The following is a 72,089-nucleotide window of genomic DNA, read 5'->3' on the forward strand; positions in this document are numbered from 1 at the left end:
CAAACCAGAGTCAAACACCACTATAAACTTAATGTAAAAGATTATAATAAGAATTTTTAGTACAGAAAAGCTTTTAAATATATAATTTATTAACCTATGTCACAGACAGGTGGGAAACAACAGTGACCTCTAGAATAAGAGACCCTTAAAGAAATTGAGGGACAGAATATTTCACATGCAGACCAAAATGTTTCTGGCAATAGGAAAGAAGTCCTATAAAAGACAAAAAAATCCTTAACACATTAACAATTTCAACAATAAATAGAGAGGGCACTAATTTCTTTATTCAAAACCTGGAATCCTTTTAGCTGCAAGGATACCAGGACTTTGTTTGCTGATAATACTGCCTTTTTAATAAGATCTGATAAAAGTAGGTGACACTTGCATGCTTTTGCCATGCTAGAAGCAGAAAGAAATCACCTCTGGAAAGAAGTTCAGAAGAAAATGTGTTTATACATGAATATATGTGCTACAGCTCTATTCACACAAAGTGTACATACATACTACAAGGGATTAGGTTTGTATAGGCCTGATGCTGCCTTGTGTTAAGCTTATGTATCAGTAAAAAGGACAGAAAGAGAGATCTATGATTTGTATGTAAGCAAACTATTTGGCACAGACATGCCTCTTCTCATTTTTGTCAAGAAACTTTGGAGATTTATACTTTTGAGATTTAGAGCTTGTTATTGTCACTGATCATTTTTTCAATATAACACTTGAGTACTGATCAGATTCTGCAGTCTGTTCCACACAGCAGCTGAATACATTTCCTACCATCAAGGCTCCTGCCCATATCGGGGTCATGCACGGAACAGTCCTGCAGCCTCCAGAGAACGCTTCTCTCTGGGCTGATGTGCAGCACCACAAATTCATCACTCTGCTGTTCCTGTACATGATTTACCTGGTGCAAGAACCATCCCTACCTAGGAATAAATCTGGTTTTTTGAGTTGAAAAGCAAGTTAAATATTCAAAATATTCCCTGGGAGACCAACTCAAGCAGAGAATACATAAGGGAGGGAAGGCATTAGAAAGAAAAATGAACTCTCCCACTGCCTTTTTTGGAAGAAATAAAACTAGAGGTTTCGTAATATCCAGCCACAAATCTTTGGAGTCTTGACAGCTAAGAAGCACAGGAACCTCCAAACCTCGTACATCCAGAAACCTGGGATGTTTTTACCCTGTGCAGATATTAGGCAGTGCAGGAGCTCCACGCCTCAGGCAGGCAGGTAAACAAGCTGCCAGAAAGCAGGCTAATGTTATTAAAAGTTCAGGGGCAACCGAAGGGTTCCATGGCATTCTCATTCACATTCTACATGCTGATTTCAAAATATCCCAATGGTTTTACATGGCATCGCTGATTTTATCTGGCATTGCTAGTGTTCCTTAGGCTTAAAAGCACCTGGTTTTGTCTGTTTTCTTTGACAGGACCAGATTAACTACAAAATTTTTACACATGTCAAGCAAGTTTGACATCTTCCAACATTTTCTACAAATAGAGGTTTTAATTAAAAGAACGCTTACAGAAATCAAATGAGAGAATTCTGTAACTGTTGGCGTATTACTCAAAATACCCTGCTTTAAGTCAACAGCAACACAAATACAGATCATTTTACAAGCTTAAAAGAAAACCTAAATTTCATTAGCAGAAAAATGCATTTATATTGAGAAGAAAAACTGAAAAGGTTCCTTTGCATCTTGTTCAAAAAAAAAGTATAACTGCTGTTTTGAAAGATACAAATAAGGCACATTTTACCACATGCATCATGATTAAACTTTGACAGTCAACACAAAAGGAAAGTCACAGCTGCGGAAAATATGCTAGTATCCTTCACACACAGCAGAGAGCAATAGGGGTGAGCAAATTTCAGTCCAAGTATTCTGAGCTGTTGATGAGTCCTCATGCAATAAAGCAACATGAAGACCAGAGTTTGGTACCTAAACATACTGAAATTGGACAGGAGAGAGAAATGAAAGTTCTAAGATGAGGGATCATCTTTCCTTAATTGCACGAAAGATAGGCTACTCCCAAATGGACATAAAGAAAAATCTTTCAAAGTGTTGGATATTACTTTATTTACTATGACTTCTATTCAAGAATCATATTTATACTCTCTTCAGAGGTCCTACAGATAAACCAAAATTCTGAGAGGCGTCAAGTCAAGGAGAAGGGAAGGTGCTTACAAAAAAGACTAAGTGTGAGTTTTAAACTGTCCCATGTTTCTTGGGATCTGGACTTAAATAACGTATCTCTCAAAAATTAAAAAACATGACAACTTTTTAAATATCACAGGGTGTTTACTATTGGATAATGCTTGCTTTAGTGTTTGTTTAACATGCAACTATTTGTTTGAATTTTATCAAATTCAATATAACTCACCAAAGATTCCTTCAAAAGCCTTGAAGGAATGTATCTAAAGTAAACAATGTTGGCATGCTATACTTTAAATAACGACTATACAGTAGTCTTTAAACTAGATCACCCTGGAATTTGGAGCAATGAGTGAAGCCAAGTGTTTATAAAGTAATTCGTAGCCTTTTCAATAACAGAAATCTGATAACAGCATAACTCCTATTACTTTTTACTACACAGGTATCTTGACATACGCATTTATCCTTCACGTAGGAATTATAAAATTTCCCCAAAACAGTGACTTTCTGAAAGCAACACTGGTGCCCAGTTAAGAAATTCTTCCAAAGTAACTCAATTAATTGCAATTTTTGTCTTCACCATTATCATAATAACAACTGCCGTATGAAGTTATGGGCCCATTTAATAACAGATACTGGTACTGTATTTTATATTGCCTGCATCTAGAGCTCATTCATTCCTGCATATGGTGACAGTTGCAGCTCTTAAAAGGACTGAAGAAATCTAAATCCTGGTCTAAAATAATCTCCAGAGTAGGCTGCTTCTTGCTCTAAGACACTTCAGATGCTACAGGCCACAACTGAACCTTAAATAGTAAATAGAATCACAAGAGTTAGCAGTCCAAAACTCCCTACATTTAAAAAAACCCTATTATTTACTTGTACAAAGTAGACGATTTAAATTTTCACCTATTCTCACTCTGTATGTATGCTTATTTTTTTGCATAGTTTTTTCTTTCTGTTAAGTGGATATCTACACTGCCACATAAATACTAACAATACATATGCATTTTATGTGAACTACAATATAGAGAATCCTTATTCAAATTCTCTGTACTTTTACTTCAGGACAGAAAGCAAGCTAAAGCCATAGGATTGAGCTACTTACCTCAATAAGAAAATCAGGAAAATAAGAAAACAATAATGAGGAAAAATGTCAGTATCAATAAATTCGGACTCTCAGCCACCTTCCCCCCAAAATGAGAAATATATGGTATTGACAAGGACACAGTAAAAATGAACAGAGTTAGAGAATCTTAACACAAGTACCACTTCCATTGTAAAACACCCTACATGTTCTATAGTATGGCTTGAGGCCTGAGCCTTTTTTTCAGAAAGAAGAGCAACAACGATGTGGCAAAGGTATCAAGGACTTGCAGAGACAGAGATACTTATGCAGCTTTATAGTGGGGTTTGTGAGAGAGCTGAAAGGGATGACGGTATGTGGGATATTCTGCTTCTCAATGTTAGAGACCGTAAAGGAACATTTGGAGTCTGCCTGTTCAGAGGAGGAATGGAAAAAGGTATTGTGTAGCAATAGGTCTTTATATTAATCATTTTCTGTCAGTCCTGTCAAACACCTTTTCTACACATACAGCAGTATTTAGCAATTTTGACTGACAATACTTCTAAAAAATTCCTATGTTCTGTGTTGAAAAAACAGTTTAAAAATATCAGGACTCTTGATGGTGGAACCCTTAATAGAGAAATCTATTAAATGGTTGTTCTTTTACCCACATTATATTTAGTGATACCTCTCATACAATTTTTCTGATCTGTTTTTGAAACTTCAAGGAGATGATTCTTGACTTTTTACTAAAAATCAACTATGGTAGCCCTTCTCAAAATACTTCACTAACCAGTAATTTCTGAATATGGCATTTGCAAAGCATGCAAATCAAGTAATTTTGTTATTAAATAAACACAAATAAATATGGAGTAACCAAATCGTGACTACACCCAACACTCATTCAGAAAAGGATTTTTAGCAACTTCCAGACGGAACCTTTATCCCTTGCCAAGCTAAGAGCCCCAAATGAGTAACAAGGCTCTAAAATCCTTCAGAAAAAACTGATAGGAACAAAGATTGTATTTCTGAAATATATACATATAGCAAAGACTTCTGAACTTTAACTTCAGGAAAACAACTAATCAGTACCGAAAGTCGGAATAACTATCAGGTCTCATGACATGTAACTACGGCATGTTGCTGCTCTCCTGACCACCCCTGCACTTCCTCGATCTCCGATCATGCAAAGAGCATAACCTTTGGAAGGCAATGTAGTGCTGAGAGACAGGGGACAGGAAGGGGACAAGATAAGGAGTGCAGCATGTCACTGGCATCTCTATCCTTCCTACTGGCTCCTCCCCCATGTCCGTGTTCATCCCTTCTTGCCCCCATTGTCAGAAGTCTAAGGCAAAAAAATCCAAACCCTCGCCGTTTTACCGGGATGAGAGATCTTCACTAAGGTAGTTTAAGAAGACAGTGCATGAGAGAAGTGACTTATTGCCGTGCCTGAGCCTGTGCTGTCTAGGCAGACTGGTGCAGTCACTGCTATCACAAATGTGAAACTCTTCTGCAGTCTGTGTTTTTTCTTCCTCCAGCTAGGCAATTCTCTGCTTTGCTTATTCCACAAGCTAACCAGGCACAAACTTCCCTGCCTTGGCATTCTGTAGCAATTGCAAAAGCAACTCTTAAGTTCATTTCCCCAGGCTGTTATTTGTCAGCTATCATGGTTTACAGACAGATGGAAACGTAGGCAGACATACTAACCACAAATTACTCCAGTTAGACTATGTTGGCTGGTCATCTTTGTACAGCTTTGCATGGTCAGCTGACCTTCTTGAAAACTTCCAGAATTCCTTTTGCTTTCAGTCATAAGGGGAGCTGACTACCTCATGTTAAAGCAATTTTCACTGCTGTCGACACAGTGACACCTGAGTGGACAGTGTGCTAGCTGAGAATATATAAAATGGGATTACCTCAGCATGTATTAGTACTTCACTGACCACTAACACTCATGCTGGAAGGGGATTGTTAACACCGTTGAGACAGGACTATGAAGCTGCGATTAGCCAATAGGCCACTTACTAAGTGGTTAATGGACTAGTGTGCAATACAGGTTACTAATGTTCATTACAGTAAGTCCTTTAAAAAAAAAAAATTGGCCACCGCACACAGACACATCCTTGAAAATTATTTTTCAGCACCCTGGCATGAAAGTTACATTTTGCAACAAGATCATTCATATAGATATAAAAAGTTATTAAACTGCATCCAGCTGAAGTTTTTGGCAAGAAAATCCCTTCCAGAAACAAAAGCACAGTTATTTGCTCACATAACGCTGATTTTTTCTAAGTGTCTATACTTGCCTTGTTGTTACCCCTTTCTTTAGTCTTTTATTACCAGGCTAGCATTTGAAGATACCCACATATTTACCTCCTCATTTTTAAGATAACCACTTAATAACATAGACACACCCCAGGCACTTAGAAACTAAGAAAACGGCCAGTTTGTCTGAAATGTTCATGGCTTACAGCTTAGAAACACCATAAAATGACACATACAACAAGTATTTTCTGTGCATGCAGTACTGACTATACCAAATAAATGCAAAGTTAATGACATTAAAATATCTGACTGAGTCACCTTGTTTGTTCCTCATTAACTTCATGAGCTTTATCAATCAAGGTGGTTGAATATGACAGATCTCATCTACATTTCTTATGACAAGTTACCTGAATGAACATAAAGGATTTTTTTTTTTTTTTTTCAGAAACACTTTTCAGAAAATTGCTAAAGACATGAGGCTCCAGCTGGAGTCAGAGAGCACTGCAGCTTCTTAGAACCTGTGAGAATCAAGTCCCAGGCAGTGCCACAATGGGCAAGTGTCACTAATTGGCCTTAATGGCCCTCACCAACAGTCACCTGGGATCTCCTCCCCTCCACCCAAAGGCCCCAAGAGCTCTATTTAAGCTCAGGCCTGGGCAGCTCCTCCTACCTGAACTATGTTATCCTGTTCCATGGATGGACCTTGCTGTATCCTTGTCTCTAGTCCTACCTCTGGCCTCATCTCCTGTCTGGACTCACGGGATGGACCTTGGACCTGATTCATCCCTGTGTCTCATCTGGAACTGCTGACAGCCCCTATGTTGAAGTACCCCAGACCCTGCTGTGTTCAGATGCAGCAGGACTGCCCTCTAGTCAGGGAGGGTACTACTGCCTGTGTTGTGGGCATCCTCAGCACCTGTTTTGTCCCCCAGCTTGTTCAGTAGCCCTGCTGGTGGTGCTTGGTGACACTGACTATGTGAAATGGAGTCACAGTAATATGAAGTGTAAGTTTTCTCTGCAGTCAGCTCTCAGAGTAAGCTGCCTTGTGAAGGGGGAAAGGAGAATACCAGGAAAAAAGGGGAGCACAAAGAGCATGTCAAACATTGCTTCAAGCAAGCCTGAAATTCATGTGTGCCAGAAACTGTTATTAGCTGTAAAAAACCACACCAACTCAATACAGGAGACTTAATGCAAGAACACTTTTCTTTACAATTGCATTTACCAGGATCTAGGTACAAGACGCTTGAGGAATGAGTCTCTTGCACCACAAAATGACTGTGGTTTCAGGATTCAGAAGAAATGGCCCAAACATGTGCAGAGAAGTACAAGTACCTGTAACTCTTAAGCACCTAAAATTCTTTTCTCCTTCGCCCATTATAAGTTGGTTCTTGGGCTTTCAAGAGACTTGTTTCCCCTCTTCATTTCCATACAACAGAAAAGGAGCATGTGAGGAGAAAACTAAGAAAAGCAGCAAAAGTTTTTGCTCCTGAATTTAAAGAAATCAGTACTTCAGCATATAGCTCAGTTATACCAGAAGACAAAGTATTTCTGAAAGTGGTGTTCCATATAGAAGACACAATTTTTTAAAACATAGGGACAGATTCAGAAATGGGAGTACAAGTACAGGGAAGCACTGCTAGCAAGAAGAGGCCACAGTAACAAACTGTTGTATCAGCTAACATTGATAATACTATATTCAGAGTCAACAGGTAAAATTTCTAATGCAATCAAAGTACAGAATAGTGAAAGCACAAATATGGGACAGATGTTCTCTGGCATACTGTTTGTGATGGAAACATGAAAGCTCAGAAAACAGAGGCAAGTTGAAAACTATCTTGGGCATGCCTGAAGGCACAGAAGGCAAACACCCTGTTCTAATCCTTTGAAGGATGATTCCAGCAGCCCTTTCACCTAGAAATTCAACAGGATAACGAAAAGACTGAATACTTCCAACTGGTAGCTACTCAAAACACCCCGATTAGAAAGATTTTTTTTTTTATTTCTTTTTAAATTAACTTTGGTCTCCCTAGCACATACCCACAAAGCAGAAGCAAACAGAATGGAAATGGTAGGCATCTAGCTCAGAGATGATTTCTTAGAGCCAGTTTGTCGTATTTACTCATTGTTGCAGTTTTGCCTCCGATGTGCTCCATGCTGTTTTGACACAGGCCAACAGGCCAGAAAATTTCCCTGGCGATCACTAGAAGCCTTTCAGCTAGACTCCTATGTTATCCTATTCCAAGCCATGATAAGATTACGTAGAAGTGTGTTTTTATTATTTGACATCTCTTAAAAAATGAATTGGGATGCTATGCTCTGCATTAGGAGTCTAGAACAACAATTATAAGAATAACCAAAAATTAAGGCATGGAATGCCTACATGTTAGGTACTTTCAAATCATCCATAACTTAAGTCCAGTTAAACTAGCAGTCAATAAAATACCTATTTAAAGGATGTGAAAACAAGGGCACTTCATACTAAAAAGTCTGTTTCCTTCTTCGCTCAGTTCACATCCTGTCTGGGTTTTCCCCATGCTTTAAAGGCTTACTCTTCTTGCATACCTTACACCTGAGACTGCACCAGAATATCCTTTCTAAAGGATTTACATTCAGATTCAAATCTTCATCTGACTCTTACTTAAGAAGTGCTTTTGATCTTTCTCTACGAGTGATTAGCTATCCTCAAGAGTCAAGTAAGGTAAGCGTCCCTTTGACAGGTCAGTGCCATTTCCTATACTTGATTAGCAAGGTAGGAGCTGTGTAAGGAGTAAAATCAAAAACATTGGCTCGAGTCTATCAGAGTAAAATGTGAAACTCTTCCATATCATTATTATATTTCACCTCAAATGTGTAAACTGGAAACGAAATAAATTTAAAAAAAAAAAAGTGGCGTTGATATTTGCAGATTGCTGTCGGTTCTTAATTCAGATCACTTCTGGATGACAGTGAGACTGAATCCCAATTCTATTTTTGCAGGATCCAAAAAACTCACTGTTGTGAGCTTATTCCATCAGCAGTCAACAAAGTTGTTCAAGGAGTGAGAAAATCTGAATATTTCAGTTTGCTTCTCGGGAGGTTATGACTAAATTTTACTCGAGCACTAATACATTGGCATAATATATAGCTAAATGGCTCCTAGTGTGAACACAGTTTCATGAATTCAGGCAAAACTACAGATCTACCCATAGAGCTTATTCAAAGCAAATTAACAGACAACAATAAAGCGCCTTTTTTTTAATGGTCTACTACATTAACAGTAAAGCTTTCCGTCAATAAAATTACATCTACCAGAGATGAAATTTCGCTACATCCTTGAAAGGTTGACACAAGTCTGTAGTGTTGACCTGTAATGAATAACTTGAGACAAGACACTTCATGTAACGTAAGCATTTTAAATGAATGTCCTCACAGAACTACAGAATAAAGAAGCATTCCAAAATATTATAAAAATGATTTTTCATTTCCTATGGATTTGAGTCCTAAATGCTTTCCAATGATCAAAAATTTCCATAATGTCCTGTCCCTGCCACCACAACTTTAGTCTTTACCTCCTCAGGTCCCTGCAATAACTCTAGAAGGACTACACCACTCATTCCCCAAATCCCCATGTGACGTTATTAGTCAAGAGTTAGTTTTGTGTGGCTGTTTCAGCGCTATGACTTGCTGACTGGTCACTCGGCCATCCATTCCTGGTTTGCCTATTACTTGTCTAGTTTTACATTTAAGATTTTAGACTTTGCTAGACATAAGTTTCACAGATAAACTGTGGAAATTAATAGACAATTATTGAGATATAATTATTTTACTTTAATGGGGATATAATTGAATAGTGAGATGTGAAGAGCTGGGAATTGCATTTTCAAGGTATGTTTATTTTTATATAGATTTTTCTAGATTATATGTTTCTATTTTTTACAATCTAGAAAAGGATTCAACAGGTACTAAGGAAGAATTCAATAGTGGGGGACAATCTGCAAGATAATCTTCAGACTGTGAATCTGTTTTCTTCCTTTTCCGTATTACAGCATTCTCTGACAATCTGAAAAGCTAGCTGTCTATTTTTAAGTCGTGGACACTCTTTTCTTCTAGGAATGTCTGTTTCACCTTTTTCTGCTGTAAAATTCAAAACTTCTATTCCAGAAGGAAAGTCACTACTTTAAAATTACCTTAATAAAAAATCAAAATAAATAGCTGACACTTCAAAATTTATGCTATTATTTTGCCTGGGAAAAAAACCTTCATACATATAAAATACCTTATTTAAAGCAACTTTTTTTTTTTTTTCAAAAATTGAAGTATTTCACTTTGTTGATGCTTATGCTACTAAAATAGCACAAGCTAATTCCCTTAAGGCATATTAGCCAGTTTCAGAGTTAATGCAAATATACACACAGCACTATATTACGTTATCTGGATATTATAAAGGCATAATGTGCCAAAATGATAATATCGAAACTACATGGGTTTTTACACTACAGAAGCATTTCAGTAATTTGTGTCTATTTTCTTGCTACATTGAAATGTTAGAGGGAAATGTTTTAGTTTTATCTAATCACATTTTTCAAAAAGAAATTCTTCTTCCATCTGAGTTCCACCAGAAGAAAATTAAACTCCTTTATATTTCATTATTGGGTCATACCATACTCTCAGGCATCAAAATGTTTTCTGTTGAAGGGAAATTGAACAGAATAATTACAGCATACTAAATAAGTCAGGCCTCTGGTTTGTCTGTGGTATGAGTTTATGAGTTCTACATAACGTCAAGAGCAAAACAGATTCCAGCTCATGACATGCAACAAGAAGCTGATTAACAGGTAAATTTCTTGCAATACTTTTGGGGTTTTATTTACTTAAAAATAAATATCACTACATTTGAAATATAAGAGTTTTTAGAGTTTTTTTAGAGTCAACCTTTGGTATAGCCTTAATTAAGCTTTCTTCAAAATATGAATTTACCACTTGCAAGTATGTGCTATGTTAGTAATTTTCATCTCATAATAACATACAATTTTTCCCAGACAACTATTGCTGTATTCAATGCACACGGCAGCTTGTATGTACTTAACAACAGTTCAGTAGTTTGTGTTACACTCATTGACCCATGCATGCAGAAAATTTTATTTTCACTGCTGTTATCAACTAGTTAACATGAAATAAAATTATTAATTTCTTTGTGAGCCTTTCAAATCCTATGCTATTTACTTTAAAAAATATTAGGAAATGTGCATACATGTCCATTGGATAAAAAACTGAAACAGCAGAGAGCAAAAATACTGAAGGTGAATTTAGCTCTGCTAACTTTAGGGGCTAGACCAGCTACCTAAACTGAGGCATGTAAGTGCCACTTGGGACGGATGACACTGACAACTATGACTCAAAAGCTCAGCACCTTCTGCATAGGCACCTACAGGTCAGGCAATCACTGCCAAGGCTTCCAGAATAGCACTAGATCCCTAATCATGGGCAACTGATCCAAGCCCAAGGTATAGACAATGCCTGCATATACGCCGCGTTCTTACGCTGCTGTTACAGTTAAGTTGAGACCTTGTCAGGATAGTCAAGCAAGCAATTCAACTCATCCCAAATTAGACATCAGCATTTGGTCAGACTAGCGACTCTAAATTCCCTTAGTCATACTCAGTCGTCTTTGGTGCAAGCTCCCATTATAACCAATGCTCACACGTAGACACCCATCTACCTCACAGGTACCTATGAGCTGAATCCGACTTAGACAAATTAGTCAAATATGTCTGATAATGTTTAAGGGTTAAATTTTTCACCATTCCACTGTGCATAGCATACAAAGCATGGCTCCCCATGTCTTAATCTATAGTTGTTTGAGTAACCACCAAATGAAGAGTCTAAGAGGGTCTTGAAGTCTAAGGTTAGGCATATAGCTTGGCTAAATCACCCAGTTTGCGGAGGGTGTAAGTGATTAATGCAGTATCACACAGGAATTCTGGCACAGGCAGGGATCAAATCCAATTCCAGTACTGCTTCACCTGAATTCTGTAACTCTTTCATTGTCTACCGAAATTTCTTACCTCAGCTTATCCATTTTTATAACAAACAAGAAAATTACTGAAAAGTAACTCATACACTATAGAAATTGTCCTTCCTCCCTTGGGGATGATGACAAGAAGGAAGTTAATGTTAACTTGGATAATGAGTACAGAGGATTGATATAATTTCTGTGCACAGTTGAGAGGAACAGGGACAATTCAGAGATCACAAAACCACAATTTTCCTTTGAAACTAAGTATTTCAGAGTACCAGAGTCTTTATGTTAGGATCTTGCTCATCATTTCTGTTCTTTGGGATCAGCAGCACTGATAACATGTAAAGCACAAAATTATTCCTCTTTGTTCCCATGACTAATGTCTTTGGTGATGTGCTAGTCATCAGTCACCTTAGTAAATGCAATCTCCTGCTCACTTGCCTGTCTCATTTTCAGCTCACAGCACAGTATATTTAAAATACATCTCTCTCATCCACAGGCCATTCTGTATTTATCTTCCTTTTGTGCTCTATCAATTACCTATCACCTATTGCTTTTCCTTTCACTCTCATCAGGATACCCAGAGCTTTTCAGAGATCTGACTCTTCGAGTATTTTTGTTCTCATTTCTTGTCACGTCTGCACTACATGGCAGAATGCCTCCCCTTCTGCTTTCTTTCTGCCTTCTTCAAAGTAATCCTTGCAAACAAGAGTATCTTTCAACCGCCCTCTGTCTTCTTTCAAATCAACATGTAACTATACATCTTTCTTAAAGCTCATGGTCTTTCCCTTTATTCATTATTTACGCACATTTACGTAGCAGATAACAACGCCAAACTCTAGTCAACCAAATAACTGTACAGTGGTTTTTTACATTACTTTAAGCACAGGTTACTGTAACATTTCATTTACTTATTATTTATTTAAAAAAAAATTAAAACACTGGCCCATTAAGTTACCTTCACCTAAGAAAAGCAAGCTAATATTCTATCTCCTCACAAAATGTCTTTCTGGAAGAAGTGATGCTCACCAGCTGAAAAACTAAATACTTCTGTCTTCCTGTAAATGCACACCTATCTAGAATACAACATATACAGACATCTCCACTGCACCTTACAAGTAAGGAACACTACCGTATCAATAAGCAACTATCGGCCTACTGCCACTATCACCTATAAAGAGCCACGAAGTCTATTTGTAATCTAGTTTTGCACTACTTAATTTGCTTGAATTTGTTTCCAATGGATGTCCAGACAGCACTCGTGTAACAAAGCTGTGTTCTGTATATTCTTTATCTAATCATGCCTCAGTCTTAGTGGTAAAACAGAGAATAACAGTACTAGAGCCAGCTGAGAACACAACTCAGCTCTTCAAGTGTCTGTTCTCCTCCATTCCTTTGGGGCAAAGCCAAATGAGTTAGCCTAGATTAAAAACTTCATGATAACCATTAGTCAAAACCATAGAGTTTCGAGCTAAACTGATTGACTCTGCAGTTGGAGCCGACAAACAAAGACCACTCATCATTTAACATAGTTTGACTATGCAACGACCTAAAGGAGAGATGTCCCTGTAGTAAGGAGCACTTTTAGTATTGAAAAGTGGTGCAAGCAGCTGTTGCCTGCCACTTCTCAACGTGTCTGTTGCTGCCTCAGCCCACCTTTTTCCCTGATTCTCTCATTCAATTCTCAGTGCAGACAGGACCACCAGAAAGATAGTTTATATGATTCCCAGGGTTTTAAGCTAAGAGCGAAAAAGTTTTTTCAAATGACATGAAGAAATTAGCATGAAGCTGAGCTTTGGCTTGAGTCAAATGGCCAGAATTAAGTTTCCATTATTCCTTGTGTTCCTCAGTTTCAAGGGCAGAAAAAACCAGAATAAACTGAACTTTTCCTGTTAAAATTAGTGGCGGATTGGTACAAAATCTACCTTCAAAAGCTCTGGTTGAATCAAGTCTGTTCTCTCGGCCATAAAGTACCAATTCTCCGACTCCATGATGTGGAACATATGCCAAAAAGCCTGAGAAATCAGTAATCTATTGTTTCTGTTATTATCCTTCTGTAGTCATTTTCTCAAACATTGAGGAAGGCAGTGTGCACTGTGATTTAGAGTGATTTACAAGTTTTTGAGTTTGTAGAACAGAAATCTGTATGATATTTACTGTCGAGGGAAAAGTCTTCTTGTAGTAACATGATCATTTGAGGACTCAATTTGCAGCATTTGAATTACATCTCCTGAGTTCTTTATTAGCTCCTTGTTTTCCTACCGCTTATTGGGTAACAGGAGAGCAATGGCATACGTGACATGCTGCAACCTTGTTGTCATCCTCTGGTGAGAGGGCAGGTTTGCCCCTTAATGAATCATTTGTGCTGTGGTTTAATCAGAGTGCAGGCTTCCAGGGCTTGCCAGAAACAATACATTCCTCAATTTGATTGCCTGGAAACTGCGTTCTGCATTATCAGTACAGATCATTCTTTCAGCTCTTTTGCAACTGTTGCTTCCTCACCCATAACCATTTCCATTCACACTTCATTGGTACCAATTTCCTTGCTTCTGTCACAAGGCTCTAAAGGATGCTAAGGAGATCCTTACCCATAAAGAGGAAGACTTGGGCAGAAGAGGGGAAGAAGCTGACAGGAGTTTCTTGCCGAGGTGACCTGGGTTAGCTAAGAAACCCACCAAAGTTACACAAAGCAAGCTTTGCAGCAAAAATGCCATGGTTCAAAATAAGTTATAAGTTTTGTAAGGAGGACTCTGGACAAATTTAGGCCATTTGCTTAACGCATGGAATGTTTCAACTGTAACTGGCACGTGTATTTCCAATATTTAAACATTTTAAATCGCCATACGCAAACTGCCTCTGCCCTAGAAAGAAAAGCTGTAGAGTAGAGGATGGTTTACAGGCTGAAAGGGTGACTGATATTCAGAGCAGGAGAGAAAAGAAAAGAAGGAATAAAAAAAAAAAAGAAGAAAAAAAAAGGGAAGAAGCTGTAGAGTGGTAGCAGAGGAGAATGGCTGGGGCTTTAGCAGAACAGGAGACAGGGCCAATGGGCTAGATGCAGGCTGGATGAATGGGATATCAGGTGAGTGTTTTAGAGAAGTAAAGGTCTGTTGGGGCTGTTCCACTCTGAGCGTGGAAGCCCGAGCAGTGGTCGGAAGACCTGCAGAGCAGAAATCGCAAGATGTTGTCTGGATGTAGTAAGGGAGGATTCTAGAAAGAACTGAGTGACGAGTTGCTTTTACTGTTCAGGCTTTACTACTCTGTTCAGGGTTTCTACTAACATTTGTTCTAGCCAGTCTAAAGAAGAAAGTTAGCATATCCTTTCAGATACGGGATTACGTCCACGCTATTCATAAAATTCAAGATGAGTCTGGAAGAAGTATCCTCTGGTATATAAATTTCTTCTTTGTCCAGGGAAGGAAGACATCCCTCCCTGACTCTAAAGTGCACAAATGACACAGCAGGCTGGCTTGATATCTGAAGAAGACAATGGAAACAAGGGCTACACTGTCAGCTTTCAGATCTCACAATTAAGACGCATTTGAATATCCAGTGCCAACTGGATGGATGAGAAGTACATTCTTGCATATATTGCAGTAACGCTCTGGAACACTAGCCCAGTACATGAGCAAACAACAGGATGGGGTGTGGAACATGATAAGAGGCTACAGTATTCTGGTGCGATACTGGCAACAGGCAGACAGAGGAGTTCATACTGTAAACTACCAGTACTTATGGTCTTATGACTTTAGAAAATTCAGCATTATTCAAAAGCACATTCATATCCTGTAAAAAAATGCATTTACTATAGGCTACAGTTTTAAAATAGGTAAGTACCTTCTGACTCTTTGTCACGATGCACTAGAGTCATGAATTCAAATTGTTTGTGGCCAACACAAGGGCAGAAAACGTGTCACTCGTAAAATTACCTCAGCTTGTCATGGTCCACGTAACTCCAGACTCAGCTGCACTCAAACACACGAACACCACATCATGCGTCTCACCAAGGGCAACGGCAGTGGATGCCTTTGGATGCCAGGGAGCCATCAGTGTGTTGAAGTGCTTGGGATGACAGACCCCAGCAGCAGGGGGGATCAGCACTGTGCCCAGGTCTGACTGCTTCTTGCCAGCGGCACCCCTTCAGCACGAAGCAGATACTCGCATGGTACACTGCCCCACGGCCTTGGCTCAGCCCCCAGTTTCCAGGTGGACTGAACTGCTCCTGAAGGTATTTCCTGGACCGAGGCTACCTGCAACGCTGGTGGCCTCGGTCTCAAACTGCTCCTGAGGCCCAGGCGGTGTGTGAGCACAGGCAGCGGGCTGGCCTGGGCCCCTGTGGTGACAGGGCCTGGACGCTGAGCCCTGCTCGACTCCTCAGCGCAGAGCCGAGCCCCAGGGACCAGCGACGATAACTGACTTCCCGGGGCCGAACCGCTACACGTAACGAGGGAACAGCTCGGCGGGGGGCACCTGCCCGCCCCGGCGCGTCCCACCGCCCTCCCCGGGAGCGGCGCCCCGGCCCTCGCTCTGCCGCCGCCGCTCGCGGCGAGGACCATCCCGGGGCGACGCTTCCCGCGCTCGGCAGCCGCCTTACCCAGGAGCCAACCTCCCGGGCTCCCGCCGCCGGGGGCGGGGTGAGGCAGCAGATCCCGCCTTATGCAACTGGCTCAGGGAGCCGCCGCCGCTGCCCCGCCAGCAGCTCGGTGCTGTCCGGGAGTCCCACGGGCGGGGCCGGGGCCGGGGCCGGGGGGCGGGGAGGCTCTCGCCTCAGCCGAGCCTGGTGAGGGCAGGAGCTCCCGCCCTGCCTGCCCTCGCCTCTGCCGCCGAGGCGTGCCGTCCCGCAGGTGCGGGGCCCGCCGCAGCGGAGGGAGGCTGAGGCGGGCGGGCGGCTCCGGGCGGCGGCCGTGCCGGGGCCGAGGCAGGCGGCGCGGCCGAGGTGTTCGCCGTCGGCTGCTCGGCTCCCCCGGCGCAGCCGCTGCCTGAGCGGGAGCTGGTGCGGGGTTCCCGGGGTGGCGGCGCACGTCTCCGGAGGAGGAGAGGGTGGGCAAAGCCTCAGCCCTTACCGGCTTTCTCCTCAGACTCTGCACCCTGCCTGGCTGCTCCCCGCGTCCCGACTCCGTGTGTCAAGCCGCCTGGCTGTAGGGAAATGAGTGGCTGGGACGACCTTTATCCACTGCCAATGCTGCCCTCCTGGGTACCGGGTGCTGCCGCTGGGATTGTCTCCTTGCTCGTCATCCAGCAACTCCTCTTCCCCTACTTCTGGGCTGACCTGAGATACCTGCTGAAAGTATTGATGTACGGGCTGAGAGTGGAGATGTACCGGCTGCAAGGGAGGATTGTCACTGTCCTGGACAAGTTTGTGAAGCTGGCTGAGAAGCAGCCCCACAGGCCGTTCCTCATCTACGAAGGGAAGGTGCACACCTACCGGGATGTGGACAGGAGGAGTAACAGGGTAGCACAGGTCTTCCTACACCACGCGGCTCTGAAGAAGGGCGACACGGTGGCCTTGCTGATGGGCAACGAGCCAGACTTCATCCACATGTGGTTCGGACTGGCCAAGCTGGGCTGTGTCGTGGCTTTCCTCAACTTCAATGTCCGCTCTAGATCTCTCCTGCACTGTGTCAGTAGCTGTGAGCCCAAGATACTGGTTGTGGGAGCAGGTAGAGTATGCGCCTGATTTGTACATCCAAAGCTTTTAATGTCACATCTGCCCCGTGCATGTCTCTCCAGCTCCTTTATTGAAAACCTGATTTTCAGATGTTCACAGAATGAAAGGAACCTAGGGCTAGAAAGGGCTTCAAGAGCTCGTAAAGCTTAAGCCTCTCAGGCAGAATCAAGTATATCCATGCTTTGGGGACATCCATTTAACCTTTTCTTAAAAAACGTGCATTGCAGGAAAGTTTGCAACATCCAAGTACAGCCTGTTCCAAGTGTTCAGGCACTTCAGTAGCTGCTTAATGTGTCTCAGAAAAGATTTAAATGATCTATTAAGAATAATTTCCCATTCCTCTTGAAATAGTCCACTTTAATCTTATTTAAGTCATGTACTTTGTTCTCCTGTCCTGTCTCCCCATCTTTCTAGTGATCAAAACCACTGCAACTAGAAGGTCTACGCTCAGACTGTACAACTTCTGCCGTACAACTGTTCGCAGAGGAACGGTAGTCTTCCGGGGACTAAAATTGAGAGGGTTTTTTTACAGGTGTAGCACATAGGAGGTTGATTTGTAATAACCAACTCATTGTTGACGTTCGATTGCAGAAGAAATTGCTGTGTTTGAACAGGAGATAATAGTGTGTGTTGTGTAAGTTTCCAAAGTATTACATTTTTATTAAGTGCTTCAAAAGAATTTAAAATCTTGATGTAGGCATACTGTGCATTGTATATTCAAACTGGGCTTCAGTTAGAGAGAGATATAAACTGAAGACAGATCCAAAACCTAAACTTGCCTTAGCATTTATGATCAAGTGCAAGTGAACCTGCAGTGCTAAAAGATCACACAGAACCTTGACGTTTGGTTGGAGGAGGATATTTCAAAATATTAAAAATTACTGTTGTCCTGCCTCTCCAAAATTATTATTTCAAGTGTACTCTGCCTTATTTCTATTTCACAACTTCTTGCCTTATTCCTGTTACACAGGTTGTGGGGTTTTGCATCCATCACACCTAAATGGTGGAATTTCCTTCCATCTGCTCTCTGCTGCTGCAAATTTGTGCTTTCAAAAATGTATTTAAGATTTTTCCCTTGTATATTTTTTAATTATAAATTTTGTCATTCTGATTGTATATGATATGCTAATGAAACAAAAGCCAATTTAAGTATAATCCCCAAACACATGATAACAATGCTTCTGAACTGACAGTTTTTAATTTTGCCTTCTTACTGAATTAAAAAAAAAAAATCTCATTTAACACCCTCTCATGAATATGTGCTTTTGAGTGTATGGATTGAGGAATGGGATTAATGTTCAGAAAATTCTTGCTCATTGACTGTAGTGAAGGAGAACTTTGGATCAAAACTTGTATCTAAGAGTAGTCTTTGTTAAAATGAGAGGCTAACTAATGAATGAAAAAAGCATTTGCAAAGCAGGAACAAGGTCTGTGTTTCCCCACTCTTACTTTGTTAGCAAGAGCTGATAGTAAGAGCGACTATGTTGAACTAACTTGTTCTAGGAGTCTGCCTCTGCTTACAAAAGAAGAGCTATGTGCAGACAGATAATACAACAGAGATACCAACAACTTAGTCTCTGAGCTGGTCTTTTATGTGTTGGTCTTCTTACTTCATTCATGGGTTTTAGCCTCTGCATTAAGTTTGTCAGTCCCTTGAGCCTGCATGGCTTCACATTATTCTTCTTCGGGACTGAGAGGCTCTTTTTTATCTGTATCTGTGAAAGGAGTTGGAGTTCTGTTATGTCCTTGGTTATTGGCCACATCATATGGAAAAGGAGCCTCTCCAAAGGAGTCCAGGTTTTGCAACTGAAGGTTCATACACAGTTCGGTGACTGTGAGGACTAACTCATTCCACTCTTGAAACTAAACCATATTATACATAATTACTGTACATAATAATTTCCCCCTAACGTTTATAAAAAATGCAGGGCAGTATTTAACACGGAGGCTACGCAGTCAGATAATTCTCAGAGGTCTGTTAAACATCTTTTTGTCCAGTGTCAGTGTGTGTTTCAAGGGATTCTTCCTTACCAGTAGGCATGACTTGAACTTTGTGTGTTTTGCTCTTGTGGCACTGTTTTCCACAGGATTGTGCATAGCTTGAACATAGTATATTTTTTCACAAAATATTTACACTAAAAACTATCCACCTGTGTCATAGTCAGGCATCATGTTCGGCAACTAAGATTGTTTTTTAATCCGAGATGAGTATGTCATGGTATTATTTCTGGATAATGGAAATTCAAATTTTCAAAAAGATGTAGGTTTTTCACCCTCCACAAACAAATATAGGCTTGACTTAGCAATTCCTTTTCTTGTCACAGTTACAAAACTATCTTTTCGGTAATTTGGATGACCTTCGATCTTGTTCATATACTGCACAACAGCAGAAATCATCCCCTTAACAATTTGACCATTAACTGTCTATGCTCAGCAAGACCAAATTTGTTCTTGAAATTCTTGTCTGTAATGGCACATTAAGTCAGGAACCTGTATTCAAATCCATTTAATATTAAGGTTTCATTTGTGCTGAAGGGAATCTTCCACCTTCTGCTGATATCTGGAACAGATAATTGTTCATTGCTGAGTCTTCCCTGCTCAGAACGGTGGTGTAGCCTTTCTCTGTGTGAGATGATTGCATCTTGCAGCTTCCTTTGGTGCTTCTTGTCATTTTTCCAAAATGCTCTTATTTTTTTTTAATATGCTACCTCTATCCAAATAGGCGGGTACTATTTATGGTTGCATTTTCTTCCGTGCCTTGTTCAGTCTTTCATGCTGCCTCTTGCAAGATCACTGTCATTTGTGGAATTTGTACTCTTCACTTTTGTTCTGTGCCTGCATATTTTTCAGAGGTTCTGGTTTGGTAACCTGGTCCAATTAGAATCATGTTGTCTGTCCTTCAGCACTTGCAGTCAGACTTTCTTCTGGTCTGACAATTCTCTGATATTTTGATTGCTTTTTCTAACTGTAGATGGGAGTCTTCCAATAGTTCTTAAGTTTTGGGGGTTCGGTTCTACGAACTCTCTGCAATTCAATGTTTTATTCTTAAGCCTCAGATATGTTATAAAAACTTGAAAAATTCTCCCTCTTGTTGGTTTCTTCTATGAAATGGCTATCTCTAAACGGCTGATTCTTTTCTATGACAGCAATATTCTTTTAATTCATTTAGAACAATCTAGTGACTTGATTTTTTCCTTCTCATCCAACCGCAGGCTGTAAGGCAAATATAGATTCTCTGATTTGCCAATATTTAGACTTTGTGTTCCTTCCCAGTATTTCCACTTGCCTTTGTGGCAGAGAGTTTTTGCTTTAGCTACTTTAATTTGTCTGCTGTGTTCCCAGAGCATTTAGCACTTGCTTTAATTTGTTCCGTAACATTCTCACACTTCCATTCCCAGAAGCACTGTCTACCACCACTCCCATTCTGGGGAATGTTTGTTGAAAGAGATTCAAAAGTTGGAGTTTGAAACTGCAGTTTTAATCAAACAGCAGTTAACTAACATGTAAGTAAACGAGGAATTTGTAAAGGAGAAAAAAAGCTGTATGCCCTTCTCTCTCTCAGCCTGCCAGCATTAGCTTACTCTAACAGCAATCTGACCTGTTTAAAAGGTGTTCGTCCTTACTACATTTCTTACCAGATTATGCTACCCCTATTCATTTAAAAACGCCTGGTTAAACAGAGGAGTAAGGTACTGCTTAAAATGAAGGCACCTTTTAAGGCACTGTGTCCTTTCTAGGGAGTTCTCTTCATTGGAGTCTTGCTTGAACAAGGGATTACTTTTTATCTTTTGGACAGTACCTGTGTAACAGCAGTACTGTTCAACACCACTTAAAACCTAGTGACCCACCGGAAGGGTACAAATGGAATTTGCCAGTGCATTTATAGTGTGTTGCTACTCGGAAGAGCTGAGCTCTTAGCAGGACATCTCAGATTGCCCTCATGACTTCCGATGCAAGGATTCGACTGTGAAAGGATTGCATTACTAAACTCCATGAGATTGGTTTACATCAGTCCTAATAGCAAAGGCTGTTCAGGGAGTGTACAGGCCGCATGGACACATGGGCAGCCTGCTCTGCGTGGGCCTTCTTGAGCAGGGGTGTTGGACCAAGATGACCTCCAGAGGTCCCTTCCAACCACAGCCATTCTGTGATTCGGCAGTTCTGTACAGAATTACATCTCCCAGCTGTGCAAGTGTAGCATTTTCCTGGCCAGGATACTTTACTCTTGAGGCACCAGCAGTGCTTTGTGGTGCTGCTGAGTGTATTCTGAACGTCTCACCATCTGAGTTCAGAAGCAGGGTTTATGCTGGCAGGAGTGAAGTTCAGACAGAAGTGCGTCTACACCCTGGAGAAAGCGAGTAAACAAAGTCTTTTTTGGTATTTGTCAATTAAGGTCATATGGTATTCTATACAAGTAGCAGCAGCCTCTCTCATATGTTAGTCACTGAGTGAAAAAAATAATGGATTTTATCAAAACCACCTTTTCTTACCTATTTGGAATGAAAAGCCATTTAGACCTAAACATTTAGGACAAGGAAACCACAGAAGACCTGCAGAAGACACTTTTATCTGTTCTGTTAGACACCATATCTCTTTGATCACTTGCTTTTACTTAGTCTGCATCTCAGTCTCAGATGGCCTTTGAGTGGAAAACAGTGCCAACTGTGATTGCCAGGCTGCTTTCTGTTTTACTACCTTTACTGCCTTCCGTGGCGTTTCAAGATACCAACACTGATCCTGAGCCACAACTGACTTGTAATTTCTGTTATTATTACTTAGTGAGAATAAGTGCTGAGTGTAAGGAGTCACTTGAGGGATCAAGTACGAGTAACAATGATTTTCTGAGGCCAGATAGTGTGGGGAAGAGTTTGGACTTGCCATAGCTTACTGAGCATATCAACCGGGGTACACATCAAAGTTGTGTAAGAACCATTTCATACAGTTTTCCTTCCAAGTAACTTTCTGTTCAGTACAAGTTGATCTCATAATCTGATGTATTCCTTTCATCAGTGTAGGACTGTGTCCTTGCCAAGAGGCTGCATTGTTTCTTTGCTAGAAAATAACATAAAAAACCTTTTGTGCAACTTGAAGCCTACAACAGTAGTTCAAAACCAAAACGTATTTTCCTTGCTTTCTCAAAAGATGTAACTGAGGTATGTATTCATGTGAATTTAATGTAACAATTCCACAAACTTTTTGTTGAATAATGCAATGCTTTAAAAGCAAGAGGGGAAAAAAAAAAGAAAAAAAAGTGGAGAAGCGTATTCATCTTGACCAATTACAGATACTTTTTTTTCCCAGTAGAAGCCAAATAGCAAATGGTGACAATTCATATACAAACTACGTAAGCAACGCACACAGAACTGCTGACTACATTACCAAACTTTAGATAAGCAGTCATTTCTTCCAAAACAAGTAAACCAAAACCTGAATATACTTTCATCGTGTAAAAAGCAAACAAGCATTTGAGAGAAACCACAAGCTTAAATAGCTAAATTGCTTTACTATAATTGCTTTCCAAAATGGTAAAGTACACATACCAGGTACCTCTAGAAATAATCAAACTATAGGTCCTCCAAGAGGGCTGTTTTTTCCTAACACATGGACAAGATGATATGTAAAGACCAATGAGCCCTACACAACATCTGTCACAGAAGTTCTTTGCTCATGGAACTAAACATTAGTTGACTATCATCAGAATTATTCTTTGGAAATATGTTAGTACAACTGAGCGTTATCTTCAAACACCCCATGCTCCTGTGTGTTCCAGAAGTAATTTTCAGTTTCTGGCACTTGGAATACAGCTGTTTTAAATTACCCTTTCTTATTCAGGAAATCACTTACTGTTTCTGCTGTTCTCTGCTATCTAACTAGAAACGTCTTTGAAGAGAATGTATAATTACAAGCTGTTCACATATTGTTCCAAGTACTAGTTTCCTGAGCATAGAAGAAAAATTCTATTGTATAATCGATTTATAGTTCAATAGTAGTTAAAAAACCAAGCAAGCCTCTATGCAACAGCAAAACCATAGGTTTTATGAGTGAGTGTTTAGAGAAACAATAAACAGTGTGTATGTTTAATTTGAAGATTGGTCTTAATCATTTAGAGTAAATATGTTACAAGGGAGCTATGCCCTCCTGTCATTCTTGAATTTTAAATGATTGTGTCTGTAGAGTTGAAATTAATAGTTGCCAGCTTTCTTCCTTTGAAGGAAGGAAAGAAACAAAAGAGGGAAACAGAAAAAGAAGAGGCAGTCTGTCTTCTTTTTGACAGACTTGCACTTCATGTTACTCAAATACATGAAGAACTTGGTACACATCTTATCTAGAACTTCTGAATACTAAAAAATGATAAATATTTGTGAATTTCTTCATGTTGTGCAGTCCTAAACAAAAATGTCTTCTGTAGAGAAGTTAAAGAGTTCGTAGGTAACACAGCTTCAGCTTCATCACTTTCAAAAATGTATAAAGCAAAACAATTTAAGGAAATGCAAGAAGGAATGAATTTATCGATGGAAAACAAGGAAATGCCACAATGATCCCTTTGGTATCAGCAGTACTTAAAAAGGGGGATACTCACTGAGGATTTTTTTGCCAGGCCTTTTGCAAGACGATAGTTTTCAATAGGTGCAATTTCATTTACAATTACACTTTAGTTACACAGGATAATTTTACATGACGACTTTTATCGGGCAGTTTTTCTCAAGATTTGTACATCACATTTATTATCTGGTAAGGACGCTACACAGGATGGACAGCTGAGTCTGATTCAAATGACTACTGGAAGCTGTAGGAGCCAAGAAGTTCTTAACAATCCTTAACAATTGACAATCCGTAATATCTTTGCTGGCACTGTAGTTGGAGCCGGTGCACCAATAAAGAATGACAGAGAACGCTATACTCTCTTACTGTTTTTGAGAACAGAAATGGAGCTCCCAGCCACTTGTAACACCTGTGTTTCTTTTGCTAGGTTCTCAGCCTAACTTGTACCTATACAAACTATCATTAGGATATTTAGGAGACATACATGTCTATATATGCATAATAGGAGACAAAAAGGAGTATTAAAAAGTAATAAGGGTATAGTTATTCTGTCGCACTTGGTTTTTTAATAGCTGTTTTTCATTAGAAATAATACTGTTGTATTTTCGTATTTATTACCTGAAAAATATACCCTAATTTTATAATACGACAGCAAAACAGAATTAATATGCCAATGATCCTTGACTTCCAGTGCATCGGGTTTCCTGCAGTTAAGACTATTGTCCTTAACGTTATTTTTTATTCACATTTTTTCATTCTACTGCTCTGTATTGTGGAGTGGAAGGGGACTGTACTCCAATGATTCAAACAGGAGGCTATCTGTCTTTTAGATTTTCATAATTATTTGGGTGATTCCTTCCTGAAATCATTCTGCAGTGCAGGGAAGTTAGAACACAAAAATTTTAATGTCACACTCCATCAGATCTATTTGCTAAACATTCATAAAATATATAGAACTCTGTAGGCTTTAGGTTTGTAAGACGTGTTTAGTTGGCAACAGTAGGCTATATCTCTGTTATAGTAATAGAGATTAGTATGTCATTCATTAAAATATATACAGCAGTCTGTCATGAGGAAAATAGTTTTCTGAAAGATTAAAAATCTTCTGTTATTTTGATGTAAAGTTTATGCAAAGGGGTTCTATTAATGGTATCTGTATTTAATATTTGTGAAATGATCTTGGAGTTGAGATCAGGATTTCAAATGCTGGCGCTGGCAATGCCTCATTATGAGGTTCTGGGTGAGTCATGTCAACTTTGTTTGTTTATTCATCTACAAAACTGAGATGATAACATAAATTTATACCCACAGGGATATTTGCAAGATTAATTACATAGGCTGAGATCCAGCAAAGCACTTAAGTGTAAATGAGTCTTTAAGTATATGAATAGTTCTATTGAAAGCAATAGTATTCCTTTCTTGAGCGTTTTGCTGGATGAGTACTTTAATGCCTGTACGGTGTTCTGAGAAAGTGACAGATTGTAAAAATGCTTAGAAATATAAATAGGAAGTGTATTACTTCAGGATTGGCCTCTCTTTATATTTTTTCTTTTTGTTTAATCTGGGCCTCTCTCTCATGGTTTCTTTTGTGATAAGCCAACAAAATAGATCTTAGTTATGCTGCTGTTTTTATTTTATAAAAGTGAGTTTGTATTTATATTCAGGTAAGAGGCAATAGAAGGAATGGCTTTCAGTGAATGAACATGTGATTGTAAGAAAATAAAATTGTCTGATGTACCTAAAATCAGATTCATTAAGCTATCTAAAACACTCAAAGCACTACAGAAATAGCCACATGGTTCTTTGGCAGTGTCTGAATAAGCCATGGGCTTGTATCATATTTCTATTTGGTGAAATTCAGGTACCTACATACATGATAGAGTTTGTTGTTGGTGTGGTTTTTTTTAAATTAGTCACTTCCATGCTTTTGAAAAAAAATACTGCTCAATGAGAGATTGCTGTTGAGGGCATCCAGGGAAACCTGCACTGTAATTACCAGCTGTGTATATATTTGCCTTGCATCTTCAACAGATTTCTTCACCACGTATTTGAAGTTGAAGCTTAACTACACTTCATTCTGGTCTTAGCAGTGACCAACGGTGATCCAGAATGAGGTGGGAAGCATGAGCTAGTAATCGGGGCTCACCATTTTGCCTTGAGGGCTAGCTGACAGTTAGACTTTGTGGGGTCAGCAGTATTTTTACCACATTCTATCCTGTTTTCAGTGAATTTTCATTCTAGTTCATCATGATTTTATTGAATTTGTTTATGTCCATGGAGGTGACTTTTATTCTTCTTTCTATTATAAAAAGTAAAACTTTCAGAGGAAAAATACTTTATTCGCTACTTTTGTGAAGACATAATGTAAGTTAATTATTTTATGTTATTTTTTAAGATTTGCTTGGGACACTGGAAGAAATTCTTCCTAACCTCCAAAAAGACATTAGTGTTTGGATAATGACCAAAGACTCCACTTTTCCAAGTGTGCGTACCCTTCTAGACAAAATAGAGGCTGCATCGGAAGACCCTGTTCCGGTTAACCGACGCTCTGCCAACAACCTCAAGTCATCTGTTTTATATATATTTACTTCAGGAACAACAGGTACAGGTCTGCTAAAGAGTCTCTGTTTTCCTTCAGGTTTCATCTAGAAACCTGATTTTCTGAAACTCTAATCTTTTTGGTTCATCTTTTCATAGTAGATTATCATATTTCTTATCTAGAAGCATTATGGTAGAAAATAAGCACGTTTCTTGTCAGTGACTGTTTATATTCAGTGGTTTATGGGCTTCTCTTCTTTTTCTTCCTGCCACATTGCGCAAATACTATGAGAAGCTTTACCTCTTACTACTTCACAGCTAAGGTGTTTATAAAACATTTTGCTTTTTCAGTGAGTTTACAATAATAAATATTATTTTGTGATCATACACCACTGCCTAGCTAATGTAGCTAACATTGTATCTAGAAGTTTAAAAAATCTTCAAACAAGCAAATAGACATTTGGTTTTTCTTCATTAAGTCACGTTCTATGCGGGTCACTGTAGAGACAGAAAATAGGATTAAGTTACTAGCCTTTTAGTTTAGAAACAGATGGCTGAATTTATTACCAGTGCTCCAGCGGCTAAGAAGCTAAGACTTTAAAAAACCTGATCACTGACATGAAAAGCAGCATGATGTTGTTAAGCAGATTGGCATTCTCATTCAGTTTTAAACACAACAGTTTTAGTCCCAAGAAGATGTAAAATGAAGATGTGTTTTATGGCTTTGTTCCCTTATACAAATAATTATTTGATTTTCTTTGCTTTGGGTTCTGGGGAAAATTAGGAAATAAAAATGTCAGTCCAGAATAAAAAAAATTAGGTAGAAATATTGTCAAGAGGTCAGGTATGTTTCTAATACTACTAGTATAAATGTGGTTGAGCTTGCTGGTTAGAAGTAAGGCATTTTAGCTAAAAAATATTGTAGAATTCTTCAGGTAGGAGGATTTTGTTCTTATAACTGCATTCAGAATATCTGTGTGAAGTCTCAAATTTTAGTTATGTAGAATTTAAAATATTTTTGAATGCTTGTATGTATTACGTTAATTTACATTGGATTTCTTTTATGTACCATGTAACTAAAAGAATCAAGTTTGTTTAGTGTGAAGAGTATGGAATAATTAATTCTAATCTGAAGTAACTGAGCATTTTCACACTTTTTGATAAAGCGAGAGCATAGTGTTGCTCCTAAGATCAATGACTGGTAAACTTAGTTAAAAGAAAGAAGTGTCTTGCACGGTCTGTCGTCAGCTGTCTGTAAAGGCAAAAGGAAAATACTCAAGACTCTCTAGAGCACTTCTTGCTATAAGTGGTTCATTGGCAACATAGGCTTATTGCCTTTTCTCTTTAGTGTGATGGGTTTTGGAATAGCTTTGAAGCGTAGCTAGAATCTCCATAGCTTACACTGCCAGTTAACAGCTCTCGTTAAGTCTTCGAATGAACAGTAGCTTTGCTAGAATAGGTGAGAAAACTTGCTGAATGATTGAATTTTTTGAAATTTTTAACAGTTGTCACTGTTCATCATGAGGACTCAGCCTGAAATTTGTGTGTGTGTGTGAGAACATATATGAAGCAAGAATGCATCCCCTACTCAAAATAATGGGTACCAGAGTAGTAGCCCAAGAAGCTCTTGCCTGTGAGTCTGCGTGTTGCTGAGCAGAAATTCTGTGCTGAACTTGAAGAAACTCATTAAGAAGAACCTAACTGGAGTGGACTTTTTGCTGGATTTTTTTTTTTTTTTTAAATTCTACATAGTCTTCATAGCGTTCTTAAAAAAATAGGTAGATTTAGATGTACACATCTTAGATAAGCACCCACTACATGATCTACTTCGTGTAGATCCCGTATTACAGTCACTATGACTCTTGCCTGAAAGAGATCTAGTGTGATGTATGTTAAAGGAAGTCCGTATGTACAGTAAATGCTTTTGGCCCTTTGTTGGCTCTGTATAATTTGATAGCATGCTAACGATGGAGCTTCTTCATGTTTCCACCTATTTGAATTGACTTCACATCAGATTAAATGACTAACAGACGAGGTTACAAACTGGCGTATGTATCTTTATGTGTACAGAGCAAACATGCAATACTGTATTAAACAGCCAGTTGTCTATTAACGGCCATCTAAACAGATGGCTGAAAATTTGGTTACGGAAGAAAGAATTGATTCTTTTATGATTTTAGAGACCTTACGCAGGAAAAAAAAAATTGAGTTCTGCTTAAGAGAAGCTTTATGCATGGTTTTCTGTTTTCATTCCAGGTCTTCCAAAGGCCGCAGTCATCAGTCACATGCAGGTTCTTAAAGGAGCTGCTGGACTGTGGGCTTTTGGTGCTACTGCAGAAGACATCATTTATATTACTCTGCCTCTTTATCACAGTGCAGCATCTCTTCTCGGCATTGGTGGATGCATTGAATTGGGTAGGGCTCGTTTCATTTAATTGTGTTGTTAATAGAGAATTAATTATTATAAAAATGTATAAAACACACTTGGGTTCACTGCCATTAGGGAAACTAATGCTTTGCTGAAATGAAATGAATAGCCTTTTTGGAATAGCTTTATGTTTCTGTATTTTGGGGATGGCGGTGTGTTGTAATAGCGAAGGATCTCTTACAAGCTATCTTTGTGGTACTGGAGAAGAATTCTTTGTAGTCATTTGTGTCACAAGTGTTTTTAGTTTCTTTTAGATTTAGGTAAAAAGGAATTTAAGGACATATGTCATTTTGGCAGTGTGTATAGTGCGTTAGTATATATACAGACTAAGCATTGTACGGTGGAATAGAACTAAAATGTATTTTGGTGAACTTAAAAAGACTGACAAATACATTTATAGTAAACATTCAGCTTTGTCATGTATCATTAGACGATATATAACTTTTTTCCCATTTAATTTGTGTACTGTTTCGGCACAGACAATAAAATACGTATTTTACTGCGACAATGTAGGTATCCTCAATGACTCTCTTATAAAAGATTTATTTAGAATTTGATGGCAAATATTTCCTGTTTTCGGAAGCATCGAGGACAAGTCAGACCAAGGGAAAGATCACTGGATTATGGATTAATTCTGTCTGAATCTGCATTGATGAATACTTTCTGTGTTGAAAAATGAGGTTTCAGTGATACCCAAATGGTTTGCTAATTCAGGCTGACTTTTCTGGATATTTTCAGTTAAACTCTTTTGAGTAATGGTACAACACCAACAAAGAGAAGCTGTCTTCTTGCTTTTAACCTCTTATCTATCAGTTTACTGTCTCACCAAGGAGGAGACTGGGTTCATCTCCCATCTTTGTCTACCAGGTTTGAACACGTCTTCTAATAAAACAGCTTAAATACCATATAGTTCTCTGAACGAGGCTGCTCTTAGTTCCTCTTATGTTCTATTTTGTAGAAATGGTGAACATAGCTAGCTAAGCTGCCATATAGAGAAAATGCTTCATTTCCTTTTCTACTGTTTCCATAAAGGTGCAACCTGTGTGTTAAAAAAGAAATTCTCAGCCAGTCAGTTTTGGAGTGACTGCAAAAAGTACAATGTGACTGTCATCCAGTACATTGGAGAACTTTGCCGTTACCTTTGCAGCCAGCCAGTGGTAAGTGGAACCAAAATGATGGCTTTCATCTGTAAGTGCTATGTACATTTATTGTTCTTCATGTGGTTATGTTAAAAGGGAAATAAAACCGTACTGAACCTGTCCCTCTGCCCTTCTTTTTATGTGAGGTTCTTCAGATATTTGGTGATCTGTAGACGATAAAAAACCCAAATGGCTTGAATCAGGAAGATATTAAAGTTACAGCATTTCGAGACTAAAAACTGATTCAGTATCATTTGGTGAAAAAATACTATTTTACAGTTTCACAATGTAAGTTCAGAAAAGCAGGATTACTGTCCAATGTCTTTCAGAATTTTCAAAACTTTGTTTCTTGGCACATAAGTATATCGGAGGTCTCGAGTTTTGTAGGTCATGTTTTAGCACTGTTTTGGCTTGTGGAATGTGCTTGTTTTGAGACCATCGAAACCATATTTTAAAATTTGGAAGGGGGTTGGTCTAGGTTAGCAGGTCAAAGGAAGAATGCCTTTTGTTCCAATTAGAAAGCTATTCCAGACAACAAAGCTAGTTTTGGTAAAGTGACATTCCTCTCCGAAACTGTGTTAGCCCTAACTTGAAGATACTTCTTTTCCCTTGGCCGTCAGTGGTGTGGTGGTCTATCTACATGGTATCGAGTACAGAGTATGCTGAACCTGTTGTAATTACCAAGTATAGCTGACTCAGGTTCTAACTGAATTAACTCTTGAGCTGGCTGTTTTCTGGTATGTTTTCTGTAGCTACCCATTGACAACAGAGAGAGCCCAAGATGTTTAGACTAAGCTAAATGCCTAACATTCATTGGAATTAATTCAAGATGTATAGAATAATAGAGACAGAACGGATATAACCTGTTGCGTAGCAAACGCAACTGAATTTCTGTCCTCAAACGCTTGTGCTAAATGTGTCAAAACGAATATGAAACAAACATTCATAGTCCAGTATAAACTAAAATTCATCTTGCTAATGCTGGCAACTTCCATCCATTTATGAGCTGCAGGTTGTCCTATTGTGTTTCAATAATAAATCCTAAATGTTACATCATACATTATCTTACCTGGTTAAGCATTTTAATAAAGGACTTTACACAATTACTTATGATCATAAACAGCTTCTATTTCGAATACTAAATAAAAATAAATAACAGCTTCCAAGTACCTGTATAACTTTAAGCAAAAAGAACTGTATCCTCTTTTAATTTAACAAAATGTTTAGAACACAAAGAGAGTTGTGAAAATGTACAGAAGTTGGATGCAACGCAACTGTTATCTCTTTGAACATTCTCCCTTTGCCTCTATCATAATTTCATTTTGTGATTTCAAAAAAATAATCAGTGGTTTATTTCCTTTTCAGTGAATTTTATTGAATTGACTCATCTCTTAGGAAATGGTGCCCATATTTCAAATTAATTCACCCCAAAATTCTTTTATAATCCAAGTCCTCATTTTATGATTTTCCAGAATAACCTCCTCCTTAAGCAGTGTTCTAATAATTTGAAGAGAAGGCAAATCGGTCTTGTTTTCCATCAGAATAACAATTTGCATTAATATCTCAAGTTGCTGACCAAAGAATGGAAAAGGTCAGTGTTCATAAGACATCGGATTTTTTTTTTCCTGAAAAGTTTCAGAAGTATGTTGAAGTAATGTAGTGGTGGGTCATAGATCCTACAGCGCTATCCATGCATGCCTCAGCAAAGAGACTGTTCTTGAATTAAAGAGGGCATAGCTGATGTCCCAGTGACCACCACTGCCTGTGATGTGAAGCCAGAATAGTGATACCTTTCTCTCTCTGTTTCTTTTTTTTTTTGGGTGTGGGGTTCTTTTTAAATTTATTTTTGTTTGTTTTTTAACTTTATAATAAAAGAAACAGAAAGTGACAGGATAACGAAAAATCAAGTTAAAGACCATAAGGAAAATCAAAACATATGAAGGGCCTAGCTTTTATAAATTGTGATTTTTCTTCATTGTAGGCTAACAAGATTTCCCCAAAGTCATCTCCCTTCTCTCCAACACTTCCCAACTTTTGCTGTGTTTGCAGCCTGAGATATTAATTGTTCCCCTTTTCTGTCCTTTAACTGTACAGTTAAAGCATGGCATTTTGTTTTACCCATTGTATCCTGTTCAGTATCTTAACGCAAGAATGATAATGGACTTCATTTTCTAAAGCACACTCTTTCATTTTTAAATCTTTACCAAACCATCATGAAGTTAAAGGAGTTTTAACTTTTGCAAATAAAGTTATTTATACCATCGTTAACTATTTATATACGATATACTCTATTTAAACCATCATTAAGTATATAACTATTCTATTTATTAATTTATGTGCATACTTTCTAGGAGCTGGCATGTCTAAACTCTTTGCTCCGTGAGGCTATGGGGTTTTTTGGTTTGGGGTTTTTTTTTGCTAGCTGGCTAAAGAGAAACCTAATGTACTTTATCAAGAAAAATTAAAAATATGAAATTAATCAGTTTGACAGCTAGGTACATGAAGAAAAATAGTAAGTATTTGTCAGGTTAAAATTGGAAGAGAAACATGTTCACACAAATAAGTGGGAGGATTTTAAATATGCTATGCAATCCATTATTATTTTTCAAGTAGGTGAAATAATTTGCCAAGTTGTTGTCTCTCTTTAAGTTTCATTAACTTAGAAGTACTATATATACTGGCAGCATGAGAAAGATATGGCTAATACAAGTTTTAAAGCTCTGTGAAGATATTATGTGGGCAGTGTTCTCAAGGTTAGAGTACTATAAAGCCCTTCTAATGAACATAGATTAAAACCATAGCAATTATCTTAAGGGCTTCTTTTGTTTCTTAACACTAAACTTGACCTAAATGGTATATTTCTAATAGTTGGAGGCCACAGTGTGGCCTCTTATTTCATAGATTTTGAACAGAACTTTTGGCAACTCTCTGTGGTAGCATATAGACTCCTGGTGTAGCTTTCCTTATTAGTTTTGTCTTGTTTGATCTTTCTGCCTCCCACGCACATCTGCAACAGCTCTTGAAGACTCTTTTGCAGTAGAATTTTTCTGAAACCTGTTCTGCATCCAGTTAGGTTTAGTAACCTGTTGTCTGGAAAGAACATTTGTTAGAAAAGGGAGTTGTCTTTTTTCTTTAAGTACGAGTACGAAGACCCTGCGTTATGTGGCATTCATAGATTTTGCAGGGCTCCTAAATAAGTGAGTAATCCTCATGCCTACCCTCTTTCCAAGCTCTTTTTCTGCAGTCTTTTGATCATAGTGAAAGTACAAGAGCCAGCATTGATGGCTTGTAGCCATCAGTAGCTACAAAATGGATCCTGCTCTAAGATACTAGCATGACTACACCAGTAAGTATGGCATAGCATAGCTCCCTATATCCTATCTAAGCAAAGGCCTCGGAAATACTTCTCTGCTAATCCATGGATGTATTTTCCTTAGGGGGTTGCAACACATTTAAAATTTAGCATTTAAAGTGTATACAAAATCTTCCTAATGCACTTGCAGATTTATTTCAAATTTGAAGTAATGAGCTATTTAAATAATACATTGCGTCCTGAAGCTTTTGGAAAGATATGAATGGTAAGGCAGCATCTCTTTCCTGCTTTTCTGTAAAGGAGGCCTGAATCCTAAAGTGGTTTACAAACAGAGGTTAGAAATCAGTTTTCTTGATCATTATGTCCTGTCTTCTACTCTCATAAGCTGTCATATGTTATGACATTAATTGTATGATTTATGATACCTTGTATGAACCTGGTAAGCTCTCTATTAAAACCAGAGTTCACTTCTACTTGTATTCAAAGTCTATTTCACAATTAATTATATCATTGCTTAGAAATTTTCTTTCAGTATCTGTCTCGTTTTATGTCCATTTGGTATTGAGCCAATGTTATCCTTTGGCATCAGTAACGTTTCCTATTTCCTTGGGGTTACCTCAAGTGTGTAAGACAATGTGTATCAGCTTTCAGACTTTATTTTGTTAAGCCGAAGCTAGCCAATCTCTCTACTAGATCCAGTTTGGCCAAGGTTTCTTTGGATGGGATTAAGCTCTCTGAAGTGACTTCAGAAAAGATGCTTAAGGATTTATTTTATTAAAACTCTTCTGGGTTATAACAATAGTAATTTAGAAGGAGAAAACAAGGAAGCCAGTGCTGCTGGGATAAGCAAACAGAATGAACACTTATTTCCCTGCTGTTGACTCAAGTGTTGTGGGAAGGGCTGTAAGAATGGGGTTTCTATATGTTGGATAGCGCTGTCTCCCACCTAGAAACAGGTTTCTTTGGAGGAAGGGAATTTGATAGTCAGGTAAGGAAGGAGAAGTGAGTCAGCAGGCACTTCTCTACAATGCAGATTTTACTTGACATCACATTTTATTCCCTGTTAAACTTTAGTCCATTTATGTTCAGTACTGGAAATTGTTCTTATCATTAACATGTGGAGTGGAAATTTGTCAAGCCCCTTGCAGGTTTTCAGCATAAACTTTTTATTAAATAGCCCAAACCAGTAATGTGTCACAATTACAGACAACCACATCTGCACCTTCCATTTGAAGTCTCTGAATAATCTCTATATGTCATTACAATTTTATTTACTGGGGGGAATTTTGCAATTTATTTCTTCTTCTAGTAACCTGTGTTTTTTTAAACAAGTCTTCAACCACTTGCATATGTCGTAAGCAGACATCATTCTTAATCCAAGTTGTTACTGATTTACTACAGTATTAACAGTGCCTGAAAGGAGAATTTAACGCTGTACATGCCAGTAGAGAAAACAGAATTTTTAGACTAAGAACTTATTCAGCACATCTGAAAGGAAGCTTAGAAATGGACCTGGCATTTGGAAGCTTGTATTTTTTCCCTCCAGCCTATGTTAGTTGATCTAATTAAAAATATTCTTTATATGACAACCAACTCTGTCTGCACTTTAAACTGCCATGACTACAACAACAGTATTATTTTTAAAAAGTGGGTTTAAAAGCAGCTTATAATCCTGTCCATTTTGGCTACTGCCTTCTGATATTTAAATGTACTGGCATACCTCTCGTGGACTCCATCCATCCACATGATGATTCTGTGTCTGTTTTCTCATTCTTCCCACTAATAATGGTAAAGGTTTTCAGGTTTTCTTCCTGAAAAAGTCTTCTGTAATGTTCATAGAGTTCCTTTGGCCCTAGGAAGCATTGGTTTTCCATACCCAAAACAGCACTGAAGGCTAGTTGCGATGTCAGCTACTGGTTCTAGCATGGTGGTTCAAGACTTTTCTGAGTCTTTAAGAGGTCATATAACTGGAACCAATTTCATTCCTTCCAGCTTCTTTTCCTAGATACTCATCTTTTGGCTTAAACTAGTGGAGTCATGCAGAAAATGTCCTGATAGTTAAGCCTAGAAATCACTATCCCTCACAAAGGGAAGCTTCATATTGCCCAGAGAATACTGTGTGTGATATGGAGCACAACAAATAATCTGTGCGTGCTTTAATTCTGTGAATTGACCTTTGGAAAGTTTTGTGTAACTTGTTTTGACTTGTGGGCTCCTGGGGCAATCGCCAAAAATACAATGACCTACTTCGTATTACTGGGTGGAACACAGACAAAAGTGACTTTTTTCTGTTGGTAGATATTTTCTGAGGAAATAGAAGTACAGCTCAAGAAAACATTTCCTATTAGAAGAGCTAAAGGAAGAGAACTGTTGGAATCTAATCCTATTAGATTATCAGGAGATTGATTAATGAAAGTGTGGTGAGAGTGACGTATACTAAACAGCAACCAACCAGTTCCTGAACTGGAAAGATGTGTCCTGTTCCTAGAATTCCTGTGCCTTTCTTATGGTGCATCTGTTCAGTACCCTTCCTCTTTTCTTTTACTTGTATTTTTAAATTTGGGTATGTATTTTGCTCAAAAAATCTAGTTGCAATTTATAATTAGGCATTACTGAAAAGTGAATCTAAGCACGCATCTTGAAGAATTTATTCCATCTGTCATCATAATGGCAGTAGGATAGCGCTCATCTTATAGTCTCTCTACTAACTACCTGATGCCCCGTTTTTCAGGGCTAATGTGTCAATAGAGAACTGGTGAATGTGTTGTCACATGCGTTCCTTGTAAATACATGAATGTAAATCCTGTGTGGTTTGTCCATTATATTTTATATTTAACAGATGTTTGCATTTCTCAGGCCCTGAGATTGCTTTTAGTTTCATCAAGGCCATAATCCAGGAAACAGTTCATGCCTCCTTTGGTTGAAGTTGCCTTTGCTTCTCTCCATTTGGCTTTTTCTCCTGAAGAAATGGTAAAAATAGGACAATAAACCTGTTTTTTTGTATTCTTTTAAAGCAACTGCTAAGTACATTTTTATATAGCTGCAGTCATGAATCCTTCCTGCACCAATTAATATGCCGTTGATGGCACTTTAAAAGGCATTTCTTCTATCAACAACTTAATCATGTAGATAGTCCACATAGTTTACGAAGAACACTTAAGAAGGAACGACTGGCAGATGAAAAATGCTAGGTATGTGGTATTTAGTGTAATAAGGCAGATCTTGACTTGTCAATTAATTACTATACAAATGAAACAAGCACTGAAAATGGAGAAATAGTGTGTCAGAAACTGATTTATGATGTATGCAGATATTTGGTATATGGTTCGAAGGTCTTAGCAGAGTGAACTGAAGAAAAGTCCAGGTGTAAGGTAAGAACAGTTCTTGCTGATTAATGCTTCAAAAAGGCATTGAAAAAATGTTTCACCTTTACTGTTAGAAATAAGTGGATATAGATTGAATCCCGATCTTATTTCAGAATCGCTCTGTAAGAAATGAAAAATCACAGTGCAGGAAAATAAATAAATAGACATTTTTAAAAACCTTGGAAAGATGTTCCAACGTGCTGTTATTCTAAAATCTGTCTTCCTAATTATCTGCAGAGAACTGTTAGTCACATTCAGAAACACAAAGCACGAGCAAATTATCACAGGACACACATTATTTGATCTTATTTGTGACAGTTGACCAGGGCAAGGCACTGAGTCCTTTGTAAATGAGATATTGTGAGGAAATATAGCTTTTAGTGAAGGAAGTGTTAACTAAGTACTACGCTGTTGCAGCAGGCTGAGAATACGCGTGCAGACAATTGCTGCATACCAGCTGTTGCACTGTAACTGGCTGACGTGCCACAGCTTGTCAGGGGTCAAGAATGGCACAGGGATAGCAGAGCTTAACTCTCAGAAGAGATGTGTACTAGGTGACTCCTTGGAATTCCTCCTACTCTTGTAGCTACTGTACCAAAGGGAAGCTAGTTGATGAAATGCTGTCTGAATATGGCAGAAATCAAAGCATGACTATGTGGTGCCATAGTCTGTTTAAAGCATCAATTCCCGCATATTTAATTTATTTCGATTTTCATACATTAGGACACCCTAATTGTGCACCACTCAACCATGTTTCTAGAATTTGTTGGAATTATCATCCCTTTTCCTTCCCTTCTTGTATTTATTGCATTTTATTTACTGCATAAGTTTTCAGCCGCAGTGCCCATGGATACCAACATGCCTGCCCTAGAGTTGGACTCTGGCAGGGATCTGGACAATACTACAGGTGATGAATATATAGACCGAGTCATGAAAGAGATGTTAAAATGGCTAACTTTGTTTTATTTACTGTGGTTCACTTTCCATTGAAAGTTAGTTACATGTAAAGCTAACATGAATTAATGTCATATATTAGTTATACAAAAGTTTAGGTAAAAATATGTAAAAAATAGCTATATGAATTTACTCACATGTAGAACTAATGTGAATTAGCACTGTTTAAAGTTTCCCTCATTATAATAATTCTCTTCATACTTCTTAAACCTGGGAGATTAAATTACGTATCGTTTCCATTCTTACAGTTGAAAGACTGCTAAATGCATGACAGTTTTAATGCCTTTTCCCCAGAAAGCCCTGCAGTACTCTTCAGGGAGTCTTGTATCAGCAGATGGGTACAACTGTGATGGAGCTGACTCAATCACGAATACAGCAGTTGCAGCAATGCAGTCTAACAGAAAATTTACCTTAGTTGTGAAGAAGTGAATTACTGCGCTCTCTTTTAAGAAAATTTGCTTTCTGCGATCAGTTCTTGATGACATCATACATCTGCTTTGTATTTTTGCAAAAGGGCTGAATGCCTTAAAAGAATAGTTCCTAAGGTGAGATAGTCATACATTGTATTGTTGATAGGTGTTAACATTGCAAGCACAGTAGAATGCTGACCTGTCAGGTTTACTCTGCATCTTTTCCACTAGAGAGACAACTTTGTGCTGTAGTAATGTAAACCAGCCGACATAAAATGAGGAATTGAAGGTATTGAAGTAACTGCACTTACAAATGGTGCTGTATTTGTCCTTTTGGAAGAAACCCATAATCCATGTAGGCTATTGTTTTCTAGTTCATCCTAGTTTGTGTCTTTTCAGCAAACAGCCATCAATGCTTTTATTTTGCTTGAAGTATAAATAATAGAAACAAACTCACCTGCTTATTAACTTGGTCTCTACAGATTTTGAATGTTCCTAGTCTGATGAATGACCCACTTAATTAGTGTGTGTATATATACACACAGATTTCTCTCTTCCGGTCATTGTGGGACGAAGGATTTCTGTGAAAGAATCTCTTGTGCTATTTTTCATATGTTAGCAGAGGCAGCACATCTGAATAATTCAGTGGAGTCAGCAAGGGGTAACTGCAGTTCAGTTACTGACACGGTAATTTCAGTTTAGCAATGAAACTGTGAGGAAAATAACCCACTTTGAAAAGTTTTAAGTTGCGCTGACTGGAATATTCTAAAGATGGTGGATAATTTTCTGGGGGGAAAAAAGAGTTAAAAGCTTTCCTGACAAAGTTCAAAGTAGCGCTGAAACACTTTCTTTTAAAAAAAGGAATACTTTTGTTGTTCGTGGACAGTATAATGATTTTGAATGTGTAATATAACAGACCTTATTATTTCAGATATGTGAAAATCTACACTATTGCATTGTGATATTGCATCTGAAGTTCAAAAAACAAACCACTCCCAAAATTGCATCTATGGGCAATTTTTAGACGCTTTGTTCCAGGCTATGTCCATGGTCAGTTTCCTTATACTATGTAATGCAGCCCTTGTTAATAATGATTTAGCCTGAAGTCAGTGAAGTATGTGCTTGTGTGTTTAGAAGTGGCTTTTGCATCTGAAGTAAGGGAGGAGAGGAGAAGGGAAGAGGGAAGAATTGGGTTGTTGTAAAAACAGAGCGGTTAGTGACCGAGGGAGGCTGGTGAGTGATGTAGTCTTGAGGTAAAGTAGCAGGGTAGCGCCTCAAATTGTAATCTGCCAAGAGCTAGCTGTATCTAGTGAAACAGGCGAGTTCCTTGCTGAATCATTCCAGCAAGAGGACTTAATTTCCAGAAGAAAGACTCTGAAGCTCAATAAAAGAATTTTTAGTCTTTCTATGAGTTACTGGTTTTGAAGAGGGAAGAAAAAACTTGGTCAGTCTTTGTGATTTAGAGGAGGAACTTAAAATTTCACTGTGCTTGCAGATCCTCCTGCAAAATTTAATTTGGGCAAGACATAAGCCTCTGAGGAACACTGTTGTCTGTGTACTCAGTAGAAGCTTCACTGGTTTGAAGTTTTCACTTCAAAATATTTGAAGATTCCTGTTTCAGTCAGCTGACGAGATCTCTTCGCAGAAATAATTTGCTGTGCTTGTATGCCAGATTAAAGGTGCTAAAATGGATTTTCAGTATAAAGACATACCTAGTTCATACTGGATTACAGTTGGGAGGGGGAAAGGAAATTAGAATAGAAGAACAGAAAATAGGGACTATCTGCTTTCTGTAGTATATGTATGTGAACATGTATATATATACATACACACACACTTATATATATAAAGAGTGTGAATACGTGCATATAGAGAGAGAGAGGTGTTTGTATACATTTGTGTAAGTGTACATATATAGAGGTATATACAGACAGTGTTGCAATACCAGAGTGCTATGCAGTTCTAAAGGTGTGTGCTAATAAACTGTACCTATATTTATTTTGAGCTGTCTCACTTCTAGGGCATCCTGTATTGCCACTTGCAATGATTAAAAAGGGAATCTCATTTTAAAATAGGTGAAATTAAAGAAAAACCAAAATAACATTTTAAATCTTTTGCCTTCTGATACTTCATCTTAAACCTGATTGTATTTTAAAGGTGCTCCATGCAATCGCAAGGTTTGGGAATGTATTCATAAAATTAGAGAGTCTCACTGAACTGGATGAACACGTACTACTGTGTTTCTTGTGATAAAACATGGAAGTTGACAACAGCAAAGACTCAAGATCACCAAGAAATAATGTATTCCAAGTAACATTGAACAAAACCTTGCAGGTCTTAATATTGAAAGAAGTACAGAAGTTGACTCATACGCAATGTGTGGGAAGGAACAGATATTACAAGTGTGTGAAATCTGATTGTTTCTTATAATCAGTCTGAAGACACGAGAAAGTAACTATTAATCTCTGCTGACTTTAATCCCTTGACAGAAATAATTCCTGCCTTTCTCTGTTCTTCCCAGTTTTCTAATTCCTCTGAGTGGAAACAGACTGAGACAATACAACTTTTAAAATATGGAAGCATTTATATAAATTAATGTAGCCATTATTGAGGAAATAATTCGCTTGTTCAACAAGATAATAGGTTTTTGATTGCAGTTTGCTACATTGTAGCTGCAGGCGAGCTGTGCCAGCTTTCTTTAACTTCTTAATTGTTGTTTTTCTTTTTTTGTTGTTGTTTATACTTGGTGTATTGAAAGAAGGTACATTTTCCCCACCATATATGCAACAGTCAAGTGCAGTTATCAATATATTATATTTTAAATTATTTTTTTCTTTTTTTAACAGAAGGAAGGAGAAAAAAATCACAAAGTCCGACTAGCAGTTGGAAATGGAGTAAGAAATGATGTATGGAGAGAATTTTTAGACAGATTTGGTGCTGTTAAGATCTGTGAGTTTTATGGTGCTACTGAAGGAAACATTTGTTTCATGAACCACACAGGAAAAATTGGATCTGTTGGACGCACCAATTTCTTTTATAAGGTGACTATTTATTTACATTGTACTTCGTAAAAGGGAGTGCTGAAGGTAAATGTGTTTCTCAGTTTGACCACAGGACATGGGGCTGCAGTCATAAGTCCAAGGTAAATTTTGTAACTTAGTTATTGCAAGTGGAATGACGCTGTGTAAAATCTTGGCTGCCGAAGTATTGCAGGTAGTGCTTAGCACCCAACCCAGTTATCCTGTCAGCAGTAACCCTTAGATTTTTCTTAAAGGTCATAGGAGTCAAAAAGGCCTTGCCTCTCTTCTGACAGTTTTGAGTAGGTTCCAAGTATCATTTCAAATCTCTACTACATTAAAGGACAAGAGAGGAAGTTGGGTTTGTTTTAATACCTAAGAACTCGTCATCTGTGAAAGAAACATACAGGTGTCCTGTTCTGACTTAGGGTTCTACAGATTATATTTAGAGCTGTTTTCAAAGAGTATGTTTATAGTGCATATTACTCTGTAAATATTTGGCATAAATATGAATTAATAGTAATTAAAATAAAGTAACATATAGGCAGATATAACTTTAAGAGATATTTTATACCTAGGTGCAATTAAACATAGGTAACTCAATTGAATATAAGTAACTCAATTAAACTACATCTAGTCTGTATCATTATTCAGAAATTTCAAAGATAACACAATACAAATATAATCACTGATGAGTAATTATGACAGTCAATACTTGCCAAGGGTATTAATTCAAAAATTCTATGCCCGTCTATCTACCAAGTCTGCTGTATTTATTTGTTTTTTTCTAGGTTACTAAAACTAGAAGAAACATACATCTTTTTCACTGCTTATTCAATAGTCTCTGTTTTGTATTTCATCAGCTTTGACAATGGAAGTTATATGTCTTGGGGAAGAGGAATACATATTATTTATATCACACGGTGCCTTTTCCTTCATCCTTTTGAGTAAATGAAGAATGTATTTCAGCTTGAAATTCACAGATAGATTTTTCCCTTTGGGTCCTGTTATTACCATCTCTTAAATGATTTGAGAAGTCAGTAAGTAATGTGTGTCCCAAGGTTTAGCTAGTATGAAAGATTGTTTAGCAAGGCTTTCTAGCAAGGAGACTAGATATTTAACGTTATGTTATTTACACCAATTTTTACTCTTGAAATAAATAAGACTACACGCATTGCCTAGAATTTGCAAATTAACTGAGATACCGATCAATACTGAGATACCTATCTATATATACAAATCCTGCTGACTTAAGTGGCATTTGTGCTCCTGAGGAGAACTGATAGTAAAATGTCCTGACAAAACTTTTTTTCAGAGAATGATGTAAAAATATTGTTTGGAAATACATCAGAGGTATCTTCTGATGACGTGCAAATACGTTTCTAGGCAGCATATGTTCCAGGGTCCACAACCTCAATACAGCATCACCACATTACAATCACTGCAAACTACTTTACAACTCGGAGCCAGAGGAATTCTTCCTTTGTGGGATAGGAACCCAGACTGCAGGGAGGAACCTGGAAATACTTAGAAAAACACCACAAGAGCTAGCGTGTTTTTCAGAAACTGTTGAGAGCTCAGGAATTTAAGCAGACCAACTCTGCTAAATCTCTGTTCTACATGACTGATGCTCTGTAGAATGCATGGGGGACATTTGGTGCTGATGGACATCTCTAGAAGGGTACAGATCCACTACAGGAAATCAGGAATCTGGACTTTAGGGAGCAGTAGATGAACCAGGAACCTTAAAGCTGATGTTAATTTTTGTTTCAGACTTTTCTAAGCCACGTGCTTTAATTATTTTAAACCTTTTTTTTTAATCTTATGAATTTTACATTTGTTCCAAACCTGAGTAAACTTGTTTTCAATATTTCAGAACTTTTGACAGAGTTTTGTCATAAGTCATTAACCTTTTGGAAATACCATGTAAAGGTTACAGCAGATAAAGGATTAGACTTGAAATTACCTATTTATTGATTTAATTATCTGTATTTTTAATCAAGTAGTGTGGAGGTTTTTCATGTATTAATAGTGGCACTTCATATGTCAATAACATATGCCGTTTGTGTTTCCAAAAGGAGGATTAGTATTTTGGGGGTTTTTGCACATGAAATGTGCTACTTTTTCCTCTTTAATGATTGGACTTATGATTTGATTAGGAGAAAAAATAGCTGATGCAAACTGCAATTAAAAAATAAATGCAATTGTAACTGAATACTTGATCTCACTAGGCGTCTTTTCTGTAATTTATACTATTCCAAGTTGGAACTGTTATAGTCTATGGAAACATCAGTATAGTCTGCTAAGATAATTACGGATTGTCCCCTTGCTTACTCAGTATGAATATGGAAAGACCATAAGATATTTTATGAACCGGAAAAAGCCATTCATTCCATTTGGCTTGGCTTGAAATCAATTTTATTCTATCTTTTTCAATACTCTCTTTTCCCTAGAAATAAATCTACAGTAAGTCTTCAGTTATTTCTGTAGTTTCTGTCTTAAGGAAAGTAGCTAAAGCACATTATTTATGAGCAGGCTCAATATTTAGCTGTTACCATTTACCAAGGGGCCTGAAGTGTATTGGCTCCCAACTCTTCCCCCAATGTATATACATTTGGCATTCTATGACTGTAGAGTTTGAGGGAAGAATGAAGGTTGTCACTGAAAACCAGATTCAGTGCAGAGACCAACTACCTCACCTTGGTTACACGGGCATGGTACGTCTAGCCAGGTCAGTGGGTGGATTATATGACCCATTTTATGTGGAAATAGAACTGCCCCAAATCTCTTCCAAATCAAGGAGGTTTCGGAGACTACTCCAAAGCTCCATCAGGAGCTTTTTCATAAGTAATATGTTTTGATCCAGAGCATTTATGGTTGTGCAACATACACAGTCTCTCTTTCTCTAAAAGAATTTGTGTCAGTGGAACAATATGGCATATTAATAATATTACAATAGTTACATGTCTCAAATTAACAGTTCTGCAATCTGTTAACTACTGGAGCTCTGATTCTGTCAATGGTGCAGTTGCTCTCTATGGCAGTTCTTTCAGTCTGCCTCATGACACTTGTTTGCAGGAGCAGCTAGCTCCCTCATATGCTGCAGCAGAGTAGTGTTGACATGAACAAGGGCTTAGATATTCCGCAGTTTCAGAAAAGTCTAGAATAGGTTAAGAGAGAGAAGGAATGTTGAAAATATCATGATACATACTTTTTAGTGATTTTCTTTTTTCAAAAAAAAGTACATATTTAAACAAATACTTAAGTTTGGGGACCTTTTATATGTGTTTTTGATTACTTCGCAATCTATGAGTATTGTGACACAAACTAACCGTGTATTTTAATGCCATAGATAAGTTCATTTTGACTTATTTCAGGCATTTGTTGTGGGTTTTTTTAAAAATACATTTTACAGGTTACAGATTATTAAACAATGCATTCTGAAGTGTAGCTGTTGTGTTTGTTTTACTTAAGTCTGAAGGACATCCGCTGGACATCTAGCAATACATAAAGGAGAGCAGCTTTATTTCTATTTGCTGACCCATGAATGATCTGAAGTTGGAAAGGGAGACTGTCTCCTGCTGGAAAGCAGAGAATGGCACAGACAGGGCCCAGCCATCCAATTCCTAATTTTTTTTGTTTCTTCAAAGAAGTGCTACAACAACTTTTGAAACATTATTCTCTTGACACATGGGACAATATGAGGAGATACCCTTAGACATACTCTCTAGGGATTTCCTAAACACCCATTTCTTAAACTGGGAATAGGAAGAAAGAGAACTGACAAAGGGGAAAAGAGGCTTGTGTGTTCATATGTGTGATACAGTAAAGGAGAAGGAAGAAGCTTACTCTGTTTCTACTGGCATGATTGCACAGTCGGAATGAAGTAAATGCAGTATAAAAACCCATACATACAGATATTGAGAGTATAGTGGGAATAATAGCCGGTAGGTTCAAAGTATAATATTTTTAGCAGGGAAACAGGAAAAGAAATAGGAAGGCATTTCTGTTGTAGGTAATGGCAATGGCACAGTTTCTAAGGGTGAAATGCAGACAAAAGTTACAGCTTTCAAAGACAAATTGAGCTCTCAGAATGAGCAAAGTAACTTTATGTCAGTAACTGCCAAGGGTTGGGGACAAATACTTGTGATAAATATTAAGGTTCTACATAACACATTTATTTTCATAAATAATTTGGAAGACACAAGTTAGTAGGAAGAAACAGATGAATGTTACAGTAGTTGCCAAATATCCAAGAAGCCACTGTGTGTGAGATGTTAACTTGAAGCAGTGCTCTTGTTTGCACTTGTTTATTTTCACACTGTACTCTTTATTTAAGAGGGATTGGTTCATGTGCTTGAAAGCATCACTCTGGTATATGAATAAATCCTTCAATAAGGATGTTTATATAGAGTCAATGAATAGAAAAGTAGAAGCCTCTGAATAGCTTTTTAGCTGGTAAAACTTAAAATGTTTTACAAAGAAGATAGTATATAGATTAACATAGTAATATAATAAATGACTGTTTAATATTTACAACTTGCATACCTATGTAGTTAATATTAATGATTAATTTTATTATATATGACATACATTATGTGTGTATTTATATAAATGTGATATGGGAAAAATCTGTAAGACTCTCAGTCATGTCTATCAAATATATATATAAATCTCTTTCTTACACTGAAATAAATTCTGAGTGATGGCAGAGAACATGCAATGGGAGAGTGAGACTAATGAGATCCAAGGAAGCTTGTAAGAAGGGCTAAAAATAACCCATGGCAAGTACACCTGTGTCCTGGTTTCGGCTGGGACAGAGTTAATTTTCTTCTTAGTAGCTGCCACAGTGCTGTGTTTTGGATTTAGTGTGAGAATGATGTTGATAACACTCCGATGTTTTAGTTGTTGCTAAGTAGCGCTTATCTTCAGCCAAAGACTTTCCAGTTTCCCGTGCTCTGCCAGCAAGCAGGTGAGCAAGAAGCTGGGAGGGAGCAGAGCCGGGGCCGCTGACTTGAACTAGCCAAAGGGGTATTCCATACCATGGAACGTCATGCCCAGTATATAAACAGGGGGGAGTTGGCCGGGCGGCGCGGATCGTGGCTCGGGAACTAACTGGGCATCGGTCAGCGGGTGGTGAGCAATTGCATTGTGCATCACTGGTGGTTTTTTTTTCTTTTGTTGTTGTTGGGTTGGGTTTTTTTTCCCTTCCTCCCCCTCCTTTTTGTTATATTCCTTTTCACTACTATTATTATTATTGTATTTCATTATTACTATTGTTAGTATTATATTTTACTTTAGTTATTAAACTGTTCTTATCTCAACCCACGAGTTTTACTTTTTTTTCCCCTCTTTCCTCCTCCTCACCCCACTGGGAAGGGGAAGGGGGAAGCGGCTGCGTGGTGCTTAGTTGCTGGCTGGGGTTAAACCACGACAACCTGAAAAAACATCATGTAAAAAACAATATTCCAAACTTTATTTATAAATGTATTTTTTCATTATTTTAAGCATAAGTATTCCAACTATTACAGAAATCTAAATCTCTCTTACTCAAAACTGCATGGATCAAAATCAGCTTTGAGCTGAGAAATATTTAAATCTCATAACAAATCATAAATCATTTCGACATATAAAATATTTTGTCCTTCACGCAGCAACACAGAATTAGTATTATGCACTTTTTTCATCCAGTCATAGAACTTAAGTGGCAGAAGAGATACTTTTTAATTTAAAAGTAAACAAAGTTAGGTTTAAGCAAATCTTAAGACCCTGGAAAACTGGATTCACAGGAAGAACATTGGCATGTGTTAATCCAAGCAATGGAAGCTCTTATGTTCATTGGCCAATGAAAATTACTGTTGTTTCTGCTCTTTTGACTAGTTTCAAGCTAAAATAATCTAAGGTACTTTAAGTGTATTCCGAGGTATTTTATTATAATATGCGGTGATTCAGTTAATATCAAGCATAGCTTTAAACGGTTTTTTTATTGGTTTTGTTTACTTTGGCTAACAAAACTATGCAGAGGACCTGTACATCTACTCTTTACAGCATAAACAAGGCATTACAAGTATATTTTTAAAACATTTCTACAATATGATGATACTATGCTCCAGAATTTTTTTTTTCCTTACATTTCACTTTTTTAAGATGCTTGGAACTAAATCTAGTAAATGTAATGCTTTGTTTTATGAACAGATATTCTCCTAGAGAATTCAACAATATCTCATCTCTAAAACAAATAACTAAATAAAAAGCAATAGCTTGTGATCTTTGTTCTCTGATGAAGGTTCTGTGAGCATTCGCTAGAAGTTGAAACTTCAGGAATTTCAAAACTGTTTTCAAAACAATACTTAAACACACGTATTTCCAGTCAATTAAAAAAAAAGGAGTGGGAGTGGGATGCTGTTATTAGATAACATCCAGGCAGCATAGTAACAGACAATAATGTTGCAGATTAACTCATTTTGAGTTTCTGCTAGATAAATGATGCTTTTTGTTTGGTACATTTATGTGGTGCTTTAGGGAGTAAACTGTAGATTAAAATGAGTGCATTTTAACTACTGCATGCAGTACTCTGTGAAAATAATACGGTAATGCTTCAACAGCTCAGGCCCTCTTTTCCAATAAATTTTAAATAATGAGATAAAACAAATGTAGGCCTGTACCCAGACTAAATGCTTTGCTCTGGAGCTTTCATTTTCTAGTATTTAATATGAAAAGCAAGCTGTTTGCACAGAGGCAGCTGTTTGCACAGAATGTATATTGGCATAGTTTCATTATGCATGTCTAATGCAAAATGTGGTGTTTTCTCCTTTTAATTATGTATTTGCATGACTATTATTTCAAAAAGCTAACTGGAATAGGCATAGTTAATACTCTAAAGTTGCAGGCACTAGAAGATGTATGCAGCAACAGAAATAGTAAAAGTCTCAACAGTTTTTATATGATTTCAGATACTAAATTAAAGTTTCTGAGTATTTATAACAACTTAAAATAATGCATCATATAGACCAATATGTAGACAAGAAACAGCTATTGAGGTTTGAAGGAATGAACAGTTAAAAATGGAACTGAACAGGGCACACTGCTGTTCTAATCAAACACAAAAATATCAGAATAGCATTTTATTTTATACCATTTAATTGTTACTATTTATATTATTCATTGCATTTGGTCTGTCATATGAAACCTATTAAAGTAGTAAATATCAATGTAAAAAAGAAAGTGAAAAAGAACAGCAATTAAATGTAGACAGCCAAAAGAAAAGACTCTAAGAAAGAATGACTTGTGTTTATTATGAATACCTCCCATTCTGTTCATCAAGAATAATACAATTATTTTGTAATGAAGGTGAACTTTCTGGCTCTCAAATTCTTGACTTTGGTAAAAGCTATAGTCTGTAGTTATTAAAAAAAAATACCCTTCACTTTATTCAAAAAGTGCCCAATTCTTGGATCATGACTTGATTTTGCATATGACCTTGTTCCTTTTATCAACTGTTAAAAATATCTTTTTGTTTCAGACTTAGGGTAGAAGGAAAACACAGTGGTGAACATTGAAAAGACTCAGTGAAACAAGGTTGTCTATATGAGACTGAAATTTTGTGCTTGATGTTTAATTCAAATTGCTATTTATTCAGACTTCCTTGAAGACAAAATGATGTGATATAGCTACAGCAACATTTCAAATTAGGATAAAAAAATTATGCAACTCTTCATCCAGACTAGTTGCAGAAAAGCAAAGGGGTTTACGTTTTAGCATCCTACCCTTTACTTCAGTCACTTTCATTACACCATCCTTAAATTATATTGCATTTCTTTATTGTGAAGTGCAGGTGTATATTCATATGTTTTCAGAATTGTTTTCTCTGCTTGCCAAGATTTCTCCAGGAGAAGATAATTGTATATTCTTGGTTTGACTAGTTGTTAAATAGATTGCGATTATACTTCTTTATGAAAAGGGAAATCAGAATCCCAAGCTGGGCAAACTGAAGCCTTAAGGTAATAACTGCAAACACAGTGGTCCATATAGTATCAGGCATATGATATCTGTCAATGTCTCTCAAAGGTCTAATTTGGATTTATATCACGGTAGAAAAATGAAGTGAAATAAGAGTCAGACCCTGTATATTATAAAAAAATATAACTATATATATAAAAATATATATTTTAAAAGTATTGCCATTTCTAGTGTTGATAAGAGTGTCTTGCCCTCTCCTTCACCTTACTCAGAGCCACATTCTCTGGTCCTTATACAAGAGGAAGGTTAGCTGTAAAACATAACTAGGAGGTCAGTTAGGTCAGCAGCGTCAGGACTCAAGGGTTCACAGTATTTCAGAAAAATGCAGAACTAACCCTGACATAACTGTGGAACATGCACAGCTACATAACCATGTCAAATGACATCGGAATACGTATCCTGCTGGTGCTTGTGATAGAACTTCCCACCATACACCAGCCTGAGAAAGCTTGAGGGAAGAACTGAGGCTACTTAAGCAAGAGTAAAGCCCAACAGGAAGCAGGTTTCTCTTTATAAGGAGATTTAGGCCTTTGCTTTCCCAGTTCTTTTAGGTGCCAGAAGACCCCAAGAACACTTTTAATATCAGCTACCACCATTAAACGTCAGTTAAATTCCAGATACGCTTCTATTATCCTGACTCATGTAGGCTCTTCCACTGATATGTGGATCCCATAACTTATTTGTAAGAAGATTCACAAAATTACAGTTCTATGTCTTCACCAAGTATTTTTGAAAGTTACAAGATTATAAAAATGTTTTTATATTGCTTATCTCTAGGAAATGGTGTAAGTCTGCATACAGAGTATCTTCAGTTTTAAATGAAACTACATTCTACTTCTGGATGAGCAAGACTGGAGTAAAGGTTTCCTTGCTTCTATTTGCTGCCACCAGATGTCACTGTGTAGATGAATAACTGATGACCCTTTTTCCCTTTTTCAGCTTTTTTTCCCATTTGATTTAATCAAGTATGATTTCCAAAAAGATGAACCAATTAGAAATAAGCATGGTTGGTGTGAAAAAGTTAAGAAAGGTAAGTATGTATTTTAGTAGGATGTAACGACCTTTTGATTGTAATACAAATACTCCAGACAATTTTTTTAAGGAGCCTTGTGATTGTGTTACTGTACTATGCCAACATCAACTATTACTCTTTGTTTTGACAAAAGCAATATGATTTTTTATCTAAGAACATTATTAAACATACCAGTGCTGACACCAGAAGAACTTAGGAGATCCTAAGTTCACAGAAGCGCAATGTTCAACAGTGATGATGTGATCTCTGAATATGTAGATAATGACATCTGTGTTTTCTAAAGGAGGTTAACATAGTGAGATGGTTGCCTAAGAGATCTACAAGAAAGAATGGTGGATTAGAGCAAATGCTTTTTGGTGAGAGATTAAGTGTTCCTGACTAAGTGAGTTGATTAAGCTTATCTTTTTTTTTAAAAAGAGGTTGCTTGATTATAGCTGTCTTCAAAATACTTAGCAAATATCTGGTATCTCTTGATTATACCTATTTTCAAAGTGTTTATCAGATACTGAAGCATCTCTGTTGTACTGTAGGAAGGTAACAGCTGTAATTAATGCCTGGAAGCTGAAGCAAGAAAAACTCCTGTTAAAGGTCAGGCAGACAGGTTTAACAGGGAGCTGAAGCAGATTTTTCAAAGGAGTTAAGAGATTCTCTTAACAGGTCTTAATGAAAGATGGGCACTTTCAGGAAAATACGGTCCCCAAAACATGAAATTTTATAGGAAATTATCTGTAGGGATGTCAGACTGACCTGTGAAGGGAACACATGCTCTAATTAGACACCTGGTCTAATTTTTTCCAGTTATACCAGTCAGTCTAAGAAAAAGTATTATCTCTATATCTCTAAGACTTTGTCTTACCCTTGCCCTATATCTTCAGAGCATCATGGCTGCAGTGATACTACCAGTGAACTAAATGCTTTCAGCTTAAACACTACCAGTTTATGGAAAAAAGGCACAGCTCTTTTATCAGGAGGCAGTCTTAAATTAAAAATTGTGCATACCTTTGGACACATTTTTATTTTTATATATTTTCATATTTATCATTCTTGTCTCTGATACAAAGTAATGTAACTCTTGTGCTTCCAAAAAGGTTAGGAGTTTATACAACTATTCTACTTACAGCAAACTAACACCCTGATACTCTACATGCATAATAGGATAATCCTATCCCCATCTCTCCCTATTTTTTGAGAAAAAAAAATATATTAAAACCTTTATATTTTACTCCAAAAAGTAAGCAATGAGGCTATACCACATTAATGAAAATTCTTAAGAAGTGTTCTCAGAACTTCTGAAAGGAGACTAAATAAGGATTTAATGCCTGGGTTGAACACCTGCTTTTTATTAACACTGTTTTTTCAGTAGGAAGCTGATGAAGTTGAGATTTATCACTGGAAATTCAGTAAGGTGCGGGGAGTGGGACATAATACTCACTTGAAGTGTGCACTTTGAGAGGCTAGTAAACCTACTAGTGATCTCACAATTGATAGATGATGGTTCTGGGAGAAAACTGTTTGATGAGTCATCAGGAAGAAATACAAAAGACTGGGAATTTGAGTGGACAATATTGTACTGTGTCTTCATGGTCACTTGTGTGTAGAGGTGACCATGGGAATGGTAAAGCAGTAGAAACAGGTAAGTTTTTATTTTGGGGTCTTATGTAGTGAATCTTGCCAAACGTGGTTCCTGGTCTTGCAAAATCATATGTACCAAATTAATATTAATGTAAAGTACAGGAAATGTGCAATGATACCTTAGGTTTACATTCTTTCAACTTCTCTGTATAGGTGAGGCTGGTCTTCTCATTTCCAAAGTCAATGCGAAGAACCCCTTCTTTGGTTATGCTGGCAATAAGAGACACACAGAAAAGAAATTACTCTGTGAGGTATTTAAGAAGGGAGATCTTTATTTTAATACTGGAGATCTAATGGTTCAAGACCATGAGAATTTTCTTTATTTTTGGGACCGGATTGGAGATACCTTCAGGTATAATAATTGTTTCTTTTCACATTTCTTCATTAAAAAACATGGACATGCAGAATAGAATAATACTGTTCTATTTGTTTTCAACCAGAAGTGTTCCATTTATTACTATTGTGATGTAGTTTATAATGATCTTGGAGTGGATGATTGGGGCTTAATTTTGTAAAAAAGTGTTCCTGTGGAGCTGGATATCTCATTTCCAGAATGTTTTGTAGGAACTACAGCTCTTTGAACAGTCCTTCCAATAAGCATAGTAGCTAGTGATGGTTTTGCTGAGAGCAAGGAAGTTGTATACTGAAGTGGAGAAAAATGTATCAAATACTAAAGACTGGTCACATTTGATATGTTTAGACACATGTCAAAATTTTGAAAACCATTCTGTCAGATTATTATAAGCTTTCATTGTGATTTATAGTGATAGCTAATATCCAGTACCATTTGAATTGCAAGTGTTGTCTTCTGGTGATCAGATCAATATACCAATGTGACAAGTGGGAACAAATTTGAGGTGTTGTTAGTCTGAAATGAATGGAGTTCCTAGTAAAGTTAATGTTTTTTAAAGAGGAAGTGTCCATATGTTTTCATGGGATTAAATTATTTTTTCACATGTTTTAGATGGAAAGGGGAGAATGTTGCAACTACAGAAGTTTCCGACGTCATTGTAATGTTGGACTTCATACAAGAAGCAAATGTGTATGGTGTATCTGTGCCAGGTAAAAGAAGATCTAGCTGTATGTTTTTCTTCCCCTAGGTTAGTTGTTAACCCTCATAACTCTTTTATTTTATGTTTCAAGCCTATGAATCACTTCTGATTGAGTCATCTGTTTAATACCTAGTTAAAATGTAGATGTAGATAATGAAAATACCACCAGATTGTGAATGAGCCAGTGAATCATGCATTTTTATGTATATGCAGTGATGTGTATTTTTGAAAAGTTATCTTTCATGAATTTGTGATAGCTACATAATCTAAATTAAAGTTTAAAAAATTATTAAATTCACACCTGTGGAAAATCCACACATCCATGTGTCAAAATAAAATGTCAACAAGGTAAGAATTAAAGTAACTCTAAGGAAAGTGTATGAAGACATTCTTCTGTCTTATTTCACTTTTCACTTAGCCTCATAAACCATCTGTAAACAGACAGATTACAAAACCAAGGACAAGGTGAAAAAGCAAATGAGGAGAAAAATAAATTATTAAGAAAGAAAATACATTAATTTCTTTTTAATAATTTTTTTTTGTTAATTTTCATGAGATCATCTGGGCTTGATTCCCATTCATGCTAAATCTTTTTGTAAAATGTGTACTAGGTCTGGCTGGGATAGAGATAAGTTTCTTTGTAGGAGTCCATATGGTGCTGTGCTTTGCATTGGTGGTTAAAACAGTGTTGATAACTTACCAACGCTTGGCTATCACTGAACAAAGCTTGCACAGTATGAAGGCTTTCTCCCTGCAGCGAGTACGCTGGGGGTGGGCAAGAAGTTGGGAGCAGATGTAGAAGGGACAGCGGGCCCAAACGGACCAAAGGGATATTCCATATCATATGATGCCATGCTCAGTAATAAAAGCTTGGGGAAAGGAAGAGGGTGAGATGTTTGTCGTTATGGTGTTTGTCTTCCCAAGCAACCACTGTATGTGCTGAGTGAGGCCTTGCCCTGCAGGAAGTAGCTGGATATCTGCCTGACAATGGGAAATAGTGAATGAAGTCCTGGTTTTGCTTTGGTTGTGCATGCAGCTTTTGCTTTCCCTATTAAACTGCCATTATCTTGATACATGAGTCTTCTTGCTTTCCTTCTGTTGCCTTCCCATCCCATGGGAGAAGGGGGTGAGTGAGAAGCTGGCTGGATGTTTGGTTGTTGGCCAGGGTGAATGCACCACAAAATGATAAAAGAGTTTAAAATGTGAAAAAGGTGTCACTTGCGTCTAGTTGTATAGCCACACAACAAGAAAGATCACAATAAAGAAGACTGACTGAAAATCAGACTCAAAAATATGAGAGCTTCTCATTTCCTATACAACATTTACCTGCAGATTCCTACCCAGTTTAGGCGACTGCCTTGATAATTGCACATAAACAAATCAAGTTCCTTACAGATTTTGTAGTATTAGGAAAAAAATATAGAAAGGAGACAAAAGATAAGGTTGGCAGAATGTCTCTGCCATTATTACTAGCTGATGGTTAAAGTGTGCAGTTATTTTTGATTGCTTAAGTTCATGGCTTTTATATTTTACCCATTTTGGTCTTTCCCACAGACCCACAGTGCTCTCTCTTTCCAGACAAACCAGTAAGAACTTCTAATCTGTCTCTCTGTTAACAACATTCAGATCCACAGTTTTGAGAGAATATACTGGCAAGAGAGAAAGGCATAAACTGAAGAGAAGACATAATTGGCTAATCCGGGAAAGAGGCTCAGCGCTGTTGTTTTTGAGAGGAATGGTGTTGATGTTTATCCACATTTATTGATTAATGTTGAGCATGGGACTCCATTTACTCTTACCTGCCAAACTCATTTACAGCATTATTGCTTAACTGATCTCTCGAGTGATCTCCAAATATATGTAATATCATACAAAATATGAATGTAATCTTCCAGCTTTACTGAAACTCAGAAGATGATATATGACTGTCAGTTTATTAATGCACTACAGTTCTTTTTTGTAAGGTTCATCACTAAAATGTCATCTCTATTCATGTTTCAAAATTCTCATCTCACTTCCTTCCCCTCAGATCATGAAGGAAAAGCAGGAATGGCCTCTCTTATTTTAAAGCAGAATACATCATTAGACTTGGAGCAAATGTATAAGCAAGTAGTGACCTATCTACCAAGTTATGCTTGTCCTCTTTTTTTAAGAGTCCAGGTAAGCTGCATTATTGCACAGTGCATACAAACATCTACAACATTTGAACACAGAAAAGGCTAAATGAATAACAGAAAGTGCTTGTTCATATATCACTTGATTAGTTTTAGAACCGGTCCTTTGCTGTCTTCATTAATGGAGTCCTGGAAAAGGCATTACACAAAAAGTCAATAAAATTTGCAGATTATGTTAAAACAGGAGGAATTGTACGAATGAGTAAGGATAGAGATCAAAGAAAAGGATTTAGGGAGATTAGAAGCATGAACATGGGAAAACAAAAAGATTCAAATTAGTAAAATATGAACAATTGCTTCTGGAGAAAATAATCTAAAATCCATTTTACTCAGTGGAAATGAGAGAAGAGAGAAGTAGAGCTAAAGCAGGAGACACTGCACAATAAATGAAATGTTATTTGCTGTGTAATATAATGACAAAAGTTAAAGCATTTGAAAAGGTACTAGGTAAATTGAAAAGGTGAATTAAAAATGTACATTATTATTGTCACCACCATAATCATCAAAGTCATCCCTATTTGTGTACTAGTACTTTGCTGTAGTAACTGTCCAATTTAGGAAAAAAAATAGTCCCTCCCCTAAAAAGAGTTAAAACTGTAAATGTAATACAAGGGACTACATGTGGCTAGAAAAAAAATGGGAGAGTGTAGAAAACATACAATACTGATCATCACGATAAGTGAAGTCTGATAAGCATCTTCATTTCTGGTAAGTGTTTTGAAAACATCATGACAAAGACAAACAGAAAAATGTTTTTGAAGATGCTTATGAAGTAAGTCTCCTAAGTCTGAGGAGAAGATGAAAAAAATAATTATTGTTTGAAAAGAGAAGGTAAGTTCTGGAAGTTGGTTCCCTGGGCCAATCGGAGATTGAATACTGATTCAGAATAAAGCGGGAAAAAGGAAAAGGCTATGATGGACCTTGAAATTGAAATGTATGTATATGTATCTATCTCATAAGTCCAGGAAGATACCTTTTGCAGCAGCATTCTGATATGAGCAAGCAAGATTACACTTGAGAATGTTGCAGTAGTCAGTTTATGAAATGATGAGAACCTAGTCTAGATTTATTGCTATACAGACGTGCAAAAAAGCCTTTATGCTGGGCAGAAGGAATCTGAATCTTGGAGGTAGCCTGGATATCAAGTATCTGGAACTTCGATTAGAATTTAAATGCCTACATTACAGATCAATTGCTGTTGGTACTGTTGTCATTAACCAAGAAAGAAGGTAGTGGGTGGAACTTTAAGGGAAAAAATTGAGCTTGATCTGACATGTAACCATAGTTTAGAAGATGTCAGAATGTTTCTTAGACCAACCAAAGGAGGTAGATGCAATCTAGAGGTAGATCTGGAGGAGATACAATAGCTCTCTGAGTTGTTCGAGATAATACTTAATTTTTCATTTTCGGAGATTGTTTGCATATATATAAAAATGTAAATACAGAAAAGAAGATAATGGAGAGAGGTCATAAAGTGGGGCTGAGAAGAGGTAGGGAGGATAGAGAAAAGTGTCTCACTAGAGATGCGTCCCACTACTTTTTCCAAGGGACACAGTGACACTGAAAAGAAGCTTAAAAACATTATAAAATATATGGTAAAGATCTGCCTTTACTTGGACCTGGCTGAGTATGAGTATGGCTGATTTAGTATGTGATTCTTTCAACCCTTTATTTAAGGTGACAATAATCATAGATACAGAGAATTTCCTGAGTTCTATGAGTAAGAAGTTATTGATAATGACAGTTTTTACTCTCAGATTCTTTAGGATGTGTAGTTTTATAATGCATGCAAATGAAGAAGCTAGATTGTCTCGGGCAGGCTGGGGCTACATGAGACACTGTGATGAGACACTGCACAGCAACGCAGAAAGCAGTGGGCTGTAACTTTTTTCCACCATGTCTCTGGGTGTTGGTCCATAGCAGCACAAAAGTTCTAGTTTTCCAGCGTAATGAGAATAAACAGTATTAACCTTATCTCAAGTAAGATTTTCAAAAACAAATGTGAATGTGAGCAAAAGAAAAGAAGCTCTTCTATTGAACTATAAATCTTTCTCTCTTCTATAGGAAAAAATGGAAATGACTGGAACATTCAAACAACAAAAATTTCGACTGGTGGATGAAGGTTTTAATCCATCTACAATTTCTGATCCTCTTTATTTTTTAGATAATTCTAAGAAAGCATATGTCCTGTTAACCAAAGAAGTACATGAGATGATCTTATCTGGGAAAATGAAACTTTAATTAACCTAATAATAGGCTATTAAGGGACTGTCTATATGAGCTACTGTATGAGAAAACAGGAACATTAATTACCAGTATTTATATGTAGTTATCCAGAATAATATTTTATGTACTTGGTATTTACATTCAGATACGTCTTTTATCTTTCCTCACTTGATCATTATTGTTCACTAATCATTTTTTACCTCTTGAGACCAATTTCTAAGTAAATGACTTGTAAAACGTGACTGAAATCTATTTTAACTTAATTTTGGAATATAAATGCTGACTCTGATAGTTTTTCTTAGTACTAAATGAACATGAATGATACGTGGTAGGAAACATAGTAAAAAAAGATTCAACACATAAAGATATTGGGACACAAGTTACTGTTTCTAGAGAGAGAAAATATGCCAGTAACATCTTTTTCTAATGTAGTTTATATTTCATATATACTTCTGAATATATATTTTAAGAAATAAAGACTTGACAGTGGTTGGAAGAAAAAACAACTCCTACAGAGCACTCTTCTGATGGAACATAAGATGAAAGAGAGTGAAGCAGAAGAAAGCCCTACAAACAAACCCAAAACTAAGAGGTTTATACTAACACCACTGCTGAGATTTTTTGTCATAATCCATGCTCTTTCATTTGTTAAACCGGCTGTTTGGAGTGTCAAATTCTGAAGACAGAGCAAACTTTTGTGAAATGTTTAGCAGCAGATCAACCATTGGCAGAGAAAATGTGCACACTTAATGGGGAAAATTGCTTATATAGCATAAAAAGAATTATTACAGCACTTTGTTGTGCATATTGACTAACAAATAGCTTCCTTATTCTTATTAATGACTGCCAGAGACTATTATTTTATGAGTATAAAATATAGCAGAAATTTTAAACTTTTAAATCATATGTTCTAATGAATTGCTTTTTTAAAGTTTTAAAATAAAGTATAAGATTGTTTAAACCAAATTCTGTACTGTCTCAGTTTGATTTAAGTCTGATTGCCTAAAGTCTGTTTTGTAGCCTGTTTTGATACACTACTTGCACAGCGTCCTCCTCTAATGGATCGTGATGCCAGCTTTAATCAGCCAGAAGCAGTATCATAGAATACTGAAAGGGCGACTCTCTTCAACACTGGGCATCATAAGTCTGTGTTCTGTCATAACTGTGGTATGAAACCAGGCTCTCATAAAAGAGTAGGATGTAATATACTTTAAAAATTACCTATCTTTTCTTGTTTCTTTCTACTTTGTTCATCTAACAAGACGTTAGAACTTGTGTCAGCTTTTGATTCTATGATGATCACTTTCATTGATTTTCCTTAAAAACCCAAACCAAAGATGCATTAAAAAATATACGAAGATTCATAGCTTGCTTATATTTCTGAATACCATGTTCTTTATGGGACTGCCAGTATAAATAAGCAAGTTTGCATTTTGCAATTTACCAAGCAGCAAGACCAAACAGTACTTACACCAACATCATGCTTTATGGTAGATGTTAATGTAATTGTTAAGTACATAATGGGGAAAGGAGAGGACTGCTGGGGAAGGATGGAAGGGGTTGCTATGGTCTAGCACTTCCTGAGCAGTCCCACTTTTTATATGTTTCTTTATGTAGTTCCCAAAATGGCTGTCTGTGACAGAAAGCTGGGGAGTTTTTTGCTGCTTATTCAGACAGATGGAAGTACCATTGCTCTGTTCTGCAGATAGTTGCACTTTCCTAGTCAAGAACTGCAAATTTAAGAAGCAAGTATTTACCATAAAGTTAAACCCAACTTTGCAAGTTAGGTTATAATTTCAAGCAAAGGATTGGTTGTTGAAATCAAAACTATTTTATCTCTTACCTCCATCTTACCATAAGTGTGTGCTGAATATACTTCAGGATCCCTTTTCTTTTATTACAACAGTAAAAATTATGCAGTTCCAATGGCAAATAATACATTTTTTTAATAATTTAAAAAAAAATTGTAGCCTGAGATCCACAGTAGCATGTTTAATCTTGTAATAGAATATAAATGAATATAATGAAATCAAATGCTTAGCTTTCGTATCAGATTTACCACTTTTTTGATTTATATTGCTTTACAATATTTGATACTATTTATGACTAATAAAAAGGTTCTACCACTTAGATGCAACAGAAATGAGAAGGAAAAACAATCATGAAAAAAAAAAGGAAACAAGTAAATACCTTTCCATACCAAAAAAAAAAGGGGGGGGGGGGGGGGGGGACAAAAACCTGTTTGTTAGTGTAACCATTTGGTGGCTTATTTTGTAAAGTATCTGAGATGAAGATTGTTTCTGTGTGGAGTGGTTAGGGCGGAGAGAGCATTAGAGGAAGAAAAATGCATGTGTGCTAACTTTCATGCTCTGTCCACTACTAGGGCAGCCAATTGGAGCTCTGCAGTATATTGCAGCAGCAGCAGGACTCTTCTAATGTAGCTGGCTTGAGCAGCCTACAGGTGGTTGTTTCCCAGCTGTGACCACTAGAGACATACAGAATTCCAGCTACTCCCCTGTATTCCTGAGTGTAACCAGGACAGCCTGGGCAATCTGGCTGTTTTCAAAGGCTAGTAAAAGAGTCCTGTCCCATGCACTATCTCAAGAGATAGGATGCTTATGACATCAAGAAAATAATAAAGGGAAAATCTACAGAACCATAGGCTCTGTGTTTCCTAAGGGTAAAACAGTATATTATTTTCAATCCAGTAGTTTTCTGTCTTTTAGCCACTAGGTTAGGTGCCAGCAGACGCACTGAAGCATGTTGCAGCAAAATTTCACATTTCCCGTGGATATGTAAGTTGTTGAACCGGCACTGAAGTTAGGCTGAATGATAATGATGTTCATGTTGAACACCAGGAAGGGTCTTCCTTTCAGAACGAGAAAATATTTGGACCAACCTGTTCGTTTCCTACCCTCATACCCAGATCAACATGTGGAATGGCTGAGGGCTGAGGGCTTGAGTGTCGCTGCAAAATTATGCCCCAGTATTTGCCTGGGAAGTTTCATTTCATGTAGTAGGGGTAAAGAAGCAGCTGAGGGTGGCTGGGGTGTGGGTGTGCACTGCTAACCTCATGTATTAAAAAAAGAAGAGAGATTAAATAATTATTTTTGAGATTTAGCATATATATCCTGAAGTTTTCCTCTGCAACTGGGGATGGTCAATGATGAAAGAAATGTTTATTTAAAAAAAATGAGATTGGAATTATCATTTAGGGCAGGTAAAATTCTGCAAGGGTAAACACATATCCACTCCCTTGTCCTGGTGAATCTGGTACAGTTAATACAGTTATAGTCTGGATTACTTTTCCTAAATCTTTCTCAGGATCCCCAGGAAATGGTAAAAAAATACAAAGTTCCTAAACAGATCATGGCCTGAATTTTATCCTCCTCACCCAAGTCAGGCAGATACAGCTTTTCAAGAGATGAAGCATCTAAACTGTCCCTCACACTCCCACCAGCATTCCCATACCTGTTACAGCCACCATAAAGAATGTATTTCAATTGACCTACAAATTCCCTGCAGATGACATACAGAAAACGTCTTCTACTGTTGGTTTTGCATTTTTTTTTGTGGAGGAAAAAAGAGAGAAAGGGAGAGGCATTTAATATTTAAATTAAAAAACACTGAGTGGCTATGGGAGGAAAGACAAAAAAGACCTTCTACTTAAAAAAGAAGTGATGATTCATTTTCAGTAGCCTGTCCCCAGCTAACAATGCAACTAGTAATCTGATGTGCATCCTTACACACAGCAGAAATTATAAGACACATACCAGTATTTATGAAACTTATTAAGTCAAAACTAATTTCAAGCAAATAATTTCCTTCTGTTTAAAATTTGCTATCTCAAAAAATGCTATTTACAGTAAAATTAGATGCAAAGATTCAGCAGACAGACAAAAAAAGTTGCACATGAATAGTAGTAACTTTAGAAATAAATTTAGTGTGATGTATATTATTAGCAGTACTGTCAATATCTGACAGCATAGTCCGATAATTAATTTCACCATAAGGGTAACATCAGAAGATCATCACATTGTGTCCTGGTATTCAGGACGTAATACTTTACACATTATACCCTTAATTAGACAAATAGATTATATGATGTAGATGGCAATACTAGTTTTAAATAAACTAGGTCATTATCAGAGTGAAATGAAATTCCTGTATCACTGACAAATCCACAAGTTCTCCACAGTCCGAGAATCATTTATGAAATAGCCTTCATTCAGTTTCTCCAAAGACTGCATCAGACACAGTTCAAATCAAACGGTCAGGAATTGCTTTTGCAATAGAACAAAGCAGTCTTCGTTGCTGCCTTGCAGCAGGAGATACACTGACCTATTTCCATCTGGAGCTGTTCCTGGCACCGTGAGGTTTGCATAGTTCCCGTTATTAAATAGTCCTGCATTAGAAGTGGGCGGGGTTGCATTGTGTCAGCTGTACCATATACAGGAATAATTCTTACTTATAAAAAGGGCACTTAGACTGGCAAAAGAACACTTGTTGTTGTTGTGGTCTCCTTTTCTTCAAGTAACTGATACTGCTATGCTGACAAAACTAATAGTTCTTGCAAGCATGTATGGACAGTGTTACCAGTATAGGACTGGCCAAGTCTGGTAAATTGCTCTTTGTGGTGGTTCTGGGTTTAGAACTCAACTAAATGGCTCAGTTCTCTTAAAAACCAAAACCAAAAAGTTTATAACAAATTGACTACTGAGTACTCAGTTATTTGAAGCATATTTTGCAAGAAAGGAGTGAATGCCTTGATGGGAATTCTAATGCGAAAAGAATCCTGCTCATTGAGTGCAACTTGCTGAGGACAAACAGAGTTGTCAGTCTTTTACTGTATGGAAGGACATATCTTTGGTTTTAAAATACTGTCTGAAAAAGCAGATTTGATCCAAAGCCAGACAACTTATTTTGGTATACAGTTATTTGTCTGGTAAAATTCATTACTTATCTGTTTTTGCCAGGTATTTGTGCATCTTTGTTAACTATATGTGGCCAAAATATACTCACTGGTTTCCAAATCAGACAAGCTCATTTAATCTACTTTACATGGAAGGTATCTGTAATTGGCAAGCTCTGACATAGACACTATTTATGTTAACAATAATTAATCAGATGGTTATGTACACGTGCAGATCTTTACAGTTTTAAAAATGAAAGTGTTCATGGGCGTTAAGATAGTATTTTCTGAATAAAGTTACTCAACCTAAACAGATAGAAACGGAAAGAACAAAAGGTGCCTCTATGGGATGATGCATGGCAGAGAAACTAACTGATGACTTTGTGAGTAATGCCAACTAGAGTGTTACTTGTGATTCAAGAAAAACATGTTGTAGTGATTAGCACAATTTCCATTCAGTTTTCTTTTTATTATTCCTTTCTTATTCATTCTTTTCTCCTTGCTAATAACAAAATATACTTCCATTCTTAATTTTTTTAGAAATTGGTAATAGTAAGTTAGGAACAGAACATACTAGTGCTGAAACTGGTCATGTTATGTGGGAATTATGTTGGATCCAACAATGAGTACTGACTTCAGTAATCTGGACACGTTTTTATACTAGATATGTGAAAATGTACTCAGGGGTTTTTAAAATAAAGTTGGACTAGTTAGGTTCATGGTCTCACTGAAAGCACAGAAATTAAACACACAGACTTTACTAGGTAGCTGCCTTTGAAAATCTGGTGAATTACTTAAATTTTTCTCCAAACACAGGACATAACCACACTAATTTTAAAAATGGTATTGAATTCCAACATAATTAAATAAAATATAGCTAGCTATGAGATTATTAAACACTTGCCTAGCTACCCAGGTATTTCCAAAATGGTTTCTTTTTTTCCGAAGTCATTGCTACTAGGCACCTTGCAGTACTTTTCTCACAATGCATTAACACACCTGTCTTCTACTATATCCTAATAGTTTTCTCCACTGAGTAGACTGCACTTTAGTAAAAGACTGGATCTATATTACTGCTTCCCCCCCTCCCCCCCTGCACTGGACATGCTTTGCTACACAGCTTTTCCAGCCCAGGCTGTGCTATACCGCTCCTAGCTCATGAGCAAACTGTGAAGAGGGATTCATTTGAGCCAAACTGTACTCTCCATGTATAAGGATTCATTTTTACTGGTATTGTAACAGCATGAATTGAACATAGATCTCTGGAGAAGAATGCCTGAGCATTAACTCATTCTACTAGCTTCTTGTCCTAAAGGTATGTAGGAACAGGATGCTACACGTACACATTTGTGTTAGTAAATAAGAGCCCTCTCAGATCTATATTTCAGTTACATTTGAATGATAAGACTTCTCAGTAAGTGAAGAATATTCACAGACAGCAAAACTGACATGAACATCAAAATTGTCTTCTGACATTTCAAGGAAAACTACCAGCTATCATCTTTAGTGGATGCATAAAAAGCTAATGATGTCATTCATTCAAATGTCAAAGTAGAGCTTTAAAATTAAAAGGTATTTATGTCTGTCAGCTTCTAAAAAACAGCATGCAGGAACTGTAGATTGCTTTCCACTTCACTAACATTACAATGAAATTCAGTACTTCTGGAGTATAATTCTGTTGTGGTTCTAATTAAAAGAACACCATTTATGTAGCTGAAAAAGACACCTCTTAAATCTCTCCATTAGCTGCATTTCATGGTGCAAACGTTTGATACCTTTCCTACATTTTTTAAAATAAAGTTGTTAAAGAAACTGCAAATTGGCAGTAAACACAGTATATCCCAAATTAGCCACTGCAATTTAGGGAACTGGAGGTGATTAAGCCAATCAGATAGAGTGAGATACAGGGAGGAAAGAGAAGGGTTCAAACCCCTTATCACTTTCTGGTAGAGACTAGCACTTACTCCTGGCTATGTAAGGTTTCAAAAGAAAGTGGGATGAAGTCCTTAGCCTGTGAAAATTCTTTTAAAAACCAAGAATCAAAACATTAGCTATGAAAATTTGGACTGTACTCCAGATTTGTAAGTGGATCCTTATTTCTGTAATAAGCCAAATCAAAATATTGGATACAAAGAGACTAAGAGACTATCAGTTTTGAAAAGTCTGGATTAAATTCCAAGGGTGCAGCACATTTTGAAGTCCTACTACTTGGAGCCCTTCCACTTACAACCTTCCACCTTTACCATCTTTTTTATTGTTTTAAGCATATCTATATCTTTACATATATATCTCTCTCTGGTTTTTTATGTATATGTATGTATAAAAACCATGAGAGATCTAAGTTCCTGCTTCATTTGAAGCCATCATGCTTAGGAGCAAATGTTGCTCATCTTTGAAGCTGAATAGCTGAAGGAAATGGAGTTGCCACAGGCATTGTTTAGTGCCTAGCTCAAGAGGTCAAATGCTTAGTGAAATTTACAGACATCATGTTGGATGACAGTGCCTTAAAAAATTAAAGGTGAGAGTTATATGCCTGAGAATAGGATCCACAAAAGTCAGCTCAAAGAGCAAGAACTATGTAAATTGACTAATGGGGAACAGTGGGAAGAGGATTATGTCTTAAATCCGTCTCCTGCCAGCATGTAGGAATCTAATTCTCATTTGCTGGGAGCACAGAGATACTTGAGCTCTCTCCTGGAATTACACAAAACCAATTTTTTTGCAAATGCTTGTAATTCTACAGATTGTCAGCAAAAAGATAGCCATACGCATTCAGCTCAGTTTCTATCCAAGCATTTCATTAGAATTATAAATTAAAGATAGGAGAGGAAATTATTTATTGATGGCATGTGAAAGCACTGTAATCAGTCATATATCACCGCAGTAACAAAGCCACATTCTGTCATAAGATGAGGAAAACCTCTTTTGGAGTATAAGCAATATGACTCCATTTCCATTTTGCTGGCCACAAAAATCCAATTATTGTGAAGAGAAGCTTACATCTACCCAAATACCTGTAATCTGCCATTAACAAACTGGTTTTGTTGGGAAATTTGTAGTTCAAAACAACATTAAGTATGACTCACCATTGTCTTAGTCTGTTTTTATACTGGCATATCTCTGCTACAGTGAGGACTCCCTATGCCATTTGTCAGGTATATTCTGAACTAGCTTGAGGTAGTAAGCTTTCTCCAGATGTACAGATTATTTTTAAAGGCCTTTTGGCTTCCTCTCGTGCTATATTAAAACTAAATTTCTTTAGAGAAATGTGGCATACAAGAAAGCAAAATATTGTCAAATATTTTTGAGATCACTCACTTTGTTCAGCTAGCTCATAACATTAAATGAAAAGTAGCCCTCCCTAACTAAAATGTTGATCCTATAGTCTGTATTTTTCTTGAACCTCTCTATGTGATGTTCAGGACAAGTATTGTTCTTTTTAGACAACATATGACCTAGTTAAGATAATCTCTGCCTTGCTTTGGTAGACAAAGACCAGTGTCAGAAAAGGAGTTTCTAAAAACTGTTTCTAGAGAAAAACAGTTTCCAGGGCTGTATGAGGACCATCGGTGAATTACCAGTAGCTTTTTCAGATGAGTTGTTATTTACACAGCCAGGCACTGGATGACAAATACCCTCGTGTTAGCTGCACTGTACATGTTCTGTTGACAATTCCCACAATTACGTTCAGAACCTGTATATTCAGGGATCTGCAGAATTTAAACAGAAATCATTCTTTCCGCATCCCGTAAATCACAGTATCTTGCCTTCTGTCACCACCATCCTGTTTCTGTTTAATAAATCTGTTATGTATTCTCAGTACAGGAGCTGGCAGAACTTGAAACTGTACAGTGAAATCAACTGAAGCAATACCCTAGATAGCATAGTGCTCGCTGCATTTAATAAAATATTAAAACACAAATGTATGACTCATTTTGATGTCATTCTGTTCAAAAAATAGTTCTACAAAGATGCTTCTTGAACTGCAAGAGAATTATCTATTTGCTGTGACATTAAGACTGGAGTCACCCAGAAGCAGTTATTTGAAAAATTTATGTACAGTTTGCAAAACTGCAGGTTTTTTTAATCTTACTACAAGTTTTTCTGAAAAATTAGAATTTGTATTACAACTCCTAATTCTCACATCTGACAGCTGCTGGTCATCGTGGAGCTTCTCTCACTGTAAATTCTTACAGAGGATAGGGCATTGCACGTAGCAACACAGGCAGCTCAAAGCCATAATTCGGCAGTCAGCACTGGAGTTCTGCTTTCCCTTTCCTTTTCTAAACCCCAAATAATGCATATGGTCATTCCACTTTGAAGTAACCCCCAAGGATTATTAGGAAAAAGGGAAAGGATTTCAGCTATTGAAACTCCTAGTAACACTGCCAATGCCATTCAGTTGAACCCACTGAAAACACACAGGGAATAATTTTGGCCCTGCATATTCCATTGCATCATTCCTTATTAATAAAACCCTGTTCAAATTACTGATTTTTTTATCCCTAGCTTTCAACAGCTATTCATTTTACAGCCCATCGTTGAACAAATAGTTACACAACAAACCCTACTACTAGTAGCAGAAATCCCCCAAAAGACAAAGAACTTTAAGGAAAAGAAAAAGCACCTTTTTTTTTTTTCCGCTTCAGCTTGTTTTCATCTTTTGCTTTTCTTTGGATGCTCCAGCACTAAAGCCCGACTCAAGAAACAGTTTTGTAACTACTAAATCTCTCAGACACATTTATGTATTTTTTTGCAAAATGGGTCAATTGCCACTCAACTTCGCTGTTATTAATATAATCTGTTAATTGTGCAGGTGTTGCCAGACCTGGAGTGACGATGAGGCTATTCATTGTGGTCTCTCAAAGATACTGACAATAGATTCTAGCTAAAAATATCTGTGCTCTGAATCTCTTCTTTCTCCTATGTTCTGTTATTCCATGTGGAAAAAAAAAAAAAGTTAATTTTAAGGAAACAGGAAGCAAGGGATAATTCTTTGGTTAATGCAAAATCACTCATGGATTAAAGATTCCCGGAATTAAACCTATGAATCTCCTGAGGAACAAAAACCACATTTCGTTCAGTAGCTGTTAATGCAGAAGTTTGTCAGGGAGATGTTCCAAATGACAGTAATCAAGTTAGAAAGCTTTTGAAAGAGCTCTTGAGTTAGTAAATTACATCCTCAAAATAAAATATTTAGAACTGGGAAACTGAGGACTGGGGTGATTGATATAAAAATAGATACAATGGAGATGAATGCTGACAGTGAAAGAGCAGACAGAAGATACTTCCTTTCTCCTTAAAAATCTCTAATATTTTCCTCTGTGTTACAGTTTGCTGATACACCTCGTAAGCGTGGAACTACACTTTCCAATGTAGGTCAGAAAGCATGCCAAAGAGGGAAGCACATCAAAAGAAAATGCAAAGGCAAAATGTGATAGAAGCACCTTGTTGATTCGTGTAGCTATTCCCATGGAGAAAGGAGCAGAGAGGGCAAGAATTCTGTTGTATTTAAATTAACACTACAGAGTTTAGCTCTAAATAATCTATTCATATTTTTAAAGGTTAGAAGGCTAACTTGTTCACCTGATCTATCTGCCAAAGCTAGGCTTCCTACTTCATGCTACGCAGTTACAGACCTTGTGTCAAAACGCTGCGTGCACCAACAGGCTATGGAAGCTGCCCGCCCCGGGGGTCTGGCTGCCTGTGCTGGTGGCCAGCCCTGGCATGCTGCAGCCGCCGGGGCTTGCACCAGGCTGCGGGGGAAGAGCTGCGAGGTGCCTCGCCAGGGCCCTTTCCGCCTTTGCCGGGGAGTTGCTTCTGACCTCAGGCCTTTGAGCTATGTTACGGGTATCACTGAGCCCAGACAGATACCTTACTGAATCTAACCCTGACCTGCTGTCCCAACTTCCCTGGCTTGACTTTGGATCTGCCTTGTCACTAGAGACTTGGCTGTTCTTAAACTGCTCTGCTTTTCTGGTCTGATTGCTGCAGGACCATGTCCTTGATGGTGAAAGCATTGCCTCTGGCTGGCTTGCTGCCACCCCCAGCTCCCAGGCAGTATCTCCCTGGTGGAATAGCCCACTTGTACAGAGCAAACCCTTCACACGTGTTCAGTTTTTTCTAGGATCCTGAAACAGACAGCTCAGAGGATTTTGCAGCCCATAAAGACAGGTGCATTAAGAAAAGTAATGTTAGTTACTATTCCTTGAGGCTTCTTTTAATTTAAATATTGTCATTGGCTGAATTTAATGTCTTCAAAGAGCTAAGAAGAACTATGTAAAACTGGAGAGAAAAAGGACAGTTATTGCAAGCTCAGTTCCGTTCTCAGAATGTGACAAGGATGATTTCAACTCATCTTCGATAGCTGAAGAAGTGTTTCACTGTCTTGACTATTAAAAAGCACAAAATCCTTTCCTTTTTTTATCCATAAATGTAAACTACTGCTTTAGTTATTAAAAAAAGGTCATACAGCTTGAAATTAGAAGCAAAGTAGGCCTTAACATAATAAAATAGTGATCATCTTAGAAAATGAATAGCATTTGTGATTCCATACACATCAGTTACAAAGGACAAACCAGACAGTACAGTTCAAAAAACTGAACTACTCTCATTTGTGGAAGAAGTGTCACATTCTACCAGAAGTCCTTGAGCACAATGTACATCTTCCAGTGCGGACAAGGCTACCACAGCATACTGATAGGGAAAGGCTGGTCCTTCAGTAAGGAACCAGGCATCTCACCACAACTCTTCTCTTCCACCCCTAAATGTGACCTGCGCTCTCTGCAATCCTTCCTCCTGCCAGGGGAAGCCCTTCCTCCAGGGTGATGCTTTAGCACCCCTGCGAGTCACAGATGAACTTCCATATGCTCATGGCTTGCACACTCCACACAAATGACTGCTCAGAAAATCTCGCCCATCCTACCATGGCTACAATCAGCAGCTATATATATAATATGTATACATTTATTACAGCTATTGTGCAAAAAAGCAAAAGCCACAATAGTTGGGGACAGAGGCAGGATGCCAAAGCATGAAGTCAACAAAGCAGAGTGTAACGGCAGAGATGGCAACAAAACTGGGAACCAAGCTGAACTGGCAGTCACTCATTCGTGAATAAACAGCTCATTTGCAGGAGAAAAAATATTCAAACTTTGAAAAACCTAGTTACTTGGGGAACCTAGACTTGTCTGATAGCTCCCTAGATCTTTGTCCAACCAATTAGACAAACTGGAAAGGTCCATAGCTGCTAACAGCATGAATGAAGAGAAAAAGGTGCCACTTTAGACATGTAGACATCTACATGAAAAGATACTGCCTGCTGGGTAGTGTACGAACTCTTCAAAGTATGAGCACAAAAGGTTTGTTGAGATTGTGGAAACTCTACAGATCCCCCAAACACAACTGTTCACAAAACATTTCTGCCTTATAAACAAAATAAAAAAACAAATGAAGTGACTTCTGAATATACGACAGAATTACAGGCACTAGAAGAGTTCTCTGAACTGGAGAGAAACTACACAATCCAAAGAACTTCTTACATAAAGAATGCTTTCAAGAGTAGCTTGTGACTAATGCTCATTTGATCCAAAATGTGGAAGTCATCAAAGACGTAAAAATAAACTGTGGGTCAAGCAAAAGACACAGCACAGACAACACTCAAAACTATCTTCACTATTGCAACTGGTGTCCCATGTGACCAAGCATTATTGATTCAAAAGAAAAATTAAGTAGAGACTTTAAATAACCCACAAAACCTAGTGTATATAAAGACGATGGAAGAGTGACTCCAAGAGATGCAGATCGATTATATCATAAAGGAAATGCTATAAGTTTTCAGGTTCATCAACCTTCAGTTAACAAAATGAATTCTACCAGGTACAACTTACCATCTCTACCACTGTAATTAGCAAGCTTGAAGCCAGGGGATGAAAAAAGCCCTCTCCTATTTGGTGAGATTCTGTCTGACTGGCAAAGCATATGTTTGTACATTTACATTAACATTTTTAAAAAAATTTTGGTAATAAACCTGTCTCAAAAGGAAACTTCACTGAAATTTTGGACCAACAGCTGGTGCAACTCCAAGTAATTCTGTGCCCTGAAAAGATATGGTGGCAATACTTGATCTTGAAGAAATAATTGCTAAATGTTGACAACTTTGTCTGTTCTACTTTGTGAGTCAGACAAAGGTAAAAGATAATCACATCATTAAGAATGTGCTTTAACAGAATTACCATACCACATTTAACGCTAGTAATGAAGAAGCATGTAATTATTCATATTGGTAGAAATGTGAGGGCTACCACATCCAAAAAAAGATCTAAGACATTTTATTTTCACATATCACAGTGAAAACAATCATATGATTATTCAGTGAGTGAGCTCTTTATTTTTTAATATATTTTATCTTTTATATTTCTATATTTTATCAATATGGTTACTATTGTTGTCACCGAAATTCAGGAATCACATTCTTTAACACAGACTGTCTTAAAGAGCGGGCGTTACTTTATTTGGCACCGGGTGCATGGGGGATCGCTCCACCTAACATGCACACTCCATATTGTATCAGCTGCCCCTTACATGGTTCTTCAATATACATATATATTACATTTCCCAGAATGATCATACATATTCACTACATTTCCCAGAACTAATTATAATATCTGCATAGTCTTTACGCATAGGTCCTGGGTCTCTTAGGGGCATCCGCAGAGGTCTTGGGGGGGGGGTCTCTAGTGGTTCCTGGTGGTTTCGCAAGTGATGAACTCTTGAGTTTCTCTCCTAATATTGCTATGAGTTGGCTCATCATGCAGTTGGTTTGTAATTCACTCAGCAGAGCCAGGGGGTACAATACTGCTATTGAGGAACATCTTGCCCTTTTAGCACGTATTGTTTCGGTATGCAGACTTGCTAATCTGTGGTATGTAGGCCTGTTTGTCCTTGGTAAGCAGTTTGTCACAGCTTCTGCCTTTCTTTGTCTGTTCTCACCAGTTTCTGATATTCTTCAAGGATGCAGGTGTAGAAATGGCTTAACTTCTGCATACTTGGTTAATCTATAGCTAAAATTCTTTTGCAACTATTTACAACCCATTTACAACATTGTCACATTTTACTATCCTGTTCCAACTGCTGTTATACATGACAGGAACTTAGGATATCAAAATACAGCCTAAGTGACATGGTATTGAGTTAACAGTGGAGCTTTAAAACACCTATCAAGCTACAAAATCAGATGGTGGACAGAGATTTGTCCCAATAATGTGCTTTTTACGTTGAGGTATCATTATGTAGTGGGCACTCTTACAGAAATAAAATAGTCTGATAATTCTTGATAAAAGGGGTGACATGGGCAGACGACATTAGAAGTAAAGCTAAAAACATTATCAGTATTAACTCATTTCCAAACCTTGCAAGGAAGCAAAACCAACCAGGTGAAGAGTGCTTTATTTTTCCAGGAAATTCCAGGAGCTCTTTGCCAGTCATACCTATTTCCATCCATACTGCTGCAAAAACCTGTCTGTCATTCAAACATACATCATCAACACAGTTGTAAGCTAATTAGCTCATATATGGGCAACGCTTGGGTTTTCTGATCTCAGGGTCAGTTTGACATCCCGAATGCCCAAAGACTCAACCACTCCATATGCAGATTACCATTATAGGTAACTGCAGCAGAAATATAGACATCTCTCAGAAAAGATTTTGTGCGACGTTAATAAAATGTTCCTGCAGATGAGGTAAATGGAAGTGCCTGTGCCAAGTATGGGGTGCTGAGGCAAGTCCACATTGCAGTTGGCACGACTCTGAAGTGCAAAGTACGCACCTGCAAAGTCCTTTCCCCAGCAGTATAAGCAGAATTACTACAGAGCCAGCGCAAGGGACACTATCTCAGCTATGTAGCACAGATAGCGAGTAAATCTGGCTGTAAGCCCAGTGTCAAGGGTAGTTTTATAATACAATGCAGATCTAGCCAGATATATTAAAGTCAACAGAGAGGTCAGCTGGGACTGCAAAGCCAGGACTGTAAAACTAACTATCTGTGCTGAGCTGCATGATAATGTGGTTACATTGCTACAAAGTTTGCAGGACAAGATGCGAGATCTAACAAAGGTTTTTGTGGCAACACTATTGCTTTAACAATGATGTACTCTGTGACATGCCCTCATAGGGAATAAAAGCAGTAATTTG

The 72,089-nt window shown here is 37.5% G+C and overlaps 1 protein-coding gene across 3 annotated transcripts; it reads left to right on the top strand.

The window, feature by feature from the left end:
• The first annotated feature begins 16,425 nt into the window (after positions 1 to 16,425).
• LOC127027160 (long-chain fatty acid transport protein 6-like) lies at positions 16,426 to 57,946 on the top strand. 3 transcript variants are annotated; one of them, XM_050912704.1, is made up of 10 exons: positions 16,426 to 17,135; positions 26,082 to 26,288; positions 28,481 to 28,639; positions 29,685 to 29,809; positions 40,680 to 40,874; positions 49,809 to 49,899; positions 51,688 to 51,886; positions 52,499 to 52,596; positions 54,616 to 54,746; positions 56,825 to 57,946. In XM_050912704.1, the coding sequence occupies exons 1-10, from the start codon at positions 16,622 to 16,624 to the stop codon at positions 56,999 to 57,001; spliced, it is 1,896 nt and encodes a 631-aa protein (XP_050768661.1). In that variant the 5' UTR covers positions 16,426 to 16,621; the 3' UTR covers positions 57,002 to 57,946. The 3 variants fall into 3 exon arrangements, with proteins under 3 accessions (XP_050768661.1, XP_050768662.1, XP_050768663.1); XM_050912705.1 differs by having other exon boundaries at positions 40,683 to 40,874; XM_050912706.1 differs by lacking the exon at positions 28,481 to 28,639.
• The last annotated feature ends 14,143 nt before the right edge of the window (positions 57,947 to 72,089 follow it).

This window comes from Gymnogyps californianus, chromosome Z, assembly GCF_018139145.2.
Source record: "Gymnogyps californianus isolate 813 chromosome Z, ASM1813914v2, whole genome shotgun sequence".
Classification (NCBI taxonomy): domain Eukaryota; kingdom Metazoa; phylum Chordata; class Aves; order Accipitriformes; family Cathartidae; genus Gymnogyps; species Gymnogyps californianus.

Excerpts from the sequence above, each read along its gene's own strand:
- LOC127027160 (XM_050912704.1), top strand. The coding sequence starts at position 16,622 with ATGAGTGGCTGGGACGACCTTTATCCACTGCCAATGCTGCCCTCCTGG. Across the intron at positions 51,887-52,498 it reads CGGATTGGAGATACCTTCAG|ATGGAAAGGGGAGAATGTTG; the intron begins GTATAATAATTG and ends CACATGTTTTAG. Across the intron at positions 54,747-56,824 it reads CTCTTTTTTTAAGAGTCCAG|GAAAAAATGGAAATGACTGG; the intron begins GTAAGCTGCATT and ends TCTCTTCTATAG.